A 61,762-nucleotide genomic window follows, 5' to 3' on the forward strand; every position below is an offset into this window, starting at 1 on the left:
ACACGCGAGACAGATGATAACATGCTCGTTATTTATATATCATCTCTTATTAGGGCAATTATTAGCCTTCATAATCTGATTAACAATAAATTGGATTACAAGCGTTCTGAAGAGAGAGAGAACGAGCCCGCGAAGAAGAAGAGCGATGGCACCGACGCCAAGTTGGACGGCGATCGGCGCAAGAAAGACGCATGAGTTTTTTTTGGCGGGCATTGTGAGGCGAGACACGATATAAATGTGGGTTTGTATACGTGCCATAAGGGAGAAGAGTCATCAATTTGATTCAAAAAAATCTTTTCTGTGGATTTACATAGATTTGCGGATTATTTTTTTTTTACTTGAACGTCGTCAAAATTTGTGATATGTGTGGTTGGCATATCCTAATTCGCCAGTGATTTTAGAGGGTTGTGCCAACTAAGGGGAGGCGCGAGCCGGTTGTTTTTTGCGTTGTTGGATTTGTTGTTTTTTCCCCTTGTTCGTTGTAAATATGATAACATCTGCTGTTCCGAAGAAGCGGAGGAACGCCCTTGAAGACAGCGAGAAGAACGGCCCGGCGCTAAAGATAGATATCGATTCTATTTCTCAGAAATTGAAGGTGCGGGAGAGATTCAGATTGTTGTATCGTGTGTATGTGTCTCTTTCTGATTTGACACAACACACGCGAGACAGATGACATCTGCAACATTATGCTAAGGAAGGGAATGAGCTCCTGTCATGAGTGGTCGATAGAGACGAGACATGGAGTCATAACTTCGACCCCCAGTCGAGATAACTAAGTTTCCATAGGCGCATGCAGGGTCGCCGACGCCCAAAAAGTCCATGGCTAAATATTGGAGGTACTGTCGCATTTGTCAATGCAGCCTGAGACGGACGCGAGTCCGGTGGTATCTAGTTTGGTTGGGTTTCTTTGTCATGTGGAGTTACAGAGGGTTGCATTGCGAGGGTGACTACGTCTGTTCTTGATGCGCTGAGGTCTATTTTAAGAGTTAAAAGAGGTGACCAAGTGCGTTGGGTGATTGCGATTTGCTGGAAGCTCTTGGAGTTACTCATCTTCTTCAAAAGTGTATATAGCCTTAATGAAGTTGCTGGTTGGTTTATCAGATTTGGCGGATGTGGACGAGTTGATAAAATTGAAGGGGTTGGTATTGGCGTTTACCAGGAACAGGGATTCTCGAGTTCGGGTTGTAGCCTTTCGGTATTTGTTCGAGCTTCTTACTTGCCCGTTTTCGAATCCGGACACAATTCGAAGTAGAGGAAAGTCGGCTAGCGGATATAGTGAATCTAAAAGGAGAGCGTTGGATATGATTTTGTATAGAGAAACAGTCAAGGCTTTAACAGACGATTCACCACAGGTTCGTTTGGAGGCTGCTCGAGTTATTTGGATATTGTCCAATCATTATCCGGAGAACCTTGTGGAAGACGGGTTCATTAAGACAAGCAATATGGTCATGGATACAAATTGGGAGGTTCGCGTTGAAGCGTGCCATCTTCTGGGATCTCTTCGCGGTGTTTCGTCGACTCTCATTATGCAGTCTTTGAGCAAGAAGGTGCTTCGAGCCGACGTGACGCGTTTCAACGTAAGTCAGGATCCGTGTGACGGTTCGCGTCAATACACGGCTGATTATGTGGACATAGTAAAGCTGTCTAAGGAGAACAGCTTGAGTTCGAATGGGGCCAATGGGGCGTTTGTCCACGGTTTGGAAGATGAGTTTTATCAGGTTAGAAGTACAGCGATTGTTTCTATCTGCGAGATTTCCCGTCAATCTCCGGCGTTTGCTCAGGTTGCCGCGGAGTACCTGGTCGACATGTTTAATGACGATATCGACCACGTCAGGATCAGCGCCATTTTGTCCCTGTCGAAAATAGGGCACCTGGTTCAGCTTTCGGACGAGCAGCTCGTCAGCGTCCTGCACACACTTGAAGATGCCAGTTTTGACATTCGCACGTCAATTCACAAGTTGTTGTCTACCATTCGATTTTTTACGGCTACAAGTCTCAAATCCGTAGTTCATGCTCTTCTCAATGGCCTGCAGAAGTACCAGGACACGGAGCTCACGTTTTCTACGTTTAAAGAGATTGGTCTGAACCAGCCGTACCTCGTGGAGTTGGTTGTAAAGGAGCTTCTCAAATTGGACACGAGGCTTCTTCTTCGAGAGCCTCAGTTGAATGACGTTTGCTATATTGCTCTCCTCATTCTTATTATCAACGCGGCATCGATTAACATCAATATCATATCTATTCTTCCCTCGTTCTGTCCCGTTCATTATGCCTATTTGAAAGACAAGTACCCATGGGCGGTTCCGAAGTCCATCCCAGAGCTCGCTCTCGTTCAAAAGAGTCATTTATTTTACTATCCTAGTTCATCCTTGGTTGCTATTGTTCGTCGTATCGGAGACCTTGTTCGGTCGCCGCCTCCGAGTTCGTCGCAACTTTCGCACGTTGTTTCTCAGCTCAGAGAGGAGCTGTCTAATATCTCGTTAGCGCACAGTCACTCGCTTCCTCAGTTTTACCTCCATTATCTCGGCGTCGTTCACCCGATCCTCTCTTTCAAGTGTCAGTCCGATGCCCCTCATGCTCAGTTCGACCGGGTCCTCCAACAGGTCCACGACCTGGAACATCTTTATGTCGGACTGAGTTCTCCAGACAAGGCGCAGCTGCAAATTCTCCGTGTCTTCATTCATCTCACTGTTTACTTTATCCAGTTGAAAACCGTTTCTTCGCTGGGCGCGATGCACGCCAATGTTTTGTGCATGATTTCTTCTTGCATCCAACAGTTGTCGTCTCTGAATCGTTCTTTTTATCATCAGACAATTGACCACCTTCGCCGAGTTTCCGATTCTCTCCAGCCGAGTCCGGCCCCGAGCCTCCTGCGCCTCATCCGCGAGTTTCCCCTGTTGCCGATGTCCACGACCAATTTCGTCAAGCGCAGACAAGTCGCGCTGAAGTTGCCCGACCACCATCACATAGACAAGCCTCGCGAATTTTCCTATTTTCACCCTCTGTCTCTGCGCGTTGTCGCCACTGCGCACAACTCCGCGGATTCTCGGAGTCTCTTCGTCTGCCTCACGCTCCCGGACCGGGTGTCCTCTTTCTATGCCATCCCCCACCAGAAAGTCGTACCGATAGGTCCTCTCGCCCATCAGATATCCCTCTCCGTTCCTCTGTACCAAGGTGCGTGGACGTCTAGCAGTTCCGTCTACATCTCGATAGTCGAGGTCTATTCCTCGGACTGCGCCTGTCACTCCGCTCGCCCGGGCGCCTGTCAACCTTTTCTGTACACGCACTTATCTGAGCCTGTCAAATATTACATTCACCCGCATCACTAAACTCCTGAGGCGCTCGGCGGCCCCGAGACGGGCCCGCCCGCTGGACGGGGCCCGGGGGGAGTCGCCGCTTTAGGGCGCACCGTTTTTTTTTTGTCGTAGCGCGCCGACGTCGTTTGCGAGTTCCGAGCGGAAGGGGGTGTTTTTTTTGCCCCCGCTCTTTTGGCGAGAGTTCGAGGCGCGTCCCGTCGGCGTTTTCGCGTTTTCGAGTTGGGAGCACGTTTTGCGCTTTTTGAGAGGGGGGGTCGATGGTCCGAAAACGGTTGCGCGTGGGGGAGAGTGGCGGGGACGGGGGGTTGAGGGGGGCGCCGCGTGGCAGAGGGGGGCGGTCGTCCGCGCGGAAGTGGGGGGGGGTGGAGTTGGCGGAGGCGAGGTGGGGGGGGCGTTTTGGCGGACGGAGAGGGATCGAGGTTTTTTTTTTTCTTCTGCGAGCTAGTTCCTGGTCCGTTTGTATTTTTTGCGTGGTAGGATGCGAAATTTTTTAAACAGCATTTTGTTTTTGGATTTCGTTCGCGGCCCTCCTACAGGAAGACAGGAGGGATAGCGCCTGTTGGTTGTACATCGAGTTTGCAAGCTATTGCGAGAGGGGTGTAAGCAAGGTTGGACTGCCCTGCTAGATTTTGGTTTGGAGAAGTGTTTTTCGTTTGATTTAAGAAAATGTGTTTGTGCGATGAGGCGCAGCGTGGGAATTTTGCTGCGGTGGCGGAGTTGATAAACAGAGGTACGAGCTGCGGTGGGGGAGGGGGGGGTGGAGCGTTTTCGAGGCGTGTGTATCGGCTGTGGCATGTCCTTTAACTTCTCTTTTCTTTTTTTTTTTTTTTTTTTTTTTGAAGGTGCGAATTTGAGCCAGCAGGGAGCGAACGGCGAGTACCCGCTGCACGCGGCGGTGAAGAGCAGCAACAAGTCGATCGTGTCCTTGTTGATAGAGAAGGGGTGCAAGGTGAACTGCGCGAACGCGAGTGGGTTGACGCCGCTGCACTACGCGGCGAGGAAGGGGGACTTGGGCATTTTTTTGCTGCTGTTGAGCCACGCTGCGAGGGAGGACGCGCGGGACGTGTACTTGTGGACGCCGTTGCATTACGCGTGTTACCACGGCCACGCGCAGATCGTGGAGCACTTGTTGAAGATGGCGCCGGCGCTGGCGAACGAGGCCGACGCGATGGGTCACACTCCGCTGTACTTGGCGTGCAAGTACGGTCACTTGGAGGTCGTGGAGAAGTTGCTGGAGGCCGGCGCGAAGTTCTTGATCAAGGACAGCGCCGACTTCACCCCCTTCTCCTACCTTCCTTCCATCAAGGTCGAGCGCAAGTACGCGCTCGACAGGGAGCCGGCGAACGCGTCCTACGTGGCGCTTTCGAACGACCTCCGCTCCTTGTTTGAGAGCCCGCTCTACTCCGACGTCACCTTCCTCGTCGAGGCGCTGCCCGAGCCCAACGAAGACGGCCTCGTCGTCACCGAGGAGGTCACCGTACACACAATTCCCGCGCACAGAGCGATTCTCCAGTGCAGATGTCCGTTGATCTTGCAGGAGGCCCCGCCCTTTCGCACCGTGTCTGGCGGCGAGATCAAGGTCTCCGGCATGACCTACAGCCTCTTCCGCGCCATCCTCGAGTTCGTCTACAGCGGCGCGATCACATTCAAGAACGGCGAGATAGACCTCGACTTCGCCTTCAACCTCGCCAAAAAGGGCGAGGAGTACAAAATCCCGTCCCTCATGCACTTCAGCGAGGGCCTCATCCTCGCCAACCTCGACGAGGAGACCGTCATATCCGTCCTAGAGGTAGCGACCAGTTACGGCTGCTGTCCGCATCTCGAATACTATTGTCGATATTATATTCTCAAAAACTTCGATAAAATTATTGCCATCAACCCTGATATTCAAAACTTTACCGCGGAACATCTGTGCCCCATATTTAAGCAAATATCTGTCATAGATCCACCTGTTGTTTCGAATTATATAGAGGCCCCGCCAGAACTTTCGCCTACTCTCAGTCCCCTCCAGTCCTCCATGCCCCCCCTCGTCGACAAGGCGCCCTGCGCCGACTACAAGCCCTCGCCCGTGCCCCACGCGCCCCAGGCGTTCCCCTACTTCAACAAGCCCGTCGACTCCAAGCCCGTCCAAGACCCCAACGTCTACCTCAAGTCCCCTCCCGCCCACGCCTTCCTCCCCCCCGCCGTCTCCGCCCCCCCCGCCGGCTCCGACTACCTCTCCGGAAAGCTGCTCGACTTCGTCAAACGCGTCCACAAGGGCATCATGCGCGAGCACGACGCTCTAGACTTCAACTCCCCCGTCGAATACGTCCTCCTCGGACTCCCCGAGTACCCCGAGATCGTCCGCCGCCCGATGGACCTCGGCACCGTCCAAAAAAGCCTCAACAGCGGCGCCTACAAACTCCTCCGCAACTGGGCAGAAGACGTCCGACTCGTCTGGGACAACGCGCGCATCTACAACACCCCAGAATCCCTCATCTACAAATACGCCGAGCGACTCTCCAACCTCTTCGAATCCCAATACGCCCAACTCCAAAAACAATTCGACCTCCCCCCCAACTACGACGTCCACTACCCCAAACCCCCCGAGTGGTACATCAACACCTACAACAAAAACCTCAACAACTACCGCCTCAAACTCGGACTCGCCCCAATCGCTCCCTCCTCCGACCTCCCTCCCTCCGACCCCCCCAAGTACCCGAAAGCCCCCCCCTCTCAAAAAAAAAAACTCTCGCCCGTCTCCATCAACAAAAAACGTAAGAGCAACCCCCCCATCGACTCCGTCAAGCAACCCCCCCCAGACCTCCAGCCCCCCCTCGTCTACCAAAACAACGTCAAACCCTTCACCACCCCGATCTCGCAAGAAGAAATGGAAGAAATCTCTCGCATGCTCGTCGAACTAGACGAATCCCAAAGCGCCAAACTCATCCGCATCCTCGACATCCAACCCAACGCCGACGGCGAGTACGAAATCTCCATCGACTCCCTAGATTCCAACTCCATCAGAAAAATGCTCGACTTCCTCTACCAAGAACTCGGCACTCTCCAGCCCAAAAAAAAAAAAACCGACGATCGACACCTCGCTGTATAAAACACATAAAGCATTTTTATTCTAATATTTTTTTTTTCTCCCCCCCCTCTCATGCCCCCCTTCGACGACTGCGACGACGACTCCACCTCCACCTGCCTCCTCTCCACCCCCTACGAGGTCCGCTCGAGGGACGGCGCCCAGCAGCGCCCCCTCTCGCCCGCGCGCGACCCGCCGCCGCCCGGCAAAAAAAGACGCCCCGGCGCGCAGAAAAAAAAAAAGGTGAAAAAGCCCGCGCCACCTGCCAAGAAAGCGGTCCAGGCAACCGCTCCCGTCGTCCGCATGCGGCTCTCCGGCGACTGCGCGCGCGAGCTCGACGACAGCGTCGTCTGGCCCACCTCCCCGCCAAGCCCGTCCACACTCGACGAAATCGACGAGCTATTCTCCGCCATCACCGTCCGCCTCCTCAGCCAGTCCCCAGACCGCCGCCCATCGCGCCCCGAACTCGTCCAGCAGGCGAGGCACCACCCGGAGTTCGAACGGCTCTCCAAACTCTGCGCCAACGTCGAGCTCAACTACTACGTTCGACTCCACGGACCAGACTTCATTCGCAACTGCGAGCTCTCGCGCGCTCGCTGCGAGTAAGACGACCGACCCCCCCTCGCCCAAAACCCCCGGCGCCGTCAGAGCAGGGAGAGGAAAAAAAAAAAAAAAAAAAAAAGTGCCAAGCGATGCGACCGTTGCGATTTATATTTTCTTTTTTTTTTTATTTTCTTTTTTTCTCAGAACAGATTGGAGAGGGCGTTGCTGATGTCCTCCAGCCACCCATTGGCCTCTTTCTCGCACTCGGAGGCCAGCACCACGTTCCTGTCCGAGGTGAGCAGTGTGAACTCGTAGAGGCTCAGATCGTCAATGGTGACGGGGACCGCCCTCTTCTGGGGCTGCGATCGGACCAACAGCAGGTCGATCATCCCGGCCGGCTTTTTCCGGTTGCCGCGATAGTACAGAATGCTCTTTTGAGTCAGGGTCATGCGATACTTGGTGATCTTCGTGGACCCGTACGAGTACTTGTACAGCTCGCCGGTTCGCAGCTCGCAAACCGTTTCGCGGAATTTTTTCCTCCGGCGTTTCGAGTGTTGCTTCGTCGACGCGGGTCGAGACTGCTTGTCGTCGGCGCCCCGCGGCGTGCAGAGCGTTTGGGAGCGAGAGGCGCGTTGGGAGATCTCCGAAAGGGGCAGCTTCGGAGGGACCGCGCTCGCCACGTCGGGAGATTCCATGCTGCGCCGCTTGTCGCCGATGTTCTTGACGCGCTTGAGGTTCCCCACCGGAATCGCGCTCGGCGGGGGCGGCGCGGAGGTCGACACGGGCCGCACCGAGTCGGCGGGGCGCTGATTGAGCTCGATTTGGTTCAGGTGCTTCGAAATCGAGGACCGAATCATGTTGATCCACTGCAGCCGAGCGTGCGCGGAGTCGGCGCTCAGGTAATAGACCTTCGACTTCAGACAAAGTCGGAAGCAAAAATGCCTGTCCATGACGGACAAGAACGTCACGCTCGTGAACAGGAGGTAAATCTTGCCCTTCGGCTCAGACGAGTCGTTCATCGACGACAGGATGTTGTCGTAGTAATAGAGGATGTCGCCGATCAGAACGAAGTGCTTCTTCTTCCAGTGCCCCGCCAGATTGCGTTTGAACAGCGGACCGGTGAAGGTCGGAATTCTCAGTGACGCGTCGTGCGAAAAATTTTTTTCGCACGCTTGTTCTTCTTCCAGCGGAATTTCCACCCTCGACCGGTGGTTCTCCAGGCACTTCATGATCATCTCGTCGAGGTCACCCACCCACTCGTCCTTCAGCTTCGACGTGGGCGTCGCGAGCGTGATCTTCTTGCCGCTGGGCATCACCAGCTCGAAGATGTTCTTCACCTTGTTGACCTCCGGAATTTCATTGATGATCAGGTCCATCAGCTCGATCACGTACAGGCACCGGAACTGCACGTCGGAGTTCCTCAGCGAGTCGATGTCCGACAGCGCGAGGCCCCGCTTCTTGCCCAACACGCCCGTCTGCTCCTTCGAACAAAGCAGCAAGTCGTTGAACAGGAAGAAGTAGCGCGTGCGCAGCGACTTCTGCTGGATGACCGACCCAGGCTCCACCTCGAACAGCTGTCCGAACCGCACGTATCGCCGGTGGGGCTGGTTGAACTCGTTCGCGTTCTCCAAGTCGGTCAAGTGCCTCAAAATCGTCGCCACGCCCAACAAGTTCTCCGCCTCGCGCTTCTTCTGGTTCACGTACCTCGCCACGTTCTCCATCTTCTTCTGCGCGTTCATCAGGTTCGGGTAGTCCGGGTGGTTCTCCGGCGTGTTCTTGAACAGGTCAGACAGCAACAACACATACCTCGGAATGCGCTGAATTGGCATAATCAGGTAGGACGACAGCTCCATCCCCCTCACGCGCGGGTCCTCCCGACAGCTCTTCAGCACCTCGCTCACCTGCGGGTTGCAGGACACGTCCTGCAGCACCGATATCGACTCGTCGTAATTGTTCACATACGCAGTGTACACCTTCAAAAAATCTGTCAAATAAATAAAGATATCTCCCAGCTGCTGTCCACTCGAGTACCAGTTCTCCATCCTGTCGTGCAGCTTCCCCAAAATCACCTCGTTGTAGCTCAAAATCACCTTCACCTCCGAGAAAATCGTCCGCAACTTCGGCATCGACACCACGCTCTCGCCCAACTCCTCCAACCTCCTCATATACACGTCCACCAACGCCCTCAGCGACTGCACGTACGTCGACTCCGTCGTCAGTATCTCCTTCGCAATCTCGTTCCTCCGGCGCTTCGCCCGTATCGACGGCATGCTCTTCACCGCGTACAACCTCACCGCCGCCTGCAGCGCCACCAACCACTCCCTCTCCGCGTCTCCCTCCTCGAACGCCCTCATCACCTTCGTGGTCTCCCTCAGCAGCGCGCGATACCTCGACCGCTCCCTGTACCCCAAGAAATACGCCTGCAGCCTCACCACCAACTTCTCCCTCACTATCGCCGAAATCCGCTTCTCGCCCAGCTCCTGCGGCGCGCTTCGCTGCTTCGGCGGCACCGGCGGCCTCGGCGCCGCCTCCGGCTGTCCGGGCCTCGCCCTCTCCCCCTCCAGCGGCGCCGCCCTCTCCCCCTCCACCCTCTCCACCACCGGCACCATCACGTCCGGCAGCGGCGCCAACTTCTCGTCCGCCTCGCCCGGACCCGTCTGCGCACTCAGCGAGTACGACTTGAACTTGTTGATCAGCAAAAATATCACGCCCATGCACTGGTTCCGCTTCCCCTCCATGATGTCTTTCTCAGCTCCGTCAGACAAAACCAAAAAAAAAAAACGGGAAAAAAAAAATCACTCCACCGCCCCCGTACCCTGCGAGTTGCATCCAATGAACTTGATCCCGAACTTCTTCGCCATGAACTCCAGCGCCTCCGAGATGTTCGCCAGCTTCTGCGCCGGAAACCGCGGGTTCTTCACGTACTTCGCGAACTTCGTCCCCGTCAGAATCTCCAGCAACACGATCAACCTAATCCCATCCGACAGGTCCGTCGTGAAATCGCTGATGCTCATCCCGGCGGGCTCCAGGTAGTGGTTCACCCATGCCAGAAACGACTAACGACCCCCCAATTCGAGGAAGCCACCAAAAATAAATAAATTAATTAATGAGAAAAACTGGTTATGCACCCCCCCAAGCACCGCGCAGCTTCTGCCCCTCCCCAACGCCCACCGACCGCGAGGTCACCCCCCGTCCCCACGCCCGTCGCCCCGCGCGCTCGCCGCCAACGCGCCTCTGCTCCCCTCCACCCTCGCGCAGCCAAACACGCCCCCTCAATAAACGCACTTGGTTCTGAAGCTCGAGCCAGTCCCCTATGTTCCTGCTGTATAGCCCAGCATTCACCGCCATTGCTGCGCGCGCAGAATATCTGTGCCGGCTACCTCAGAGCGTAGCCAGGTCTGATTCTCACGAAAAAGTGTTCGCTTTCGCTCTGACGGTTTTATTTATATTTGTTAAAATAAAAACTGCTCGAATCCTTTATACAATTCCCCGGCGGACGCGCACCCCCCACCCCCCCGCGCGCGCCTCCCCCCGACCCCGCGCCACCGCTCAGAACTTCGTGTCCAACGACAGCCTCATGCACTTCCCGCACTCGAACAGCTCCCCCAGACTCACCAACGTTCTCTCCAAATTGCGAGAAAACTGGGCGCAGTTTTGCTTGAACGAGGTCACGCAAACGCACACTCGCTCCGGGTGAATCACGTATCCAATCCCCAGCCCGTCCCTCGACGTCGGCCCGAACGCGAAGCACTCAATGTACTCGTTCCCCGAGTTGCTCGTAGACATGAACGAATCGAGCATTCTGTTCCAGACCGCCAGCTTCTCGAACCCCTCGCACGCTCCCTTCGCGTACCCGCTGCTTTGGTGCACCCTCGCCAGGCTCTGCAGGCCCCACATGTGCCTGTCCACCCCCTCTCCCGCCTGGCACTCTTTCGCCCTCTGCGCATGCGCCTCGAACGCCGCGCGCGCCGCCGCCACCTGCTCCTCCGCCGACGCCCGCGCGCACCCCACCACCTCCACGAACCTCGCCACCTCGCTCGTCAACGAACGCAGGCACTCCGTTCGACCGTGGTAAAACCTCCTCGTGCTGCACGACTCGTACGTCGACTTCAACTCCCCAAACATCTTGTAACACGTCACGTGCAACGCCAACTGCACGAACGCGTCCGGACTAATCCCGTGACTCACTATCAAGCGCTTCCCAAAACGCCTAAACATCAACACCCTCAAGTCCAACTTCATACACATACACACAAACCTCTCCGTCGCCGTCTCCAACCACTCTTTCTCTCTCTCCACCCTCCAACCCAACCTCCTCACCCCCCTCCTCGCCCCCTCCCTCCCCCCCCTCTCCACCTCCCTCGACTCGCTGTGTCGCTGAACCTCCCTCAAAAACCTGCACATCACCTGTCCGTCCACCCCCGAGTGCTCCATGTTCACCCCCGCCCACGCGTTTCCAAACACTATCAGCTGAATCGACTTGTCAAACCATCTGTCCACCCCGAAATTGTGCATCAACGCGCCGCACGCCCTCTCCAAATCCTCCGGCTCCTGCTCGTCCAACACCACCAACAATATCGCCCTGCTCAACCTCTCAAACGTCCTCTTGTTCTCCGGGTCCCTCATCAACTCCTCAAACTGCGCCGACCACACGTCTCGGTGCTGCGCCGTCAACACCGACACGCTCTGCTCCCCCCTCCCCCCCGCGTCTCTCACCACCTCCTCCAACTCCTCCTCCAACTCCTCCGCCCTCACCACCTCCCCCCCCCCCCCCATCACCTCCACCTCGTAATACCTCCCCCTCGCCACCACCACCACGTGGCCGTCCCCGTAACTCCTCACCACCCTGTCCCTCCCCGTCACCGGCACCCTCATCACCCCAAACAACTCGTTGTACTGGTGCATGCACATCGGCACCCCCTCCCTCTGCTCCTCCCTCTCCAACTCCCCCTCTCTCCACGCCTTCACGAACCTCCCCACCCCCTCCAACAACAACGCCGCCCTCCTCACCTGCCCCCCCTCCCCCCTCCCCTCAAACCTCGGATCTCCCACCAACAAAAACACCGGATTCACGTTTATCGGCAACGGCTCTCGACACTCCAAATACGACGCGTCCGCAAACCCCTCGTACCACGACGTCGACGTCGCGCTCCTCAACGACCTCAACCGAAAATCCAACTCCCTCCCCCACTCACTCTCAAACCGCCTCACAAACTCCCTCGCCTCCTCCTGCTCCTCCTTGCTCGCCAACGGCCTCACATACTCTAAAAAACGCCTTCGCAAAAACCCTCGTCAACTAACCGCTACAACTCACACACACACAACCACCGCCCACAAACCCCCCTCACTCCTTACTCCAACGTCTTCTCCAACGGGGGAATCGGCAACCTCGGCAACTCCGTCAACTCGTAACGACGCGTGTAATCCTCTGCCTCTGAGTTCATCTCTCTCTCCTTCCGCCCAAAACACACTGACCCCAAACCCCCTCTCCCAAAAACTTAACCGAAAAAAAAAAAAAAAACACGAAAACCCCCCCCCGCTCCAACCCGCCCCCTCCACTCACCCCTTTTTTTTTGACGGGGAAAAAAAAAAAAAAACGCCAAAAACTTTTCTTCCTCACCCTTCCCTTTAGTTTCTGGTACGTCTCACCTCTCAGCCCCCCTCCCACCTCCCCCATCAAACCCCCCCACTCCCCCCCCCCCCACTCCCTCTCTAACTCCCCCCCCCCCAGGCGCACCCCCTCGAGACAAAATCTTTCAAATAAAAAAAAAATGAGCCAATTGCCGCCCGCGTTCAAACTCAAGGAAGAGGACGTCAAACTCATGCTCGCCGCCGACGTTCACATCGGCGATCGAAACTGCGAATCCGTTATGAGAAACTACGTCTACAAATGCCGAAAAGACGGCGTTCATATCATTGATCTTCGAAAAACCTGGGAAAAAATAATTTTAGCTGCTCGTATCATCGTAACCTTCGAAAACCCCAGCGACGTCTGTGTCGTCGCCACCTCCACTCAAGGATCCCTCCCCATCGCCCAACGCGCCACTCTCAAACTGGCACACTACCTCGGCGCCCACGCCATCGCCGGTAAGTTCACTCCCGGATCCTTCACCAACTACATTCAAGCCGACTACTACGAACCGAGACTCCTCATCGTCGCGAACCCCTACAAAGACCACCAACCCGTCACCGAGTCCAGCTACGTGAACCTGCCCGTCATCGCCCTCTGCAACACCGACTCCCCCCTCCGACACGTCGACGTCGCCATCCCCTGCAACAATAAAGGCAGGTACTCCGTCGCGCTCGTCATGTGGCTCCTCACCAGAGAAGTGCTCAGACTACGCGACAAAATCTCCTCAACCGCCCCCTGGGACGTCATGGTCGACATGTTCATTCAGCCCGACCAAGAAGAAATCGAAAAAGCGGAAGCCGAACAATCGCGCATCGTCCAGGACACCTTCATAGACAACAGCATCCCCGCCGCTCCGGAAATAGACCCCAACCCCGACACCATCGTCGGCTCTCTCTCCTCCCCGAGCGTCCAAGTGGCCAGCACTTAAAAACCCTGCAAAAATAAAACTCACCCACCAAAAAAAAAAAAAAACAAATTTTTTTCAATACCCCCGCACACACAACGCCATGCAAGGCGCCCACATACTACGCACCGTCCCGTGGACGTCCCGCGACGAATGGAACCAAGTGAGACTATGGATCCTCTCTGAAGACCCCCACAAACAACAACACGCTCTCAAAAGAGTACGTATTTCACATTCACGCGTCGCCCACGATCGCTTCTCATCCCTGCGTCCCCCTTCAACAGATCGCCGCCTGGAGGTGTCGAGGCCACCTCCCGGCCTCCGTCGAGGCAACCGCTAACTGGGTCGAAGCCTCTCTCCGCGACTCCCCTTCCTCCACCGACAACTTCGGAGAAAACGAAAACATACTCCTGCACTCCATGATCCTCATACGCATGATCCACGGCCTCGCCGCCCCCATTCAAAAATTAAACCCATCTCGCTCTCTTGTGTCTATATGCAACTACCTCGAACTCCCCAGAGAACTAGTCGAGTTCAGACACCAATGCTCCCACGGACGCCTCCCATCCATCAACCAACTGCGATGGGCACGCTCCCAATCTCTAAGCTGGCTAAAGCACCACTACTGGGACCAACAAAAACACCACTTCGAACAAACCCATTCGTCTGTCCTCAACACCCTCTCCCGCTATTCAACCCACCCCAACCTACACACCATACAGCCACTTCTAAACCTGTCTGTCAATGACGCCGTGTCCACCCTTATCCCAAACCTACTCGCCTTCCTCTCTCCCGCCGAAACAACCCCCTCCAACCGCCTCCAATCAACTTGGGTGCCAGCCATCATCGCCTTCTCTAAATCCTGGGACTGCTTCGTCCCAAGACTCCTCGTACAACTAGCCGCCGCCTCCACAACCCCCCATCGCCACCTGTCATCCAAAGCACAATCATTCCTCTGGTTCCAATCCCTCATGTCTCACTTCTACGTCCAAACCTTCAACTTCGACCAACACCTCCAAAACAACCCCACCCCACCCCCAAACCCCACCCAACTCGACCCCCTCCTCAACTCCTCTCTCCCGTCTCACTCTATCCTCTCCATCTGCCTCCGAAACATAAACTCCTACTCACTCCAAATCCTCAAATCAACCGTCAACCACATGCGCCCCGGCAAGCACCGCAACTCACTCGTCTCTAACCTGTCAAACCTCCTAGCCCAACGTGCCAACCCGCCAAACGCCTCCCACCCCCTCATGGAACCCGCCGACTTCGAAGTCGCCCTCCGAAAACGTGAAAACTCCCTCAAACTCCCTCAATGGACAACCTGCTCCCAACAAATCCCATCCGGACTCGGATCAGACCCCCACGGAAGAATACCATCCAATCTAGAACTCCCTCTGTTTCTAGACGAATACAAGGGTGCCTCCTTCTTGCTTTCCCCCCCCAATCACCCCACACCCCGCCCCGCCTCGCCACCCCAACCCACCATCACCGCCTCCAAACCACCACTCACCGACGCTCAAAAACAAAACATCAAAAAACGCATCAAATTCATAGTCGACCTGCCAAAAAAATAATACGCGTCAACGACCTGTCAAAACAAACCAACCACTAACCCTCCCGACTCCACCGTCACAAAACCTCAACGTCTCCTCTCCTTCGACACCAGAGAAAGTTTATTTATAACCGTCGTTCTTAGACCTACCTTCCACCAGCAACTCAGAACCTGGCTTCAATACGTCCGATATCGGCTCGTCGCGGCGAAGACCGAACTTAGAACCACCCATGTCCCTGACAAACGGATGCTGCAACGCCTGCTCGGCCGTGTAACGACGCTCCGGATTGACAACCAACAACCGACGAATGAGATCCTTCGCCTTCTCTGAAACCGTGTCAAATTGAGGAGACTTAAAAACCAAATTCCCTTGAATGATCAATTGAAACAGCTCGGCGTCGTTGTTCGCATGAAACGGAAGACGACCCGAAAGGAGTACATAGGTAATAACCCCACAAGACCACATGTCAACGGCAGGCCCATACCCAGACCCCTGAAGAATGTCAGGTGCCACATAAAACGGCGTCCCACACGCCGTCTTCAGCGCCTGACCAGCATACAGCTTGCTCAGCCCAAAGTCCGCCAGCTTAATGTCCAAACCATCCTTGTCAACCAGAAGCATGTTCTCAAGCTTCAAGTCCCTATGAACAATCCCAATATTATGAATGTACTTCAATGCCGAAAACACCTGACACATAATGTAACTCGTCTCCTCCTCAGAAAACCTCTTTCTCTTGCTAATCAACTCGTACAACTCACCGCCTTGAACCAACTCCATCACTTCAAACGCAACCCCCACTTAGCCCCTCTTCGCAAAAACACGTATTATCTCCACAACCGTTGCCTAACATACCTATGAACAACTTGGCTGATGTGTCAAATACCGCGCGAAGTCCTACCACATTGGGATGGCTAACCTTGCTCATAATGTTAATCTCATTCTGGAACTGGGGGTTCTCTACCTTACTCTTTGTTATCACCTTGATTGCTACCTTCTCGCCCGTCCTCTTGTCCTTTCCTAACATCACAATCGCAAAGTAGCCACTTCAAATTCAAATGGTCAACACATCACAACCTTCAACCGCAGAGCGCTCAAACACGACGGTACCTCCCCAAGACTTCATCTTCTATCTCGTAAAAATCTCCAATAGACGGTTTAGCCTCTTCTCTGTGCCTCTGACGAGTCTTATTCGAGGTCGTAAGCTTTCGAGTCAGAAATAGCAAACAAGAGCCCCTCTCTCGGCGAAAAACACCGCGCATTACCCCTCCCAACCTTTAACAGACCCTCTGACGCAAACATACTGAACAGGCATGTAAACAGCGAAACCCAGCCGCCCACACACAAACGCACCTTGCTTTCTGAATGCCTCCTACGCTCGCTCTTACGCTCACCTTTGTGAGGCTTTTTACTCTTCAGAGACACGTCAATGTCAGAAAACAGCATAAACAGCGAATGCACCACGGCTCCCCTTACTGGCCGAATAGACTCTCGGATTCTCTGTATCTACGTACAGTAGTAGACATTCTCTCTCACTAATACCAAAATCTTACAGTAATAGTTGTATACCCCCTTACGCCCATCTATCTTAGTAAACCTTTGTAAACTTTTTTTTCCAGCAACCATTGATACATTGTCAATTCACCACAAAATTCTGTGTTAATTTCTTGCATAGCCATACACCTCTATTACACAATCATACGCCACCAAATCTATCTTGTGAAGTCTAGGTGTCTCTCTGTTTGGAACGCATACCTGCACCCCAAATTCCCTCTGGTTCTATTGACCGGTTCGAAATGTGCAATTCTCGCTTTGCCAACCAAACACACCAACTCGTTCGCCGTAAATATCGAAGTCTTCGGCAACCACACACTTTTTTTTTTTAGTAACGACCTCACATTCAAGGCGTATTCGAAGCTTATTCTGATGATGATGAACCAGATAGCCCCGTACACCGCGGTTTCCCGCGCGTCTTGAGGTTGCAATCACTATTGCTCTCTTTGGAAAAAAGTATCGCTTTTTTGCCGTGACTATCGCGATTGGATCGTCCACATGTATCTAAAATCAACCAGCAATGCTCAACCAATACTTTTTGTAAATTTCCATGAACTTCGCAATAAAAGCCTCTAAGTGAAAGATGGGCTTCAACCCGAGATTCATTCGGTGCTCCTGATGCGTGACAAACGTTAGTCTTTGGCGTGATTGTTTACCAGACCCCCCTTCAATACGACACGTACGTATTTGGCAGCCAATAGGATGACCTGGTGTTTCAGCTCATCATCCACCTTTTCTAATAGCGCAAATGCCAAAGTTTTGAGAATCAAACTCGCGGGAACGCAGTGAGTAAGGAGCTCGTAAATCTTTTCACGAATAGCCAAAAGCCGAACAGTCGTCTGTTGTTCAATGATCATCTTGGCCAACTGATCTACGAAACATTCCCAGTCAGCTGGCTGGACGAGCTGGTCTGGACTAAATGGATATTGATTCAACTTAGCCAACTCCAACATTAAAACGGCACGCCTGAGGTTCTGGTCTGATCGGTGAGAGATTCGCTCGGCCAGTTCCTTTGGAACGTTCAAACACTCACTTTTTCCAATCTTCTGAAGAATCGATGAAATGCTCTCGTGGTCAGGCACACCAACTCGTAGGCAGAGACATCGACTTCTCAGTGCCTCAATCACTCTTGTAATGCTTGTGGCATTCATGAATATACGACAGTTGACCATACACTTCTCCATAGTACGGCGCAGTGCGTGCTGAGCAGCTCTAGTAAGCACATCGACCTCATTTAAAATGATGACTTTGAATTTTCGAGAGTCAGAGCCAATTCGCTGGTTGTACGCAATGCTCTTAATCACTTCCTGGACAACCAGCCGATCATTACTCATGCACTCCGATAGGCTAAGTTCAATGTGATATGGACTGACGAGAATCGTGATTTCCACCGATGTCGAGCGATTGGGAATGACAAAACTTTTCTTCTCGACTCGAAGCTAAATACACACACGAGAGGGTTATTGTAGGCCGCAGAAAAGGAGATTCAGCGCGCTCTTGCCTCGGTACAAATTATTGCCAGTCGCGCTTCGCTTCAAGCCCCCGACTGGCGCGGCAGTCGCCTCCGCCTTCAGAACACGAACCTTCTCTACATCCGGGCCAAAAATTTGTCGAAGCAAGGCCATTGTTCGCGTCTTTTTGCCAGCACCACTCGGACCATAAAATAGCATGTGCGGAAAATCATTCGAAGTGGCCTTTACACAAAGAATTCACAGAGAGGACCCCAAGAGGAAAAAGGGTTATAAAAGGGGGGGGATATAGACTAAGCCGCGGTGCGCAAATACAAATAGGTACTTAAGTACTTACCAGATTTTTCAGAGCCTCTGCCATCTCCAGGTGATAATCTAATGACTCGAGAGTCTTGGGGCGATATTTGTCGACGAGAAGCATAGTTATTATTGACGAGCCTTGAAAAAAAATTTTTTTTTGACATCCTGTTTCAAATTCTATGAGGTGTGCTTCACATTTCGAGACGGCACTGAACGCAAGATCTATGTATGTCTGCATATATGGAGGGGGCAATAATGCTCGACTCCTACAAAAAGTACCATATACGTATACAGTTTTGTTGAAGTTTTTTTATGAGAATTCCCTGTCGCGTTTTGTGGAGGAGGACTCTGACTCTTATTTTCAATTGTATACAAAAGAAAAAGTGCACGCAGGCGTGGATGAACGACATGTTCGATTCATAGATAGAACGCCTGTGCTCTATATATCTAAATAACCAGTGCTCTGAATGCACAAGACATTTCAGAATTTAAAAACGTCTCTTTCGAACTGTTTGTTTTTGGACCAAGTGTTGGGCATTATATGTGTACGCATCCTTTATGTAGAATATGCCAAGCATAAATTTAATGCAACATCTATAGCAATTGGCCCGTCTGTGGGTCACATGTTGCGTGGTCTTCCTTTTTAGAGTTCGCGAGTAAAAGAACGAGAGGAATTCCTAGTCCACGAAGCGCTTTTCAAGTCGCTGCATCTCTTGTTTTTCTGCGCTTCCCTGCAGGTATGCATGAGCTATGCTGGTTCAAGAGTGACGGGAAACGTGTGAGACAGTAGCAGTTTCACAGGCTTCTAATTTAGCATGAGTGAATTCGATACGTTTAAGCTTCTTTGGACACTAGTTGAGTAGGGTGCGTGATCTATATCTTACACAAGTGTGTAAAGAGAATTTGTGTAGATGGAATCGATGGTTAACAGTGCGAAAAACGGGCTTCTTTATATCCCTTCTACTATTTGAGGAAATTCGACTTTTTTTTTTCATAAGAACGCTGTTGAGAAATTAATTTTTTAATTTTCGTGTACAACGCTCAATCTAGAGATATTATGACACCAAAGACCGTCTCTAGCGGGAAGACACTAGTACTTGTTAGAGATGAGAATGGATCAGGTAGTCTGCTGCCCGCGCCTAGTCCTCAGGTGTTGGACGAGGACGTGTATACTAAGAAAATAGACCAGATTGTACAAAAGGATTATTTTCCCGACTTGCCTAAACTCAAAGCACGAGTTGAATGGACCAGCGCTGCAAGGTATCAGAATATCTTAGCTATGGAGGAAATTAAGAAAGGCATGGGGGATGGCCAGAAGTTTTCAACAGGTACGCATGTGTTAGTTTGTGTATGAGAAAGCAGTTAGAACAGCGATTTTGTATATGACATACAGTCGGGAAAATTCATCTAAATTTTGGCTTATTCCCGCGATTTGTACAGCTTGGTGACGTTATGACGTGTGTGATGCATGGGGTTTAGGGGCTACGTATGGCGGTCTCCCAGAGTCTCTGCAGTCTCCTTCTTCTGGAAGAGAATCTCTCGAAGTTGCCAAGGGAGGTGGGGTGGATGACAGAGGCCTGGACGTGGCGTTGTTGGAAAGACAAGAGATACCAGAAGAGGGGCAGGCGGAGGATATGTCGCTGGACGAATTTATTGTGAAGTACACGAGTGAAGATGATGCTAGTTTTTTTAGTTTGGTAGAAAAAGAATCGATGGCCTCAAAAAAGAGACTTTGGAAGATAGAGGAGATGGGTCGAAAGAATATGAAGGTATTTGAATCCGGTCATGTTCCTCGGGTCATTTGTGCATCTGATTCTAGGGATGCATTAATGGATTTTCCTGATAGCATTCAGATGGATAATTGTCCTGCTTTTTCGAGGTTTAACAAGGAAATTCGAAGAGAAAACACACGCTTTGTCGGATGCATATGGAAAGATGAGAAAAAGGCTGCTCGAGATAAGGATGGATTCCTTATCCCGTTACAGGGAAAGCCGACCGTTTTCGGTCTAAAGAAAGACGATAGAGAGGTGATGTCATCTCCTAGGTTACCGAGTCGACTTCATTCGTTTGTGACTGTTCCGTCTCCAAATCCTCACGCAGGACTTCAATCCCCGTTTATTACTTGGGGTGAAATTGATGAACCGCAACTGTTGGACGAGTGTGGAAATTTGCCATTGAGCGAGAGCTTTGTCAAATCGGCTGACAAGAGTATACCAGGAGCTTATGAATTTCACATTCCCCAACAATCTCCGAGGCAACTGGCTGCCAATCATCTCGCGCGTCAGGCATCCTTATCTAAAAAAAAGAAGGAAACTACTGGAAATCGAACGCCTCTTTTAGGGGGGGAATCAATCAAAACGTCTTCATTTTTGGGACATTCTGAAAACAAAATAGACGTGGACTCTCAACTTCGAGCAAGTTACAGTCCGATGGTAAATTCCGGCCTCAATGTGAAGCTAACGCCTGTCAGAAAAGTTGATGTCTCTTCTTCTACTCGAAATGTTAGTCATTGAATGTCACGTATATGCATTAAGCGTCGAGTATCGCCTTCGTTCTTTTTTTTTCGGTATCGGTATAGAGGGGGTCTACTGTTTTGAGCGCCTTCGAAGCAAGTTGCGTTTCTCAAGCGTTGCATGGGTTCATCTTTCAGAAAATCAGTCGCTTGTATGGTTTCGAGGTTGAGTTCGCTGTAAGCGCGATGCAGTTGAGTGCAGAGTCTTCTTGCTACAGAATTATATATATTTAAAAAAATTTTTTATCGGTTTTCATTCCTTGTAGAGTAGTCTTGGTTGCATTGCTTGCATGGGAGATCCGGCGAGTGCCGAAAATGCCGTTCTGAGTGCCGAGAACGCCGCTTTGAGAGCTGAAATCGCCGCTTTGAGGGATGAACTGAAGAGGAGAGAACGTTCTTGTCACCCAACTCACGTTTGTACGGGTGATCCTTTTCTTAGACTCGACCCGTTAGAATGCACGAAATTGAGTAACGATGAGATTCGTCGGTACAGTAGACAATTGATCATGTCGGAAATAGGTCCGGAACGTATGTTTTGATGGTGGCGGAAACTTTTTTTGGATGCGCATATACACTGTATACTAATATGTTGTAGGTCAGAGGCTGTTGAGGTCAAAATCTGTTTTGATAGTTGGTGCCGGTGGCCTATGTTCCACGTCTGCTATGTATTTGAGTGGGGCTGGAATTGGTCGAATTGGCGTGGTTGATTTCGACAGAGTTGAGATTAGCAACTTGCAGCGCCAAATTATTCACAAGGAATCTGATGAAGGAGAGCTGAAGTCAATTTCTGCCAGCCGGTCTATTCGCGAGTTTAATTCGGACACGCGTGTGGTGGCCTATCCGGTGATGCTGATGCCTGAGAACGCGTTAGAGATCATTCGTCCTTATGATTTGGTACTGGATTGTACAGACAATGTTTCGTCTCGGTACTTGATCAACGATGCGTGCGTGATGTTAGACAAGCCGTTGGTATCTGGTTCTGCACTAAGGATGGAAGGCCACGTTACTGTATACCATTATGGAGAAATGGGTCCTTGCTACCGGTGTTTGTTTCCTGATCCGCCTCCACGGGACGCGCAAGGCAATTGCAACAACGAGGGCGTATTGGGCGTTGTTCCTGGGATCATTGGGTGCATTCAGGCATTAGAGGCCATAAAGGTTCTTATTTGTGGCCAGACTTTGTCTGGACGTATGTTGTATCTGGATGCGAATACGAGTGTTTTTCGCGAATTCAAGCTTCGAGCGCGAAACTCTAATTGCTCTGTTTGCGGAGACCGCCCAAGAATAACCAAGCTATTTAACTACGAATCTTGTTCGCCTTCGCCTATTCTACCCGGCAACGCCTCCATCGTTCCGGACAGTCAAAAGATAACCGCCCGAGATTATTTTTTTCAAGTTCTCGAGAAAAAGCAGAAGCATCTTTTATTAGACGTTCGACCGTCAGTGCAATTTAACATTTGCTCTCTTCCTCAATCTGTCAATGCGCCTCTGTCTGAACTGGATGACGTGATCCAGCGGCTCGACCCCCCTGTTGTCCCGTCCTCGCCCATCTACGTCATTTGCAGAAGGGGAAAGGACTCGCAACTAGCCGTCAAAAAGCTGGTCGACCTGGGCTTCTACAATGCCAAAAGCATCATTGGCGGAGTTAGCGCCTGGTCAAGAGAGGTCGATTCCGACTTTCCGACCTATTGATTGCCAAAAACGACGGCGAACCAACTTTGATGTGTGTGATATAGATTGTGTATATGAGTGTATTACCATATTATGTATGACTGACGACTACTCAACCATATCGACGGGGGGTTGTAGGCGTGATATGCGTGCGCAGGTCGAGCCTGTGAGACGACGGACGGACGCGAGGTCGTGTGAGTCCAAGGGCATGGCCTTGTGCGCTTAGGGTGTCTTGTCAAATTTTTTCCGGTACAACGATCATTCTTTGTTTTGGTAGCGTGGGCATCAAGTTGGATGTCTCACGGCGCAATGCGCAGTGTGGTTGCAGCGTGCTTGTTTGTTTTTCCCCTTGAGGTGTGCGGTTGCTACGGTGGTCGACTGTGATTTCGCTGCCCTGTTTGCAATAGGGATTGGCAGGCATGTCGCTTTCTTTTTTGAAGGATCAGATAAACCAGAAGAAACGCTGTCTTGGCGGGTCTGACACTTCTAGAAAGTGGGTGAAGAGAGGAGAAATAGAACAAGACAGACAGAGAAAGTATCTGGAAGAGGAGAGGGAGAGAGAGGAAGCAAGAAGAAGGGTACGACTTTATGTGCAGCTTGTATATAGAGAATTGAACAGGAGTAATAATTTTTTCGAAGAAATTGGAGGCCAAGCTGAGCGCGCAGGAGTCGTCTGGAAAGTATGGGCTCAAAGATGAAGAGGAACAGCCGCTGAAACAGGTGCGTGTGTGTGAGAGATGTGCGATATTCTTGTGCGTGGGGCTGGTTGTGTGCTAATTTTTTTTTTAGATTCGGGCCGTTTTACCTTTAGAGGAGGTTTTGTGTCGTTTGAGGGCGCGCGGAGAGCCTATTACCTACTTTGGTGAGAGCGATTTACAGAGGGCCGAGCGGCTCCGAAAGCTTGAGCACATGAAGCCCATGGAATATAACGAAACCAACGAGAAGGAATGGACGCGCATTATACGCGAGGAAGAAGAAGTAGAGGGTGAAACCGAGGCAGCCAAGAAGAAAATTCAGCAGGAAGATGCGATTTTTTTGATAGAGGATCGCGAACCTAAAAATCCACAGGAAGAAGTTTTGTTTTGGTGTCGCGAATCGTTTGCGGAATGGAAGCACCGTTTGGACGATCGCGATGATGTTACGAAAAAATCAGCGCAAGGAAAAGTGGAATCTGCTCGATTTAAGCAAACTCAGAATTACATTCGACCTTTTCTTCTTCAACTGTCTGGTCGAAAAGGCGTTGAACCTGTTCAAGACGATATTTTTGTGCATGTTTTTGAGATATATAAAGCATGTAAAGTTTATGACTACAGGCAAGCAAACGACGCCTATTACAGACTTGCTATTGGTAATGCGCCCTGGCCTATGGGTGTAACTATGGTCGGCATTCACGAGAGATCTGCTCGAGAAAAAATTTCGACATCTTCTGTTGCTCATGTTCTAAACGACGAAACTCAGAGAAAGTACATTTCTGCCATCAAACGAATGGTCACTTTTCTTCAAAGTGCCTATCCGACTCTTCCGTCCCGATCTGTTATGTAATCAAACTTTTATTTTAGCGCATTCTCTTGGTTAAAAGTGATCCCGAACGTGGTGCTGTGTGTTCTCGATATGATCGTCTTCAATCTCTGCAGCAGTTCAGTCTTGATGTTCAACGGAACTCGATCTGTGCTATAAAATGAGTTAAATTGCTACTTCGAAAAAAAAAATGAAACCCCTATTTTACCTTTTGCCTTGACTAAAAACTTGTCTGTCAACTCTTCGATGATGGCCCAATTCGTTTCTTTTGTCCCCTCACTGCTCTCGTTTGACTCTTGTTCTGAATCGTACTGGCTATTATAGTGGTCTTGTACATACTCTATAAAATCTCGTTTCAATATACCTCTCCATCCCGTCTCGTCCAACTTTGCAGTCAGCCACAATTTAAGCCTGGAAAAAGATAACGTCAGTTTTTTTTTTGGCGGAAAACATTGTTTTTCTTACCTCTCCAAATCTCCAGTTTCAACAAGTCTTTTATAAAAGTTTGAATACACTAATTTGAAATATTTTTCATAATTAGGATCATCACTCCTGAGAGAGAGAGGCAATTTTTATTAGCTCCTTTGCTAGAGGGTCAACTCGAAAGAAAATTCACAAAACGGCCTGCACAAAAAAAACCCGTGTCTGATTTTTTCGTTGTCGACTCTTCACTACACGGCGTCAGGCATTCTTTGCGAACAAAAAGAGCGAGCACGCATACATTTTTCGTTGTAGCGGAAGGCGTTGTGATGAAAAACTAGAATCGCTTGCTTGGCAAGTTTAAATTATTTTTTTTTCCCGCTCCGTGGCAAAGTCGCTAGATACATTAAAAAAACTAGCATTTTGAATCAATAGAAAATTCCTCTGAATTCTCAAATCACAATCAATTTTTTTTTTTGCTTTTTGGATCCGTCTCACCATAGTTGATTCTGTGCAGAGAAGTCGCGTTTCTAACTAACAAATGCAACCATTGTAGACGTTTGGAACGTCGCTTTTTGGGTACAGTTTTTTTCGATGAACGCTTTTTGTGGCTGCGACCCAATTACGTTCCAGTGCCCTCGTCGCCCAATATAGTCGACGCTGTCTGTACAGTCTAAATGTATCAAAAAATTTGTGTATTCGATCTACTCGTCTTCGACATAGAACCGACACCAAGCTGATGCAGAGAGCCAATTCGCCACAAACGCAAACGTTACATAAAAATTTTGAATCCTTACAGACTTTTTAGTTGTATTTCTCTAACCTGCTTCGTTGCGTTTCGATCATTTAACCAAAAAAAATTGCCAGCCTCAATCTGTCCACAGCACCTGTTTTTTTGTGCGTTCACTTGGTAATGTGGACGAATAACTCTAATTTGCGAGCACGTACAACACAATGGTCTATGCATCACAAAAAGAACTGTTATTTCAAAAACCATTTTCCCAATTATTAGAGAATTTGCACAGTTTGTCAAATTTGACAGGTTGTTTTTCCCCTCTAAACAAGGCAGGATTCAAAAAGGTTTCTATAGGTCTTATAGAGTCGCGATGTTTAGTACACGAACTCGGTTTTTTCAGTCAAAAGTATTCGCGAAATCCGCGACATTCTCAGCATTCCGAAAACGGATATTGGCTTCCAAGTCGTCGTCGAAAATTGCAAATTCCAAAAAATTCAGCTCCACCGGATCGTCTCAATGACGTAAAGTGTGGCAACAAGAACACAATGTCTCCACTGAATTTACTTGGTGTTTTAGTCAACTCACAATGTGTACTATATGTATATGTGTAAAACATTATGTACTGACTTGCGGTACAGGTTTCTTCATTTTTCCTTTCACGTATTCGTTGCGTAGGCCTTATTGCGCCGACTCTGCATTTTTGTCAAAGAGAATGGTATGTCTTTTTTTTACGGGGGCTAGATTTTATACCGAGCCGCGTGCCTGTATGCATCTGTAGTTTTTAGTACCCTAATATTTTCTTCGAGTAAACCTGCTTAGAACAAGCGAACATCCGCAGCTGACAAGAAGAGACTAGTTTTTCAAGTCATTCTGGAATTCGTACGCGTGTAAAACTCATTTTTCATTGGCAGGCCTTTAGTACGACTCCTCGATTGTCTCTAACGTTATGAAATCGCTTCCGGAGAACAGAATGAACCTATTTGTCTATCTGAAATAGAAGATAAGGCCTCAAAGAAGGGAATTAGTAAGCCGTATTCGTTGTTTTCTTTTTGCAGGTCTAATGTATTCGATTCGCTAACGTGGCATCTCTATTTTTCAAAAGCTCGAAATCTGATTAAGGATATTGTACTGGAGCTAGCAAATGAAGGCTCCATTCAAACGAGCAAAGTGGGCGCTTCCTCCATCTACTGGGCGTTCGTGGGAGACACGATAGAAGCCAAGCAGAGCAAAATCAAAAATCTAGAAGAAAACATTGAAAAAAGCAGTTCTAAGCTCGAAGAGCTGCAGAAAAAATACACAAATGCCTTGGTGGGCCGGGAAGAGAGCGATGAAAGACACCAAAAGCTAGAAGAACTCAAAAAACTTCAAAGTGAAGTTAATGATTTGGAACAAGCCATAAAAAAATTAAAGAACAACGATCCTGTGCTCGTTCAGGCGATGGGTATGTTTTTTTCATTTTAGCAAGGATGTCACGAACTTCTATTCTGACCACCTTGTATTCTCCAATGCAGTAGAGGATTCTAAGCTCGCCACTGAAGCAGCAAATCGATGGACAGAAAATGTGATGAATATCAGAGCTTGGGCAATCAACAAATTCGGTAATTCTAGACAAGACTTCGATTCTTATTTTGGCATTTCTGATAACTTCGACACTTTTCCCATGCCAAAAACACCTCTATAGAATTTGTTTAGCAAGGCTGGTATATAAGATGTGCCATCTGGTCGGTTTTATAACTTCTACACAGAAGTCCCTCAAACACCGAGGGTATATTGCGCTAAATTCAGACCGATTGAATCTGCGCAATGAAAAAAAAAGTCATTTTCGCGGTACGATAATAAGTTTTGACATCTTTGAATTTTTCATAGAGATGTACAAAGGCCGTGGCCGCTATTCAACCGGCTCTGACTTATCCAACCCGAGTCCTATTGAGGGTATATATTTCAGCGATAGCATTTTCTTTTTGTCTCTTCAAAAAACTCACCCTTTAAGCGCAGCCTACGGCGTCTTTATACATCCCTCCGAGGACTGTATGCTGTTCAAGGCCTTAGACTATTCTAGAGTCCCCAAGTTTAATTCACCTGTTTTTTTAGAAAACAAAGTGGAATTTGGTTATGTCAATGAGATACTGGGCCCTATAAATGAATTTGTATGTTGTTAACGGGGACAATCTAATAGTTTGTGTGTTAGTGTATTCGGTGTCCAAGTGCTCTTATAATTTCTTTCTGATCTCCGAAAAAACTTTAGTTTTTTTCCGTTCAGCCCAAGGAAGGCTTTGGGCCATCTTATTTTAAAAAAAACGAAAAGTGCTACATTTCGGTCGACCGATTTTTGCCGTCATCCATGTTTTTGGAAGAAAACGTAAAAAAGTACGAAATTTTTCAGACCTTGCAAAAAAAAATTTGTCTTCACTAAACTTGAATCTCTTAGAAATGTAAGGAATGTGGCGCCAGCTCGCGGCAGGCCTGCCAGAAGAGGTGGTAGACAGGGCGGATTTAGGGGTCGCGGAGGTAGAGGAGGCTATAGAGGAGGCTATAACAACAACCGAGGCGCCCGAGGCGGCTTTAGACGATGAGAAACAGAACTTGAGGCACAAGATACTTCCAATCCTTCGAGACGTAACGTTAAATTTTACAGAACATGCGATCATGAAGGATGAAACTAGATTGCGTACCAAAGTGGACATCACACGATACCTTTTGCTGGGCGTTATGGACTATTTTTGTACTACATATTTTTGTATTGTTTGAGAAGTAAAAATAGCCTCGATAGAGTTCTAGTTGTGAGAGAGACAGACATTATGGTCATCATTGCCTTCGACATTCGTCATGGTACTTATAGTTGGTGAACATGGCTCATTTCTTAATTTTCATTTACAGAATGCATCGCAGGCTGTATAAGGTGACAGGATCGTTGAAGTGCGTTGGGATAGATTTGATCGTGCCTCTGAAAAATGTTCAAACTTGAAAGTTGCTCTGATCGATTTACAGTTTTGCCCTTAATCTGGTACACTGTCTTTGGCCCTACAGTCGATATGAGGCCTCGTGTCCTTACCTAAATCTTTAAATGATCATTTTTTTCTCGATTGTTTGCTTGTATCATTTGCCCTGGCAACATTATTTGGGGCTAAAGCTTAAAGCTCTGGACATATTCCCTTCTGCGGCGGTTCTCTTGTCATTCAGTAAAAGTCGCGTCTTGGAAAAATGTACAGTCGTCAAGATTTTTTTTAGCACATCAACTTTTAATTCCTGTCAGTTCATACTTGTTCTGTCCTGTCGGACGCGAGCACCTTCACCTCCGATCTATGCGGCGATCAGGACGTTTCAAAGCGGCTGACATACGTTTCCATGAATAGCAGCCGCAGTCAGCCACGTTCCTCGTTCGTCGCGTCCCGATCCTTTGTGATAAGGTTCGTGTAGCTCGAACAACTTAGAAATTCTTTTGGAATTTGATCAAAGTAGGACTTCAATGCTTTTACCTGTTCTAAAACATACACATTTTTGTCACGTGCCAAAGGTGGCAATCAATTCATTCTACCAATTTGGCCACCAACATGAAGACCTTCCTCATTAAAATTCGTTTTTTTTTTTTTTTTACTTGATTTCAATTTGCTTTCTAGATGCTTTGTTGTCACTGAAAGTTGCGAAAGTCCATACAGTTTTTTAGACCTTGTAATCTATATTCGTCTGACTATTTTTGAAAAATGCATTTTTTTTCATTCTCTCTTCTACCTTGTATCCCGCTCAATGTGTGTGGCCGTCTATGGAAGTCGTCTGCTCGGGTAGTAAGATTGAAGATATTGTCATTTTTTTTCCATATCTGATTTGCTCAATGACGCGTCACCTTGTCTAGTCCGGAACTAGATGGTTCTATCCATGCTCAGGCTACCACCACCAGGTCTCTCCCAAAATTTCGAGTCTAGGCTTTCGTTCGCCTCTTCATCCACACATCATAGTCTCGAGGAAGGGGTTTCAAGGAAAGGAGCTTAGTCGATCCTACACGCAAGACGGCGACCGAGCTGGAGACTTTCGAAAAGCGAAGACATTTACGTATTCTATGGCAAAACCACCAAAATTAAAAAGTAGCATCGCCAATCGGCGCGTCGCTATGCATGCCTTGGCTATTATTGCCCTGGCGGGCGCGGCAGGATATGCTGCCGTCCCCTTGTACAAAATGTATTGCTCTTCTACGGGATATTTAGGCACCACTCAAATCGCCGGTATGTATATTCTACATTTATATGTTGTACGCTTTTTACGCTACAATTTTTCTCCCTAGACTCTTCTATCACTCCAGAAATCGTTCCAGACCACCCGATTCGGGTCGTTTTCACGTCTCAAGTCAGCAAAACGCTCAACTGGTCTTTTACACCCGTTCAATCCTCCATCGACGTGTTACCAGGTGAGAAGGTTTTAGCTTTTTACCAGGCATCTAATCACGCTGACGAGCCTCTCGTTGGAATTGCGACCTACCATGTGGTTCCAGAAGGCACTGGAATCTACTTCAATAAAATTCAATGCTTCTGCTTCGACGAACAGCGTCTCAATCCACACGAGACCGTCAACATGCCTGTATATTTCTACATAGACCCTGAAATACTGAATGACCGCATCTATTCGAACATTCGCGAAATCATTTTGTCATACACTTTCTTCCTTGCCGATGACCAGTCTTCTGAATGGTGGGAACAAGAAGCATGAGATAAGAAGCATGAGATAAGAAGCAAACGCATAGATGTGCGTAGGATAGGACAAATTTTGTCTTAGAAAAATCTTTTTATTATTTACTAACACTGAGAAGAGAAGCATATCTATCAACCACCTTTCTGTGTAGTGACTCTTTTCGCTATTTTTTGATCAAAGGTGCGTAGATCAGAATAAAGACGATTTTGGAAATTTTTCGCTTAGAGGTTTTTTCGCAACACACATCGATTTAAGCAAAATCAATTTTTTTAAGCTTTGTTCTTGAGGTAAGTCTTTCGATCTGCTCGTACGCATGGTTAAGTGCCAGCTGTTTTTGATTACAGTTAATCTCGCAACTTGCTAATTTCATCGTCAATTCAGCGATCTTATCTTTTGACACCTTGAGTTGGTTCTCCGTGAATTCTAGCTGGATTTTTTTTGCCGTTGCATCGCTGACTTGTTTCTCTAGTTTCTTTTGCAAGACTTGGTAGTTTCTTTCTGATTTAAGATTTTGTTTTTTCAGTTCTTCCGATCTTTTTTCTTCTAATAATTGAACTTGTCGACAGAATTCAGCTTCGAGTTTGGTCTTGATTGAATCCGAGATTTCCTGGGTACGGGTGCGCTCGAGTGTTAACTTTTCATTGATGCGTTTTTCTGTTTCTCTTTGAAATTCTTGAAAATGAGATAATTCTTTATTTCTGGTATGTTTTAGCTGTTGCAGATCGGAATTCGCTTTATCCAATTGCTTTTGTAAACTTTTGCTCTTTTCCTTTTCTGAGCAAAGCTGTCTTTCCAATTTCTCATATGCCAACCTGAATTCAGAAAGCTTCTTTTTCATCAAATTGTATGACTCAACTTGTTCTTCGAGCTTTTCAACTTGCCTCTCCCAATTTTTCGCCTTTCCCTCGTATTTTTCAAGGAGAGCGGCGGCGTCTTGATACTTGAGTTTCAAGGCTCCAAGCTCAGACGCAAATGACTCTTTTTCTGAATCTTGGAGTTTTATTTGCATTTGCAGACGGTTGACCGTCTGTTCTAGCTTTTTTTGTCTCACCTTCAATTTAACGTTTTCTCTGTAACACGTCAATACTTCTTTTTCGACTTCGGACGCTTGATGCGTAGCGAGTGCCCTCCTCCTTCCGCTCAAAATCAACCTGGTAATGTCGGACTCCAGGTCCTCGTCTGTTACCTCTACGCTGCACGGGACATCCTAGACACGGAAAGCAAGTTAGCGCGATAAAAACGTTTATCCAGTTTTTGTGTCTAACGATCAAATAGATCGAGCCTTTACTTGACTGTATCTCGTACTATTTTTCTCGATATTCTTTCGTATTGACGCGCGCTCGTCTCGTATCTGAGCTCTTGTGAGCGTTGTTCTCTAGAGGAAATGTCATTCTTCTGGACTTCAATTTGGCCGCGGTGCGAGAAAGGAGGCGAGTTTTCTTCGCCGCATGGAAGAATGTCGAAGACGTGGTCACCAAAGGTGCATGCATCTCCAGAGTCTTTGTAATGTTGAGCGTCTTTCGATTTGTCGGCAATCTGAATGGTGCTCGTCAAGGTTGGGTGCACATCAAAGCAAGAGATACCTGTTAAAGCTGCACGTTAGTCGACATTGAGCGCGAATTTTTTAACTGTTACTCTTGGTTTTGTGTTTTAGGTATTGGTCTCTCCAGACGAATTGGTCGAATGCTCAGAGATGCAGATATGTCCGCGTTTGAGGGTGTGCAGACATCAGATTTCGTACGCTGACTCTTGTTGAGATCGTAGGGGCTGCTGGATTCGATGTCCAATCCACCGCTCATGGTTTGTATAAGAACTTATCAAAGAGTATGGTTTTTGATAGCCAGAAAACAGGAATTGCTTTTTTTTTGTTTTGAGAAAAGCGAAAAAAAAAAAAATAGGTGTCTCCCTCATAGAGTTGCTATAGATTCTCCTCTCTTAGGGCATTTATTTATCCTGTATGAAGCTTGATGTGCTATGCACTCACCAAGCGAGTTGCGCTAGCCAGTGCAGTTGATCACTGTGTAAAGTCGGCATTCACAGGTCCGAATGAGACGAATCTGATAGTGGCGAAGGCTTGTTTCATCCAAATTTACCTTCTTCACCCGGATGAACAGGTACGTACTGTCTCGTGGTTTGTAAGTGATTTGTGGTTTTTTCTCATTTTTTTAGCTCGATGGATTGGAAGATTTTTGCGACGAGGTAGCCAAGGCCACCAGGTTGAAGCTGGTGTATGAGACGATGCTGTTTGGAAACGTCGAGGCCATGGCTTCAATTCGACTATTTGGGCACGCCACCGATGCCCTAATCCTGTGCTTCGCCGATTGCAGAGTTTCTATTGTGGAGTGGGACGCTTCAAAGCACAAAATGGATATCGTTTCGATGCACCGGTTCGATCCCAACGTTTTTTCAAAGGTGCGCGCTTGGCAGAGGAGAGATAGGCATCCGTACTTTTTTTTTCTCGAATATGCCAGAAAAAAAACTGACATGTCAAAAATCGACAGCAAGGTCCTAGCCAGCACCTGATTCCCCCCAGAGTGATCGTTGACTACGAGAGGAGGTGTGCATGTGTTTTGGTGTGCGATTGCTTTGTGGCGGTGATTCCTTTCATCGACACGCGCGGCGCGTCGAACAGCATACAGTCGACCAAGAACCTAGAAGCTGGGTCCGAGCCGGCGGCCTCCAAGGTGCCTGCGAGGGGCGGCAAGAAGGCGTACTACCCGCCGTCTTACGTGGTGCGTTTGCCGGACTATGGAGTTAAAAATGCCAAGGATATTAAGTTTATGCATGGCTATTATGAGCCGGCGCTGATGATATTGTACGAACCCGTGGGGAGTTGGATAGGTCGGTGTTCTATATTTGGAGATAGTGCGTCAGTAGCGATTATCACGTTGAACATGCCTATGCAGAAGTCGATGTTGGTTTGGTCGGTTGATCACCTTCCGTACAATTGTTATCGGATTTGCCCGCTGCGTTCTCCTGGGGGGGCATGCATTTTGTCGCCGAACGCGATTTTATATTTGGACCACTCTTCGAGGTACAGGTTGTCGCTGAACAAGTTTGGAGACGATAACGTTACCCACCAGAGCGCTGGCAAGTTCGTTTCGGAGGCATCGCCTTTGACGTTGTCTTTAGACAATGCGCAATACACGTTTTTGAACGACTATACGGTTTTGTTGTCTATTTCGTCTGGTCACCTCGTCATGATGAGCATTGTGTCGGACGGCCGCACGGTGACGCACATCGACTTGCACTGTCTGGGGAGCTCCATTTTGGTATCGTGTCTGTGTGTGTTATCGGAAAAGTACTTGTTTTTGGGCGCTCGTTTGGCAGATTCGTTGTTGATGGTGTACCGGTCTGTGGTTGACGCGTCTGAGCGAGTTAGCGACAAGAAGCGCTTGGCCACGACGCCGGTGGAGGTGGTTGCCGAGGAGGGGTCTCCCGACGCGGGGTCCGCCTACGCGCAGTATTCGGAGCTGATTGACGAGGAGGATTTCGAAGAGGGCGTCGTCAAGGTGTTGAAGTCGATGCAGTTGAGCAAGCTGACGTTGCAGGGACAGACTCAGAGGTACATTAAGTGGGAGGTTGAGGCGGTTGAGTCTTTGATTTGCATTGCGCCACTCGGTGATTACACGTTCAAGCCGATTGTCAAGGATGAGGCGTTGTACGAACATTCTGAGACCAAGGAGTACGAATTGATTGCCTGCAGTGGGATCGACAAGAGCGGAGCGCTCACAATTATAAGGCACGGCATCAGACCTGTCGTGGTGAGTTCGGTGGATTTGGCAGATTGCAACGCGATTTGGACGTTGTATTGCGAGTCGGGTGAGTCGCACGGCTTGGGCGATGGTGGAGAGGGGCGGGGCGAGGGGGAGGCGTCCGGTCGAGCCGCGGAGTTTTCTCGCGCTGAGAGGTTTCAAAAGTACATTTTTCTTGCACAGTCCGGCTCGACGGTTGTTTTGGAGGTCGGAGACGACAACATTACGATTGCGAGCGGCGTGCCCGACATCGTTCGCAACACGTCTTTGAACGCGGGGAACGTTGCAGGCGGTCGTCTGATCGTGCAAGTTCAGTATTACTGCATTTTGCTGTTAGATGGTTTGCGAGTGGTACAAGTTCGAGAGGTGCCGGAAGGTCGGTACGTGGTTTGGAGCGATATTTCGGACCCGTACGTGGCCGTATTGTTGGACAGCGGCGTGGTGCAGCTCTACGAGTTGGACGAGTCTTTGGATTCTTTGGACTTGGCGCGCGGTCCGCCCGAGTTGTGCGAGAAGGTGACGATGTTGGCGCTGTTTCGAGACAAGAGCAACGTGGTCGGGTTCAACTTGCTGACTGCGGAGGCGCGTTCCAGGGTTTGCGAGTTGCCCGACGAGGTCGACGACTTGGAGGGCCAAGTCGAAGGGAGTCACATTTTGGACGAGGAGGAGTACGTGGAAATGTGTAACGACCCCATAGAGATCGTTTTGTATGGCGGGATTGGTGCTCGACAGCACGCCAAGAAGAAGGAGAAAATGCCGAGCAGGACGAATTGGGAGTCCAAGGTCTTTCCCTCGTCCGAGCTGGTGAGGCCGACTTACCTCGCGCTGACGTACGAAAGCGGGACGCTCGAATTTTACCGGATCTCGACGTTCGAATGTGTGTACAGGTGTGCGGGTCTCAATAACGGTCGCCAGCGTTTGGAGCACGACAACGACCCGAGTCTTTATTGGACATTTAGCGAGGTCGTTGGCAAGCAAGAAGACATGCCGATCGTCGTTGATTTGCGCATTGAGTCGGTTGGCTCGAAGTGCAGTCTTCCGTTTTTGATCGCGTGCTTGGACGACGGGAACATTTTGGTCTATCACTGTTATTTTTACGAAGATCTTTTGGTTGATGAGTCGGTTCTGCCGATTCGTTTCGTTCGCGTGTCGCTGCCCACGGTCGCGTTTAACACGGTTTATTCGTTTCACCAACAGGGAGACGCGCCCGCCGACCAGCACGACGACATCAAGATTTTGTCTTTGCAGAAGCGCGAATGGGTTTATTCAAGAATTCATCCGTTTTTCAACCTTTCAGGGTTTTCCGGATTTTTCATTACCGGCGACTTCCCGATGTGGATATTTTGCGAGCGCGACTACCCGCGCATGCAGCGCCTCGTAGGAGAGGGGTCCATCCACGCCTGGGCGCCGATCAACAGCGCGGGATGTCCCAACGGATTCATTTACACGACTTCAGGCCGCTTCAAGTTCGCCTATTTAGACCCTTCCTGGAACGTTGAGTGCACGGGCGGGGGGACGTCCGTCTTCCGCATTCCCCTGCGCATGACGCCCTACTCGATTGCCTACGACTCCGAGGAGAACACCGTCGCGGTCGTGCTTTCCAATCGATACGTCGACATGACCAGGTATCTGCTTTCCAACCCCGACTTGCCCAAGAAGGACTCGGCTCCCGCTCACCTCGATTTGCGCCTTCCCCCTATATTCGAAGAGAAATACGAGCTGCATTTGATCGATCCGTCCATTTGGGAGACGACCGACGTCTACGCGCTTCTGCCCGAGGAATGCGGCATCGTGCGACTGCTTTCTCTCGACTACTACACCCACGCGGACCGCCGTCCGAAGCGCATGAACTTCCTAGTGCTCGCCACGGCGATCGTTCGCGGAGAGGACGTACTTTGCAAGGGTCGAATCGTGGTCTTCGATATCGTCAACCAACTTTCTTCGTCGTCCCCGACTCGAGCCCAGCTCAACCTGAAGTTCTCCAAAGAGCGCCGCAGTCCAGTGTCTTCCATCGACTGCGTCAACGGCATTCTGATCGCCTCCGAAGGAAGGCAAATTTACCTGTACCAACTTCGCGCCAACGAAGGTCTCTATCCCATCGCCTTCTTCGACGTCCAACTCTCCACCGTCGACATTTCCGTGATCAAGAACTACATCCTGCTCGGCGACATCCACCGAAGCATTCGCCTACTTCGCTGGATGGACCCGCTCAAGAACCTTCAGCTGCTCGCCAAGGACTACGACAAGTTCAACGTCCTCGGCACAACCATGATCCTGCAACAAGAGAAGCTCTCACTCGTCGCCTCGGACGACCGCGGGAACATCTACCTATACGTCTACGACCCCGAGGACTTCAAGTCGCTAGACGGCACAAAACTAATCTGTCAAGGGGATTTTTATTACGGTACACTTTCGAAATGCATGGTTCGCTTTCAAGCGCGTCCCCTTCCCGGCGAGCGAAAGGATGCCGACCTCGACATCGGAACATTCCTCGGAGGGTTAGACGGCAGTCTCGCCTACATGATACCTATATCGGACCACGTGTTCGCTGTCCTTCGAAAAATAGAGTCGAGGCTCGTCGAGCAGCTGGAGCACACGGCGGGGCTCCACCCATACGCCTTTCGCCTGACCCGCCCGGCCTATCGTCTCACTCACACTCACGTCAGGGCTGTGCTGGACGGCGAGCTGCTCTTCAAGTTCGTCCAGCTGGAGAGAACCAAACAGGACGAAATTGCGCAAGCTTCCGGATCCACGACGGAGCGCGTCCTGGACTATCTCGCCCAAGGCATGTTCCAAGCGGGGGTACTACTAGCCGCGTCGGAGGAGAAAGCGCGAAAAAAATGTACGTATTTCTTTTTAGCCTATTGTAGGAAGTATGGTCTTTGGTCTATTTTTAAACAGGTATTTTTTCCTTATGATGCCTATTACGTCATAAGAGGTTTTATCGCCTGTGGATTTTTTCAGGACTGCGAATGGTTTTGCCAGCGTTACCAGACTTCCTCTCAGTTCATGGTTTCCCACCTTCAGGGTCGCCGATCCCTGCAACGGCGTCAGTTACGCGCGGATGGGGGGGCGGCGCACAAAAAAAAAAGAGAGAGAGAGAGAGAGAGAGAGAGAGTACACACGTCTGGGTTTTTTGAGAGACTGCCCAGCGGGATGCCGTTGAGAGCGCAGTTCGTTTCGATTTGGATTTCTCCTTGCAGCTCTATGGCTAGCCATTCTGGCGGCGTTTTTTGGCACTTAAGAGGTATTTGGATCATGGAGATTTACAAATGTGTGTTTTTTTTTTCAATGGTACAAAGTTTTTTCATGGCCCATGTTCACTTTTTTTCCTGTTGGAGAGATACGCGCGCCATAATTTATCGATTCTGTCGAGAGTTGGGTGTCTGTGGATCCTGGCTGGTCGTTGTGGTTTGAGGGTGTGAACACTGGAGGTGTGTGCGTTTTTTTTTTTGCGTGGTATCAAAAAAGTGTGAATTTACGACAGCGCGCCTTTTTTTTTCCCCGTCGATGTAGGGCGAGACTACTCTGATTGCTTCCCAGGTAAGGGTACATCCGAAGATTGGGACGTATTGGTGTTGAATGTGGAGTTTGCGATGACAGGGAGCTCTTCGTCTGGAACCCAGGATGGGAAAGAGAAAGGCGAGGAAGGGAGAGGCAAGAAAGGAGATTCTATACGAGGGTTACGCACACAGGGTGGGGTGGCGCAGGAGCAACAGGAGGCGGGGGGTAGGGCGAGTGGTCGAGGGACGAGGCGCGCGAAGAAGGACGCGAAGGCAGGGGGGCATCTAAGTTCTGTGGCCGAAGGGTTAGTGGGAGAGAAGTTGGGTTCGTTGGGTTTGGAGACGTATGGTGCGCGGGGGGGGGGGGTTGAAGGGGAGGAGGAACCGGCGGGGGAGCGAGATGGTGGTCACTTCGGAGTCGCTGGAGGGCCAGAAGTCGAAGTACAAGGAGTTGAGGTCTCGATGTGCGTACCGGCTTTTTTTTTTTTAGGAGGGACGAATTTCGAGGAAAATTTTTTTGACGCGTTTGTATGCGGACAGTGGTGGGTGGGAGCGATCAGGAGGGGCTGGTGAGCGGGGCGAGGTCGACGGAGGAGTCGAGCGACCAGTCTTCGCGGTGCGGAGAGGACCGGGCGTGCAAGGTGGAGAGAGACAGGAGCAAGTTGGTGTTGTTGTCGGAGTCCGAGTCGGAGAGAGAGGAGCAGGAGGGGGGCGAGGGAGGGTCAGGAGGAGTACAGCTGCGAGGAGTCGAGGGCGATGGCGTCGGGAGTGGAGTCGGAGGAGGTGGTGGGGGACCGGCAGAGGTTGGTGGAGGTGGTGAAGAGGATGAAGGAGCCGGAGAGTGGAGTGGTGACGAGGGTGAGGAGGCATTTTTTGTTGGTGCACGAGTATTGTTTCACGGCGACGGACGCGATAGACTGGTTGATGAAGAATTTGAAGGTGAGGAGGGACAGGGCGATTTTGCTTGGCCAGGCGATTCAGAGGGAGGGGTTGATAGTGCCGGCGTTGAAGTTGAGGAAGAGGTTGTTTGAGGACGACAAGGACTTGCTGTTTCGATTTACGGACGACGATTTGTCGTGGGGGGGGATGAAGGCGTTCGCGAGCGCGGAGGAGAGGTCGAAGCAGGCGGCGCACGCGTCGATTATAAACATGGAGGAGCAGAAGAAGTACTACGACGAGTTTTGGAGGTGTTTTGCGGAGGTGGGGAAGGGGGAGAGGAAGAAGGAGGTGTCGAGGAGGTCTGGGTTTTTGAGGGCGTTGTCGAGTTACGCGCCGAAGGTGTTGCTGAAGTTTATATGCGAGTCGGGAGGGATGAAGGCGCCGCACGCGGAGAACTTTTACGCGAGCGTGTTGTTCGCGGACATATCTGGGTTTACGAGTTTGTGCGAGATGGTGACGGAGAAGGGGCCGAGGGGCGTGGAGGTGTTGACGTCGCACTTGAACGAGTATTTTGGGAAGATGATCGACTTGATTTTGGTGCACGGGGGGGACGTGGTGAAGTTCGCGGGGGACGCGTTGCTGGCGATATTTCCGACGTCGGACAGGCGGGGGTTGCCGTACTGCACGTTGCTGTGCGCGCAGTGCGCGTTGGCGATGCAGACGAGGCTGAACGCGGACGCGTTCAAGAGTCGGCTGAAGTTGCACATAGGGATTGGAGCGGGTGAGTTGTGCGGGATAGTGGTGGGGGACGAGGAGTACCAGATGGAGTTTTTGATAGACGGGGACCCGATTAGCCAGGTGAGCGTGTGCGAGGCGGCGGCGAAGTCTGGCGAGGTGTACATATCTTCGGAGGCGGGGAATTTGATCAAGGAGTACATAGAGGTGTCGTACGTGACGCCGGGGAAGAAGGGGTACAAGAAGAAGACGACGGACGCGGGGGGTCGGCTGAGCTTCAACTGGCCGGCGGCGTGTTGTTTGGTGAGGGTGTTGAAGCCGATTTTGCTGCCGGAGGTGGCGTCGTTGTGCTATTGGGCGTCGTTCGAGAAGAACGTGTGTGCGTACATACAGCCGACGGTGCTGAGTCACTTGAACTCGAATTCGCCGGACCAGTTTTTGGCGGAGTTTCGGGACGTGTCGGTGATATTCGTGAACTTGGGGATAGACTACTTGAAGGGGAATTTGGACCTGTTGCAGGAGTGCGCGGTGGCGATGTTGAAGTCGATAGCGTACTACGAGGGGACGATTCGCCAGTTCATTTCGGACGACAAGGGGTACCAGTTGATAGCGGCGTTCGGGCTGCCGCCGCACTCGCACGAGGACGACTCGTGCCGCGCGGTGAAGTCGGCGTTCATGTTCAGGAATTTGATCAAGGGGTTGGGGATCGAGGTGAGCATTGGGATAACGACGGGGAAGGCGTTTTGCGGGGCGGTGGGGTCGGAGGAGAGGCGGGAGTACGCGATCGTGGGGGACATCGTGAATTTGTCGTCGAGGTTGATGTCGAAGGCGATAGGGTCGACGTTGTGCGACAGCGCGACGTACTACGCGTCGAACTTTTTGATACAGTTCAAGGCGCTGCCGCCGGTGAGTTTGAAGGGTCGGTCGGCGCCGATTGAGGTGTATTCGCCGCACAGGGAGAGTCACGGACACGCGCTGGTGCACGTGGGGTCGGCGTCGTCGAGGAGGATGGGGTTCGACCGGGACGCGTTGAAGCAGGGGATGTTTGGGCGGAGCAAGCCGCTGTCGCGGCTGGTGGGCGCGCTGAAGTGGTTGGAGGGGGAGGGGGCGTCGGGGGAGCCGTCGAGGTTCGTTTACGTGGAGGGCGACGCGGGGATAGGGAAGACGTTTTTTTTTGTCGTATTTTTTGTCGATGGTGCAAGAGAGGGGGGTGAGGTACCTGACGGGGTCGGCGTTCAAGATTGAGTCGGCGGCGCCGTACTTCGCGTGGAGGGAGGCGGTGTGGAGCACGATTTGCGCGTGCGACGGGGAGGACGCGGTGATTCGCCCGGAGAACGTGAGGGACACGATAAGGAGGAACGCGCCGGAGTACATGGATTATGTGTCGCTGTTCAACGTGTTTTTGCCGTTTTCGATACCGGAGACGGACGCGTTGAAGGCGATGTCGACGGAGTCGAGGGCGAAGACGTTGGAGAGGATGTTGTTGAAGTTCGTGAAGATATCGAAGGTGTCGCTGATCATTTTGGACAACGCGCAGTGGTTGGACTCGGCGTCGTGGGGGTTCGCGTTGGAGTTGGTGCGGTCGCTGAGGGGGGTGCTGTTGGTGGTGAGCGGTCGCCTGTCGCCGGAGCAGTCGCCGCCGGAGCTGGAGAAGTTGATGGCGACGCGGGACTCGATGCACTTGAAGTTGAGCCGGCTGGAGAGCGGGGAGATTGAGTCGCTGGTGAAGCACGCGCTGGGCGTGGACAGGGTGCCGCCGACGCTGACGTCGTTCATCGCGGACAGGGGGGAGGGGAATCCGGTGATATGTTTGGAGTTGTTGGACGCGCTGATCGCGTCGGGGAACCTGCAGGTGGTGAACAGGGAGTGCAGGCTGCCGATGGAGTTCACGAGGAAGTTGTCGATCATGGGGATTCCGAACACGCTTCGCGGGTTGATTATTGGGAAGCTGGACAGGTTGTCGCCGATGCAGCAGGTGATTTTGAAGGTGGCGTCGGTGATTGGGACGGTTTTCGAGTTCAACTTGCTGAGCGAGGTGCTGACGTCGGTGTTTCGCCTGAGCGCGACGAGGGGGGACCTGGACGAGCTGACGGCGCTGAAGTTCATCTACACGCACTCGGAGGCGCCGCTGGCGTACGCGTTCGAGCAGACGATGGTGCAGGAGGTCGTGTACGACCTGATGCTGTTCGCTCAGCGCCGAGAGCTCCACGAGAAAATTGCGGAGTGGTACGAGCTGAACCAGACCGAAGAGTGCTCGAACTACACGCTGCTGGCGTATCACTACAGGAAGGCCGAGCTGGTCGACAAGGCGATTTTGTACTACTCCAAGTCCGGCGAGTCCGCCATGTCCGCTCACGCCAACCACGAGGCGGTCGTGTCGTTCAGGAACGCGCTCGAGCTGCACGCCCAGTCCCTCGCGGCGCGCGCGCCCGGGTTCTCCGCCTACCCCACGTGGCACGTGCTGTCGTGGAAGAGGCGTCTCGGACAGGCTCTCTACAGCCTGGGCAACCTTCGCCAGTCCAAGGAAATACTCGAAGATGCTCTTGTATCTATTAATGAACCTGTCAGAGTTAGATCGGTACAAGAATTGTTAAGTCGTGTCAAAGCCAAATATGCCAATTTTCTCTATCTGACCGCCGACGTCGGCTACATCGACTCGAAGAACTACTCCACCAGCCTCGACGACCGCTACTCTGGCAACCTGGAGTTCCTCTCCAACGGACACAAGGAGTACTCCAAGCACGCCGTCGCTCGCCGCACGCACAGCAACGCGACCATCTCCTCCGACGCCATCTACTCCCGCGAGTACGTCCTGATCCTCCTCACGCTCAGCCAGGTCTACTACTACAACTGCGACCTCAAGGCCATGACCTACTGCAACCTCAAGGCGCTCAGGAAGGCGCAGAGCATGGCCTTTTCCGAGGAGCTCTGTCACTCGCTCGGCAACGCCATCCTCAACTTCGGCATCTGTCAGCGCCACGACCTCGCCAACGCCTACATTCAAAACAGCCGCGTCCTCCACCTCTGGCTCAAGGACACCCACGAGTCCCAGCTCGTCGTCTCCCAAACCATCGGCATGTACTACTCCGGCATCCAGTGCTGGTCCAAGGCCGAAGACGCCTACCAGAAGGTCATCGAGGCCTCTCACTCCATCGGCAACTTCCGCCGGTTCGAGGAGAGCACCCTGTTCCTCTCCTTCACCTACTTCCTCCAGGGAAAGATCCGACAGGCCCAACAACTCACCAACAACTCCATCTCCTCGTCCAAAAACCGCGGCGACTTTCAAGTTCAAATCATGGCCTACATCTCTCAGGCCCTCAATATGCTCGCTCTCGGACAAACGGACAAGGCCGCTTCGGCGCTCAACGCCATCCAAAAAATCACCACCCAGTACAACAACGACCTCGACCTCTCCTGCGAAATCAACTTCTCCGCCCTCAAATCCCTCTCTTACCTCTCCAAAAAAGACTTCGACGCCGCCTACAAAACCGCGGACTACCTCATGTCCCTCATCGAGAAGGCCGAGCCCACCACCTTCTTCACCTTCATCGGCTACACCATCCTCCCCCAGGTCTACTCCATCATCCTCCTCGAACTCAACAAGGTGGACGGCATGTACAAGAAGGAGACCATCGGCTCGTCGTCTCTCTTCCCGAAACTCCTCAAATCCCTGAAACACCTCAAGACCTTCTTCAAGACCTTCACCTTCGCCGAACCCCGGTCGCTCCTGTGGGAGGGCGTCGCCGAGTTTCTCGTCAACAACTCCGCCGGCGCCCTCGAGCTGTGGAAGCGCAGCCTCGACCTCGCCTGCAAGTACGGCATGCTCTACGACCAGGGCATGGCGCTCTACCGCATAGGCAGTTGTACCGATGTGAAAGACACAAAAAACATCATAGAAAAAAAACTGGCCTCTCACGACAGAGCACTGGACATCTTCACCGAAATCGGCGCCGTTTACACCGAACTATTGCTTCAGTGAACGTGCGTGCGGGGTCAGTTTTTGGCGACAAACGTATTTGTGTGTCTAGTTGAAATAGTACTTCAACACTAAAACAATAAAGGTGATAATGATTGCGCCGACCGCAATCACTGTAATCACGTTGTCTTCTGCCCACCACTGTGCTCTTGTCAGAAACCCGGCGTTCAGCATGGGCTCGAATGCCTGCGCCAGTATGTCGCTCCTGCCGTACGGGTCTATGTACAGTACGTCGAACTTCCGGTGACGGACCAGTCTTTTCCTCCAGACCTCCGCGTTTGGGAGCGAGAACACGAGTTTGCCGTTGCCCACCGGCCCCACGTATTGGCACGGGCCACCGATGTCCAGGCGGCCGTCCGGCGAAAGCTCCGACCCCGTGATGACAACGTTCGTGCTTGGAGGCGCCTTCTTGGGATTCACGTCGGTCAAGCTCGGCCACACGTCGATGTCCTGCCCCGAGCAGAGCGCACTTCGGTCCTCCGAGCAAGAGATGTACCCGACGTCCGCGAGTCTCTGATTGTTCAACGACTCGCAGGAGAAGTAGTTCTTGTTGTACTCGATCATGACTCTTCTATCCGACGTACAGACCGCATTTCGACACGTCAATATGCCTGTGCTCCCCTTCGCACTCGGAATGTACGACTCTATACACACCGAGTGAGTTTCCGAAGGCCCCGTCTCCGTGATGCGATCCCCCTCGCTGCAGGAGTAAAACGGCTTGTAATATCGACACCCCTCTCCAATCAAATACGAATTCGAGTCCTCAACGCACGGCCCGTATCCACCCAGCGTCTTAGCACACCTCACGACCCCGAGCGTGCTGCACGAATAGCTCGCCGGCCACGCGCTACACCCGAACGTCGTGGCCATCTTGCACCCCGCCTTCGCACCCCACACCAACGCGTCCAACCTCGCGCCCGTGTATCGGTACCACCCCAGGTCCTCCAGCGCCGCTATCGTCAGTCTGGTCACCCTGGCCTCAGGACCCGCGTCCCCTATCATGTACTCGTCCAAGTACATCGACTTCTCCCAGTGGGAAGAAAACGTCCCCTCCTCCCCGTTGTCCTCCAAGAACGCGCCAGGCAAGTTCGCGCAGCCAAAATGGTCCTTCACGAACTTCAACACCCTCTTCGACTTGATGTACATCACGCTCTGCTTGGGCTGGCCGCCCCCTATCCTGTGATAATTTCCAACTATCTCCCTCTCCTCAAAACACTGCACGTTGAATCCCAGCAGGTGCGTCACCTCGTGCAAAAACGTCAAGGCTATGTAATCGGACCTGGGGAAGTCCCCGTCCTCGCTCACGAACAACGTGTCCGGGTTCAAGTTCACCCACCCAAGCATGGGCCTCCCGTCTATCTCTCCCTTGTCAACCATCATGGAATAGGCCTCCACCCCCTTCATGCTTATCCCCATCGCCGTCACAATCACAATAAAATTCGCCTCCCTCGACTTGTTCGCAAACCCCTCGCTAAACTGTATGTAACTGCATTTTTCTTAATTCCCTCTCTTCCCACAAAAAAAAACACAATGCTTAACTTTCAACTGCGTACACATCACTTTCAAGTTCGATCGGCCTTTCCAGAACCCTGGCGTTGATCCTGTCTCTCTTCACGTTCAGCAGGCTCGACAGGTACATCAGCGCCCTGTTCAACACACCCACCACCTCCGTCCTCCTTTCGAGCCCCTGAGACGTTAGAGCGTTGGAACTGAGCCACAGCTTGGCGAGGCCACTATCAAGGTCCTCTTGCGCCAGCAAATACAGTGGCAAAATCCTCAGAGGCATCCACTCCTTCTCCTCGTTGCCGTCGCTGCTTTGACCTAAATCCATGTACTTTTGCTTCGAAACCTCGCCACTCCTGGTCGTTGCGTCTTGCCAGGATCTTTCCCGGTGCTCCCTCCTAAGAGTGTCGTGGATGCATACGTGTCCGGACGCCATCTCCCCACAACACAAACATATTGTCAAAAGCGCGCCCAACAATACGCTCGTCTGCATCCTACAGCACAAATTGCAAACCAGTTGTACAAACTGTCTCATTCGTGTACTAATAAAAAAAAAAAAAAAGAAGAAGCCTTGTGTGCGATTCAATCTAAAACCCCTCCCTCACAGCCATGCTACACGGCTCCACTCTACGCCACGCCTACGCATCACCTCTCCAACACAAACATGCAATCGTCTCCACCTCCCAGCCAGCCCTCTCAACCCTCTGAGTAAGCATGTCCCCCTCATATGCGGCTAGCCACACTCCCCACCCCTCTCTAACCCTCTTCCCCCATCAAAACCACCAACCGCACCCCCCACCCGCGAATCACAAGGTACAAATCTAAACACAAGCCGCGCCCCTCGAAGACTCAACGGCTAGCCTAACTTTTTCTCAAACTTCAGAAGGTGCCACGCCTTTGACGCCCTCCTCGCCTCCGGGCTCTCTTCCAAGCTGAGCGTATCCGCATCTCAACTCGAACTGTTGCGAACCAGACTCTCCGCGCCCTCCTCCGCCGGCTCCCGCGTCTCGCTCTCGACCGACTCCCTCCTCAACGCGACCCCTTCTCTCCCTCCACCCGCACCCGCCTCTGATCCCCCCGAGCCCACCGCTCAGCCCCTCGCCGCCCCCGCACATCTCCAGATAACCAGAATTAGGCGCTGGTGCGTCAAAGTCACCCCCTCCCCCAGCGCCCACGGAAACTTTCACGTCTACGTTGTCGGACTCAAGCAGCTTCCCTCCGGCCCCGACGTCCCCTGGACCACTACCGCCATCGTCGAACGCGTCTCGTCCGACCTCCTCCGCACCAAAAGCGGGCGCCTCTACCTCTTGGTCGGACCAATCGACCCGGCCCATTGCAGGGAATACGGCGTCTTCCTTTCTCCAGAGACCGCCGAAAAATTCCAGCACGGATTCCCCGCCGACTGGAAAACCTGCTGCCAACTCGAACTCGCGGCGAACCAAAGGGCCAAAACCATGCAAGACACAGGAAAAAAAAAAAAAAAAAAACGCTCCCCCCATCGCCCTCGAGTTCTCAACACCCCGCCGAACTCGACACAACCCCCTACCCGGAACGTGACTCCCATGACCGCGAAACGTGGCACCAACCTAACGCCCCAAGCTCCCCGCCAACCGCCGGCGAAGACCTCCTCACCCCCCCCCCTGCCCTATTCTCTCAAATCAAAATCTCCCACACACAAACCACACACACACCCCCCACCCTCCGGCGACCTCCACTCGAACCAACCCAACCCTCCCTCTTCCACCGCCTCGGCCACTCGCCGGCGACCCCCCAACTCCCAAAAACCCACCGTCAAGGTCGTCTACATGGAATACGACGACGTCGACGTCTCCTCCGAAGACGATGACCTGTTCGACGAGGAATACGTTGCTAATTCCAGCGACGACGACGACGACGACATCAGCGATCACAACTCCAGCGACGACGACAACCACGTCAACAACTCGGAAGACGACCCTCTCGACCAACCCTCCCCCCCCCCGCGACTACGACCACCACCTCTACCACACCGCTCGAACCCCCCGTCCCAACAAACCCCTCCCCACCAGCAAAAACAGGCAACCCGACCGTCGACCCGCTCTAAATCGATCCCCTACCCGCCCCGACAACCGCTCCGAACTCCACACCCTCTCCGATATCGAGGCGTGGGAAGAAGAACACGCAGAAGAAAACGAAGAACCAACCGACGACTCAGACCTCTACGACATCGAACTCGAAAAAAAAATCCTCCTCGACGATATCAACCCAAAATCCACCCCACATCAGGTCAATAACAGCATCGAGGACTTCATCGAGTTCACCTCCGGCGACGAAAGCGTCCCTGAAGAAGCCAAGTCCCTCGACCTCTTCAAACGCGTCTCTTCCCGCAACAAACGCCCCCGGCAAACGGAGCCTAACCACGAAAAAAAACGCAAACTCAATCACCAACCACCCCCTTACCCTCTCACCAAAGAACCACCAAAATACCCCCCCCCCAAACCACCCATTCCCCCCCCCTGCAAAGCCATCGTCATCGACGACAAACCCGTATTCACTGACTCCTCTAACTGCAACAAGTTCAAACTCCTAGCCGACCTAGATTGCTCCATCACACCCCACCCCCCCCTACCCGGAACCCCCCCCTCTCGCCCACCACTCTCCCCAACCCCAAAACCCTCTCACCTCCATCCCGCCCTCCCTGCAACCCCCCGTCCAGCAAAAACCCCCCTATCACTCCGACAACTGGTCCAAAGCCCAAATCGACAACTCGGCAAAGCCTGCATGTCTGCAGACCCCATCTCCATCTCCTACTACCAAGACCTGGCCAAATCCGTCCCCGGAAAAACCGCCGCCGAAGTCCGCCAAAAACTCACTCACGTCAAAGAAGCCAAGTTCGCTCTAAACGACCAACTCTCCAACCATCTCACCTCCTCCAAACCCGCCCTACTCTCCGGATCTCCACTCACCATGGAAGCCGACATGCGCCTCTTGAAAAACCGAAAGAAACTCCGCCTCGCCATCGAGGCCGAACAAACCTCTAACCGCCACCACGACATCTTCAAAAGCCCCTCCTTCAAAAACTCGTTCTCTTCCGCCCCTATCGACACCCCCACCGCCGCCTCTCTGCTCGACGACCTCAACGGCGACCTCGACCTGCCCCCCCCCCCCCTCCCAATCGACCCCCCCAACTCCCCTTCCAAATCGCCCCTCGACTCCCGGAAAACGACGACTACCTCAAAGAAATCACCGAGGTCGACCGCGACCTGCGTGACAAATACCTCTATCGACTCACCAAAATGCGCGGCAAGCCCGACAAGCCGCTCCCCACCTCCAAAAAACCTAAACCCCCCCACCGCGCTCAGCGAGCGCTGCAGACTCAAGAAAACTTCCAAGAAGCCGTCACGCTCATCCGAAAACTGGAAACGTTCGCCCAAGTCAAAAGAGCCAAGCAAGAGGCTCTCGACGAAGAAGATCCAGAAAACGACGCGCCTGACGGGTTCGCCTCCCAATTCCAAGAAAATCAGACCACAACGACCAACACTACTACGAATAACTGTGGCCTCTCTCTTTTTTTTTTTTTTTTTTTCTCGCTTGTGCACGCTCATTCTCTGGTCCATGAACCCCACGCAATTCACCCTTTTTTGCGGAGAGCTCGCCTGCCACTCCATGTGCGGCGTCCTCCTCCGCATGCTCCTCTCCTTCTTCCTCGCTGGCACCTCCACCACCCTGTCCAATAAAGAGGGCGGACCCATCGGATCCGATTTCATCGCAAACGTTCTCGGCCAAATCACCTTTCGCCTCGTTTCCGGCACCCACCTCAAAAACACCAAACCCCGCCTCCACGACTGTATTCTCATCGGGTTCTGCGGAAGCCTCACCACGTTCAGCAGCTGGCAACTTCAAACCAACCTCCTATTTATCGAAAACAAAATCACTGATGGCCTACTTTCTATATTCTGCGGCCTTTCCACCTTCTGCATCTCCCACACTTTCGGCCGTCACCTCGCAACACACTGCCTCTCTCCGCCCCCTCTTCCCCAACACCTGACCCGACTCGCGACCCCCGTCCACCACAGGCCAAACAACGCAAACTCCACCTCCTACTGGGACGCCTCAACCGACTCCTACCTCCAATCCTTTCTCGGCATCGCCCTGTGGACCACCTTTCTCGCCCTCACCTGCTCCGTGCGCCCCTCTCGCGACTGGACTTTTCCCCCCACCCTCGCTCCGTTCGGCGCCGGACTCCGCGGGGTCCATCACCCGCAACAACGTAAACTGGTCTCGATTCAAGCCCTGGACGCTCCTCGTCAACCTGTCCGGCGTCGCGCTCGCCGGCGCGCTAAACCTCCTGGACGCCCTGAACATCACACCCATCCAACGATCCGCCATACACGCCCTAATCGTGGGCTTCTGCGGCGCCCTCACGACGAACTCCACCTTTCATATCCGAACTCCACTCTATGCTCATCCCCTACGCCTACGTCTACTGCTTCACCTCTATCGCCTGCTCCCAGGCCATCCTCTTCATTCTCGACTCTATTCCCCCAACCCTCAAACGATGACGCGGCCGCAGCAACCAGACCCCTTCAACCAACCTGTCTTTCTACCTCCGCAACCGCACCGCGCTCATCGCTCTTCCTAATGCAATTCTCTATCTCGAACAACACCTCCGTCTCCGCAATCAACCACGGCGAACTCGATAACGTCTTGTAGTACTTGCAAATCACCTCCTTCAACGTCCAATAATAAAATATAAACGCTCCTGCACACCTTCTCTACCATCTTCCTCCCCAAACTCTCCGAACACATGCTCTTCAACATCTTCCCCTCCACCTTCCTCAATACCGCCTTGTAAGAACTCGAAAAATGCCTCAAAATCCCCTCCACGTACTCGTGCTTCGCCACCCGGGGACTTCGTGAACCCAATCTTCATGTGGTTCTTGACGAACGCCACCAAAAGCTCGAACTCCCCCCTTCACCACCTCCTCGCACAACTGCTCAATGCACGAGTCCCGCGTCAGTCGAAAATACACACGCGAGACAGATGTGCCCCCTGAACTCCCTGATCCCGTCGTATATCACCTGATAATTGTTCAACACAAAAACCAAATTCTCGCGATAATCGCCAAACGTCATGCCAATCTTCCAATCAACTTCTCAATCTCGTCCCTCAAAGACGACAACTTCCCCTCCAAAAAACAACCCCTCAAAGCCTCCGGCCACTCGGCGCTCAACTTCAAATAACACCTCACACACGCGAGACAGATCCGTCGCCGAGTGCACCTTCGCCCTCTCCGAACCCCTAAACGCCTCCAACTGCATCGCGGACACCGACTGTATGTTCTCTTCAAACACTACCCGGCTCCTGGACAATGCCGCATCCATCAGCCTCGTAAAGTGCGCGCTCAAATACCCACCATACCTCCCCTCCCTCGCCGCCCAGTCCTATCCTCTTCCAAATCACCACCACCACTATCATCATCCCCACCAAATCAAACGAACTCTCAATGTAACCCCTGAAAAAACGGGTCAACAAACGACTCGCCCCCCGAAAATATCGCCTCTTCCATGCCCTCTGACACCCCCAACACCTCGTAACTGAACCTCGCCTCCCTCCACACGTCCCTCTCAAACTCCGCCGTCACCCGCTGAAACAACGACTCAAAGCAACACGTCTGCCTCGACCCGCCCCTAAACTCCTCCGCCACCACCTCCTCCCTCAAAATGTCTATGCGATCGCTCAAACTATACTCGCTCAACCCTCTGCTCTCCTGGTCTCCCTCAGCCTCGAACCCCACCGCCCTCAACAAAGACGCAATCTTTTGACTTGCAACCGTTATCAAACCCCTCCTCGCCGCGCCCTCCGCCCTACCTGCCATACCCCCGTAATCCCTGTACTTCCTGTAATACAGCTCCCTAGCCTGACTCGCGTACTCCATCGCGATCTCATGTGCCTCCTCTCGCCAATTCTCATTCAAAAACCTCGGCAAAAACTCGAAGCGGCTCACCAACTCCTGCGCCTTTCTCAAATCTTCAAAACTGTCAAACGGCACCCCGATACACTGATTCATCCACCTAGCTATCTTCCTACTGTTGAAATCCGTCATCTCGGCATACCGCGACTCGTATTCCGCAATCACCTTCGCCCCCTCGATGTCTCTGTACTGATTATACGTGTTCAGGTGGCGGCGGTACTCCTTCAAATACTCTACGTACTCCTCGCCAACCTCCGACTCCAACAACGACTTCTTGACGTTCTCGGTCAACAACAGGCAGTTTATCAGAGAACTGAGACTCTCTTCGAACTTTCGGTTGACGCTCAATAACACGACTTTTTAACGCCGCCTTATGCTGGAGCAATTCAATTTGGCCCGCCGCCAAGCCAATACTCTCCCGAAAGCGCCCCAATGTCTCTCCAATTCTCGACACCGTGCTCTCCATTTCAGACGTCCTCCTGTAAAAATCAACCAAATTCTCACCCTCTGAAACGTCTGAAACAACCCGTTAAAAATCGCCCAAATCAAGCCCCAACGCACAAAACCCCCGTACACTCCAAAACGACTCGTTGCTCCTCCATCGTCAATCGAGTCCTGACCCCCTTTATACGCTCTCCAAGGCTCTAAAAAAACGCGTGAGCTTTCGTACTTCGGCCGCGCGCCTCCAAACCCCCTACCTTTTCTGCTCCGTCGCCATCGCCCCCTAATAAGTCCTCCAGCCTGTCTGCTTGTTTCAAACGTCAAACTCCGCCACCGAGACGTCAAAGCACGCGCAACCGAGCAGCAACGAACCGTTTTCCAGAAAAACAACACTCTCTAAACCGCATAGCTCACCCTTGATTTTTATGGACAAAACGTTAACGACCTATCAAGCACCGAACTAACTTCGCGCTAAAAACAACCTCCTCATCGAACTCAGAAATCAAATTTTCATCTGTATCACGAAGCCTCTCTGCCAGTATTTTGTCGTAAATCTTTTTCAGCATCCGCTTCTTTGCCTCCATGAACGCTTTGACTGCTTAGCAGGAATAACTCCGAATAATTCGTCGCGAAAGCAGAAAAAAAATCGTAGCAAAATGGGTACATTTCACAATTCGCAACCGACTGCGAACAAATTCGTGGCTGTCGCCAACCAGAACAGAAGGCCTCGCTCTGCACGATCACCATCAAATACCGAATGCTGTGAAGGCACCCAAGGCACCCTCCTTGGAACGCGGGACCGGCACTGTCGAGAAACTGGCCCCTAGGACCTCTTTCAAATAAATCGAGACGCGTCACACAACACTTTTTTGAATCCGCATGCATTAGCAATCCTAATCGTCGGAATTGTGCACTCTTTCTATAAGTCATGATGGGGTGGACCGGTTTCCAGTGTGTAACGGCCGCCCTAAATACGCTGGTGTCTGCTCATAACGATGGCGATCGAACGCAATCTAACGTTCGCGCTTTTTTCCTTGATATCCTTCTGTTTGAGCGTCAAGCACCCGCTCAAAGACGCCTCGCATCGACAGCGAACTGCCGCCAGAACCGAATGAAGTTAGAGCTTTGCGCCTCCTTATGGACCCAATTGGACGAAAAATGCAAAAAATATGAAGCTTCCAGGTGCTAAAAAATTTTTGTGCAAATGTGGCAAGCCTGCAAAAAAGCCCGTGCATGTTTGAGCCCAGAGCTTGCTTGCTGTCGACTGTGCGCAGCAGTTCTCAAGCAAAGCCCATTTCTAAAACACCCCCTTTCTTGGGGTTTACCATTCTATGAAATGACACCCGTTTATCCCCGGCACATACCGGAAAAGTATGGCCAAAAGCAGCCTGTTGACATTTCCGCAAGGTCTTTCGACTGATCTCGGCAACCAAAATACCTCCAGGAGCCCCCTCTCTTAAATTTAGCTTTATAAAAAAATTCCTATATCGAAATCTTGTAACAAATATTTATAATATACATGAGATGATTATGACACAACTCCAAGTAATGAAGTGCACTCTTTTTAGCTATGACATCCAAAAAATGCTGCAGATCGCACAACAGGTAAACCCGAATCGTAGACTTCAAGGCGCTTGTATTCTTTTTTTTTCGATGTATTTGCTTTTGCAGCAACGATATTCGCCCAGAGAACACTTTTTCGGCTATATTTTTACAGAGTTGAGTAGATTCTGTTCAAAAGCGTTCCACATATGTACAGCGGATTCATATACACTGAACCGAACTGAAGAAACAATAAAAGCTCTTACTAGAGAAATTTGAATTCCGTAGTAAAATCCAGCAACTCCAAACTTACTGAGTCGTTCTCTCGACAAAGCCAGGGCTGACACTTTATTTGACACCTGGCTCTTCTCTAAGCTTTGGGATTGCTTCAAGTTTTTAATGACGTCTAAAGGATAGCTGACTGCCCATCCCAGCATGCCTGAAATGCCCCCAGACAAGAGGATGGCGCATTGGGCATTGAATATGTTACCCAGCTGGCTCATCAAAGATGCCTTGGAAAGCTCGTACACCCCGAAGTAGGTGGTAGAAAACATCATTTCCCTAATAGTGTTTATAGTGTAGCCTGTATAAAGTGCGCTCATGCCATGTTGTTTAGATATCTTTATGAGTGCGTCCAGGCTGCCATTATATATTTTTCCAGACGAATGCTGCATCTTCACTTTCAAGAATTCTGAGGGTGTTGAGACGAGAGAGGTGACGAAACCCACGCCACATCCCATTACGAAATATTGAAGTTTGCTGGATGCCACGTAGTTAGACATGCGATCTGACATGAGCTTCTTGAAATTGCCATAAAGACCAAAGGCTAGTGAATTCAATAGAGTCAGATTGACCATAGGAGGTATCAGACCTCGGAATAGTCCTCGTACCTTATAAGCCCAATTATGGTTTTAGTTCAAAAAGCAAAGAGACATATTACATTTAAATAAAGCTACAATCAAGGCATACATTAGCTTCTCGAAATATTGCATATCCACATCCTAATATACTACGGTAGACGCCAGGCTCACCTTGCAGCCTCAGTTTGATGACATCCAAGGGGTGCCCTGTTAAACGTGTACGACAACAATAGGAATGTTTAGGGATGTTTGTGAGGTAGGCAGGAAGAAATGTCAAAGCTGCTTGCCTCAGAGGTTACGGATTACGTACCAACAACAGTGCCAATTACCCCTGTAAGTGCTCCCGCAGAGACGTCTTTCATAAACTCGCACATGTAGGCTGCAAGTTCTGGAATAAGTTTGACTAAAATTTTCGTTCAAACATTTATATGACAAATTTTTGTATATGGGAGGGGGTTTTACTACCGTTTTAGACCAGTCGGAAGTGTGACGTCGAGTACTGCATTCGATAATTTCGTAGGTACTTCCAGAAATTGTGAGTGCGGCTCATAGGAGCGTTTTTGCAATTGGCCGAAGACTGTAAATAGAGACTACTTTTAGATAAAAGCACCCCTCTCGTGGCGTGTTTTTTTTGCTCGCGCGAAAATCTGACAGACGACGTGCGCGATATTTTGATATTTTGTCTTACGGAAAACGTTGACTAGTATACGCTCTTCGTTTGTGGGAGAACATGATAGACCCAACTTCAAAATCTCGTAATTGGAACTTGCTTCACACAAATTGTTTCTTGCAATGATATAACCGTTGGCAAATGAATTTAAACGGCTCAATTCGATGACCGCGCTGACGTGCTAAGGATTTCGACACCCAACGTTTTGCGTGCCATCGCGTCGGTTTCGTGTTTTTTTTGTGTTTCGATTGACTGTTGACGCACACATGAGCAGCCTTAGATGCGCCTCGTCGATGCGGGCGCTAGCACTACTTGTGCAAGAGGAGAGACTGGCTAAAAGTTTGCTCGCTACGAACCTTGCACAATCCACGTGTGTCCATAAAGATCAGGTCTCGCCCACATAAACAACCCACGCATCGGCCTGGCTTGTTAAAACGACGGCAAGGGTGCTTGATTGATGCGCGCCGATGGACAGCGACGATGTTAAGTAGGACCGACTTCTGCTGTTCAACCTTCTTCTTTCGAATTCCGTAACACGGCTGAATCCTCTCATTGGCATCGAAAGGCGTTGGATTCCGCGCCGATTGGTGAGTGAAAATCAGCTGTCTGTGGCATTGAAAGCAAGAATGAAGATCATCGAAAAAATTTTTTTTGGGATGACACGCACGTTGGGCAATTTCTCACATCTGCTTATTCTCCCTAAACACCAGAGTAAGCATATGACGGCGGTACGCGAATTTTTCCATGAAGCCTCTTCCTCGAGGGCAACCCATAGTTCTCCTTGCGTGGACCGACGCGCTAACTGTTGCTTGTGTATTTCTAGGAAGAAAAGTCCAACGGTCTCGTCCAATGGGGAGATGAAGAGTTTGATGATGGTAAGGCGCGGACAAGGTGCCGTACATGTGAGAGAATCGCCTGCGTGAAGTCTCATTAGACGGGCTTTGGTTTTACGTGTCTATTGCGGGCAAGATGCCTTAGCATTATTTCTTGCTAATATTTTTTTTTTGGTGTTTAGATGCGCCGGACCACCAGAAACCTGGGACGCGAGTTGAAACAGAAATAAGGACCAATCAGCAGGGCCAACGAATGAAAGTACGATGTGTCATCCCGCGAGTTGACTTGGCAGGCCTTTCTTTCTGACACTTATCTAAGGTTATAAGGACGATCAAAACCGTAAAAGTCACGAATCGAGTCAACCGAATCGTTGAAGAAAGAAGGAAGGTACTAGATCGCGCATGCCGAAAAGCGGGATGCAAAAAAGTGCAACTCCTGCCTAGATTTTTGTGTATCGGTCGTTGGATTTGTCTCTCTGACTGTTCGTCTCAATTTGTGTTTTCAGCGGTGGGTCAAATTTGGCAGCAGCAGTAAAATGGACGGTGCCCATCCAGAAAGAAAACACCGAATTCATGTGGGAGAAGGCGAACAGGAAGGCTCACAAGAATTTAGAGGAGCAAATCAAGAAAGAGATGAACGAGTGCGTTGTCCGATCGTCCAAGCCGACTACTAATTGGTCGTCCATTCGAAAGGGCAAAGAAAGCGGCATGTCTCAGGATGGGCTCGTGATGCGCGCGCCCGGCGGCGTGAAAATGAACGCGCCCCACATTCCGTTGTAACCGTCGACAGGATGACCCCATTTCCATTCGCGTGTCGAACTTGAGCGAGGACGTGACGGACATAGAGCTCAAGGAGCTCTTCTCCCCGATACGGAACGGTGAACCGAGTGTACTTGGCTACGGACAAGACAAGCGACAAGGACGTCAAGACCAACAAGGCTTTTGCGTTCATTTCTTACGCAAACCGAGAACACGCGGAAGAGGCGATCAAGGGATTGCAGGGATATGGACTGCACCACCTAATTTTGCAGTTGGAATGGTCCAGAGGCAGCAGCAGGCCGTGAAAGTGAAAACCGTGTGAGAAGAGCGGTCAGGGCTGTTCGGCGCTACTTCAGGCCATACACGCGTGTATACATCCATATTTTCTTTAAATTTCAGCACTCTTTCCTGCGCACATTTTTTTCTGCCCGCGATAGGGCCCCTCCTGGCGGGCTTTCGTATGAGGGGCGGGGGGCGAGACGTTCGTTTTTTCGCGTTGTCGCGTCCTTTGGGCGGGGCCGATCGGGTAATATTTTGAAAGTGCCGTATTTTCTGCACGCCCCCGTCGCATTCGCCCGGCCGCGGTCTGGGCTCGCGGCTGGGTCTTGTGTGCGCGGGCCTTTCGACGGCGGACGGGCGCCGTCGGTCGCGACGCGGGGCGACCTGCGGGCTTTGCAACTTTCTCCACACAATTTTTTAAACTTGGGCAATTTTTTCAAATAGACTCTGACTGTCTAGCGATTGAAACGCGCGACGCGCAGCGGATAGAAGTGGCGTTTAGTCCCGCTGAAAGACTCAGTTGCAGTCGAGATAGGCCGGTTTGCTCAGGATGCACAAGGAAGCCTTTCAGAATTTCTGACAACACGTTCTAAAGCAGTTTGCGCTGCGACACCTTGTATTGACTCAACCTTCCCCCGTGCCCTCTAACGCCTGCAGCATTTGAAGCCAAAGAAAGCTGAGGGTTCTATGTCGGAAGATGGCGCGCTTGAGCTCACGGCCGTACCGAGAGTTACGCTCTGAAAGAGCGAGCGAACCTGCAACGTTTGGTGGATCTGTGTTGCGAAGCGAGCTGATGAGGCCCGAGGGTTGCGGAGTCCTGGAAACAGAGAAAGACGAAGGGCCTTCTGGTGATGCGATGTCAAGTTTGCAAGAGGGTCGATCTTCGCCGAATGCGACATTTGTAGCTCATTCGAAAGCGATCGACCTAGATCAAAGCTGCTGGCATGGTACGTTAAAAACTGAGCACATTCAACATTCCGCTCCGCATTCTTCCAAACGTGAGCCCATCGTCCTGCGTCTGCCAAAACAGCCCCCTCCTCTCAATTTCGTCGCGGGTTTGTCCTCGGGTCAGACGGCTCCTTCCAAGCCTGCCCAGGGGGTGCGCCCGGTGCCGGTCCGTGCCGGCAGGTCCTCTGAAGAGCAGGAGCGTTCACATGGGGCGGCAACGACGGACCGCGCGCTCTGCCAGGCGTCGTTGTCTGCTGCGTCCGATCGTCCGACAGAGAGCGACCGACCCGCTCGCGCGGCTGCCTCCGGGTTGCGGTCGTCCGCGCGCGGAGCCGACGTCACAAGGCGCCGCTCCGCCAGGTCGGCCAAGGACGCCGCTCGCGCCAGGAGGTCCGTCTCTCCTCTTTTTTCTGATTCGGACAGAAGCAGAAAGCGACATCGCGACGACCGCCCGGTTTCCGGTTCCGGCGCCGATCGCTCGCCCCGCCGCGCCCGACACCGCGAGCCGCTCCCCTCGCTCCCCGACACGGCCCGAGATCCCGCGCCGCCCGCCCTGCCTCCCGACGGCCGCGACCACACGCTCTGCGCGCCGAAGGACCCGCCCCCGGTTCAATTCAACCAGTACGGGATCCGAAGCGTGCACAACTTCAAAATCATCAAGAGCATCTCCGAAGGGGCCTACGGCGTCGTTTACAAGGCCAGAGACATGCAGACCGACGAGATCGTCGCTTTGAAATACGTCAAAATCGACCCCGCTAAGTTGCCCGAAGTCGGCTTTCCCATATCCAGCATCCGCGAAATCCGCGCCCTCTCTCAGTTCAGCCACCCGCGCATCATCCGTCTCCGAGAAGTCGTCGCCAACACCAGCGGGACCAAGTTCTACCTCGTCTTGGACTACGTCGACTACGACCTGAACCAGCTCCTCACCCGAATCCGCCCCAAGTTCTCGCTTGCGGGCATCAAATCGCTCGTGTTTCAGCTTCTCGAGGCCGTTCGTTACCTGCACCTCTCCTCCGTCACTCACCGCGACATCAAGTCCTCCAACATCCTGATAAGCCAGTTCGGCCAGCTCTACCTCGCCGACTTCGGGCCTGACCAAGGAGTACTTCACCAAGAGCGGCGTGCCCCTCACGCCCAACGTCGTCACCATCGGCTACCGCGCCCCGGAGCTCGTCTTCGGCGCCAAGGACTACACGCCCTCCATAGATATCTGGAGCGTCGGCTGCATCATGGCCGAGATGATCCTCGGCAGACCGCTCATCGACGTCAAGACCGAAATCGACCAACTCACCAGGATGACCGAAATTTTCGGCACGCCCAATTCTCAGAACTACGGCAAAGGGGTCAGCGGCCTGCGAATCCTGCAACGTCTCAACTTGAAGCCGCAGCCCCACAACAACCTGCGCTCCATCTTTCCAGACCTCGACGCGCAGGGCTTCGACCTCCTCTCTCGGATGCTGTGCTACAACCCGTCCCAACGGATCACGTCCGAAGAAGCGCTCAACACAACGCGAGACAGATGTGGTTCAAGGTTCAACCCTACCCCGACCCGCCCCAACTCACCAACTTCGAGTGCTCCTCTCCCCGCAGCCGCGTCTCCCCGCAGCTTTCCCCCCCTACCCCCCTCGCTGCGGCCAAGCCCGCCCGCGCCCCCGAGCCCCGCGGCGGCGGGACGGCGAGCGCGCTCGCGCCAAGGCGCCGAAGGACCGCCCCCTCAGGCGCCCGCCCAACCGCGCAAGCACGACTCCGACCCGGACCGCCGCCCAGACCCCCCCGAACCCAGCCGCCAACCCAGCCGCGGCCACCGCTCTCGCGGGCGCAGCCGCGAACCCCACGACCGCGGACGCAGTCGAGAACGCGACCGCGACAAGCGCAGTCGGGAACGCGGCCGCGAACGCAACAAGCGCAGTCGAGAACACAACCTATACAAACACGACCCCACACACGACTACGACCACAAACACGGCCCCACACACGACTACGACCACAAACACGGCCCCACACACGACTACGACCACAAACACGACCCCACACACGATTACGACCACTGGCGTCACAGAGACCCAGCTACGACCGACACCTCCACGACCACCCCACCTCCACCAAACACCTCAAACGACTCGATCCGCACAAATCCGACATCCACGACCGCCCAACCAGCTCCAGCCACCCATCGCCCAACCACCGCAACCCCTCTCTCTGGCACCGATCCGACCGCAACGACAAAACCAACCCGGACACCCGCACTCACCAAAAGGCATTCAAGAGAACCACCGCACCACCGCCGCTCCGACCGCACCGCTGACTCTCCCCCCTCTCCTCAGCCGAGCAATTTTTTCCGGCCTCCCCCGTCCCCTCCAGCAGAGCACACCCTACTCACACTCTCTTTTTTTCCCCCCCCTCCCCTCTCGCACTTTCCCTCTACCAAACCCTCGGCCCTTCGCTCTCTCTGAAAACACCACTTTGTACATAAACCCCTCGCACACCCACTCACTCACGTCCTCCTCTTCGCCGCGCGTTTCGCTCGGGGCAGGCGCGCGCTCTCCCCGTCGACCTTCCCCCCCTCCCTCGACGCGCCAACGACCTCTTCTCTCCCTCTACAACCCCTCCCTCAACCCCAATGCACCTCGGGACCAGCGCCTCACCCCCCCCCCCAATACGCGCCACTCGGCCTCCAGAGCCCCTCAGTCCTCCCTTTTTCTTTTCTTTTTCTTTTCTTTTTTCTTTTTTTTTCTCACCGCGTCCACGCACGCTCTCTAGGCCCCCACTAACAACGACTCTCCCCCGACGTGCGTCCCCCCCCCCTCCGCACCGCTTGCGCGCGTCGCGAGGCGCACTCCACCGCCACCTCCTCAATCGAACTCGTCACGCTCGGTCAAAATATAATTTTCCTTCTTTTTTCCCATGGCAGCACCTCTTGTTCGCTTTTTTTTCTTTTTCTTTTTTTTTTTTTGTCGCGGATTTCTTCGAGACTCAGCATGTTTTTCCTAGCCAAAAGATTCAGTTCGCGCAACCCCGCCCCTCTTCCGCCGCCCCCGCACTCCCCCCGCACTCCCGGACTCGCATCCAACCCACTCGCACTCCCTGTGACGAACGGACATGGACGACTGCAAGACCCGCGTTATCCACCTGCAAACCGACCAGTCCACCCTCTTCACCCCCATCCGAGACGAACAACTGCAGTACGCGGCCGACATCATCAGGTCCGGAGACGTCGTCGCATTTCCCACCGAAACCGTTTACGGACTCGGCGCGAACGCGCTCGATCAAGACGCCTCCTTGAAAGTATGCCAGCCACCTCCAGCCGACTCCTCACCTTTGATATACGCACCCTAGTAACAAAACAATTCCTTTTTTAGATCTTCAAAGTCAAAAACCGTCCCAGCGACAACCCCCTCATCGTTCACATTTCCAGCATGAACATGCTGGGTCTTCTTGCCTCTTCGGTCCCGGACGCGGCCAGAATATTGATAGAACGATTCTGGCCCGGCCCGCTGACCATCCTGTTCACCAAAACCCCGCAGGTTCCAGACGCCGTCACCGCCGGACAACCGACCGTCGCGGTCCGAATGCCCTCTCACCCCATCGCCAGGCGGCTTATCTACCTGTCCAATACGCCCATCGCCGCTCCCAGCGCAAACATCAGCGGCCGTCCAAGCCCCACGACGGCGAGAGACGTCCTGGATGACCTAAACGGCCGCATCAAATGTCTGATCGACGGCGGTCCCTGCACCTTCGGACTAGAGTCAACCGTCGTCGACGTGAATCAAAAGTACGTTCTGCACGCACCCCCCCCCTCCCAATAACTACCGCCTCTCGCCAAACGCACCCTAACCCACTCTCCAAAGCCCACCCGCTATCTTGAGGCCCGGAGCCGTCACCCTTGAAAAGATAAGAGAAGCCCTCCACGACGTTCGGGATCTGAGCCTCTGTCGGCCATCAGAACCCGATGAACACTTTAAGCCTCCAACCCCTGGTCTCAAGTACCGGCACTATTCGCCAACCGCCAAGGTCGTCCTCTATGAAGGCAGTTCCCATTCAATCCAAAAGAGACTAGTCCACGACGTCCAAACACTGCTAAACTCCGGGAAAAAAGTCGGGCTTGTCAATACGCGAGGCAAGTCAATCGCAATTCCCGAAGACCTAGCATCCAAAATTCAAATCGTTGCTCTGGGCAACAAAGCCAACCTAACACCGATCGCCCAGCACTTGTTCACCACGTTCAGAGAACTAGACCGTCTGAACGTCGACACAATACTGATCATGAGCGTTCCCACACAAAAAGAAGGACTAGCTATCATGAACCGCATCCGAAAGGCCGCATCCGAAGTGATCCGCGCTTGAAAACACCCCCAAAACACGCGCCGCTCCCTGCTCAAATCACTCGCCGCACGACCTGTCAAAAACTCAACTCCGCCTTCTCTATTCATCGTGTACGCGCGTACGTACCACGTCGCCACGCACGCGCATGCACCTCTATGTCTTCCCTTGCGGGCAGGACAAAGGCACAGACTCCCCAAACCGCGCTACCTCCGAACTCTGCTCGCCAACAAAACCCTCTCTGCGCGCCTCTCAACCCGCGCCCTTGCCGAGTCTCAGCGTGCTGCCCCTCCGGCCGCCGGCCTCACTACCCACCTCTTCCCGTCTTCTCACTTGGGCTACTTCGGCGGCAACCCCTGCATGCACGGCCTGCACGACCCACGCCTCCACCGCCACAGCAAAAAAACCCCCCGCTCACAATTTCTTCATGCCCGCGCAACTTTTTTTTTTCGCCAACTTTATCACCTCAAATTTTAGCTGAACAAATCCATTTCACCCACCATCGTTCTCTTGCCTACAAATGATCTACGTTTGCGGAAGTGAGTAACCTTCTCTCTGTAATGCGCCGCCACTCCAAAAAAACCATACTAACTCTCAGCACACCCTCAAGAGTGCGGAACCGATACCGATATCAAACCCCGAGAACCTGTAAGGTATGTGTCACACACACTTTCACGTGCATGAGACCGCTCAGGCACGCAAAATGCCCACCCCTGACACGCGTCCTCCACCACTATACCAAGATGCTCCCAATGCGGCTATCGTATTCTATATAAAAAAAGAACCACTCGGTGTACGCGGCCCCGTCGGAACTTCTCGGCTGTCGGCGAAATAGCGTCGAGAGTTTCACTCTTCTTACCCGCTTTTGACTCTCATTTCGTCGAACCAGCTGAGGCGAATGAAATCACTTTCTAATCAATCCCCCCTCGAAA

General features: G+C 51.9%; 15 protein-coding genes and 1 long non-coding RNA gene across 27 annotated transcripts; 8 read left to right on the forward strand and 8 right to left on the reverse strand.

The window, feature by feature from the left end:
* The first annotated feature begins 3,816 nt into the window (after positions 1–3,816).
* On the forward strand, positions 3,817–6,405 carry LOC126320352 (ankyrin repeat, bromo and BTB domain-containing protein DDB_G0293800-like). Its single transcript, XM_049993778.1, has 2 exons — positions 3,817–4,044; positions 4,157–6,405. Exons 1-2 carry the CDS (start codon positions 3,981–3,983, stop codon positions 6,403–6,405), a joined length of 2,313 nt encoding a protein of 770 aa, XP_049849735.1. The 5' UTR covers positions 3,817–3,980.
* A 659-nt stretch (positions 6,406–7,064) lies between these two features.
* LOC126320360 (guanine exchange factor for Rac 30-like) lies at positions 7,065–10,479 on the reverse strand. The gene is made up of 3 exons (XM_049993794.1): positions 10,210–10,479; positions 9,740–9,980; positions 7,065–9,667 (listed from the first exon to the last, which is right to left on the reverse strand). Exons 1-3 carry the CDS (start codon positions 10,270–10,272, stop codon positions 7,125–7,127), a joined length of 2,847 nt encoding a protein of 948 aa, XP_049849751.1. The 5' UTR covers positions 10,273–10,479; the 3' UTR covers positions 7,065–7,124.
* On the reverse strand, positions 10,330–11,232 carry LOC126320361 (uncharacterized). Its single transcript, XM_049993795.1, has one exon. The coding sequence runs from the start codon at positions 11,170–11,172 to the stop codon at positions 10,474–10,476; it is 699 nt and encodes a 232-aa protein (XP_049849752.1). The 5' UTR covers positions 11,173–11,232; the 3' UTR covers positions 10,330–10,473.
* A 1,428-nt stretch (positions 11,233–12,660) lies between these two features.
* On the forward strand, positions 12,661–13,526 carry LOC126320365 (40S ribosomal protein SA-like). The gene has a single exon (XM_049993801.1). The coding sequence runs from the start codon at positions 12,696–12,698 to the stop codon at positions 13,482–13,484; it is 789 nt and encodes a 262-aa protein (XP_049849758.1). The 5' UTR covers positions 12,661–12,695; the 3' UTR covers positions 13,485–13,526.
* Positions 13,527–15,115: 1,589 nt separating this feature from the next.
* LOC126320356 (myosin light chain kinase A-like) lies at positions 15,116–17,071 on the reverse strand. Of its 4 annotated transcripts, none has more exons than XM_049993787.1 (6): positions 16,769–17,071; positions 16,528–16,619; positions 16,367–16,426; positions 16,124–16,200; positions 15,869–16,059; positions 15,116–15,795 (listed from the first exon to the last, which is right to left on the reverse strand). In XM_049993787.1, exons 2-6 carry the CDS (start codon positions 16,537–16,539, stop codon positions 15,137–15,139), a joined length of 999 nt encoding a protein of 332 aa, XP_049849744.1. In that variant the 5' UTR covers positions 16,540–16,619; positions 16,769–17,071; the 3' UTR covers positions 15,116–15,136. The 4 variants fall into 4 exon arrangements, with proteins under 4 accessions (XP_049849744.1, XP_049849743.1, XP_049849742.1 ...); XM_049993786.1 differs by having other exon boundaries at positions 16,721–17,005; XM_049993785.1 differs by having other exon boundaries at positions 16,716–17,005.
* On the reverse strand, positions 16,528–18,708 carry LOC126320355 (replication factor C subunit 3-like). Of its 2 annotated transcripts, XM_049993783.1 has the most exons (5): positions 18,616–18,708; positions 18,374–18,427; positions 18,151–18,261; positions 17,251–18,006; positions 17,058–17,182 (listed from the first exon to the last, which is right to left on the reverse strand). In XM_049993783.1, exons 1-5 carry the CDS (start codon positions 18,616–18,618, stop codon positions 17,078–17,080), a joined length of 1,029 nt encoding a protein of 342 aa, XP_049849740.1. In that variant the 5' UTR covers positions 18,619–18,708; the 3' UTR covers positions 17,058–17,077. The 2 variants fall into 2 exon arrangements, with proteins under 2 accessions (XP_049849739.1, XP_049849740.1); XM_049993782.1 differs by lacking the exon at positions 18,616–18,708 and having other exon boundaries at positions 16,528–17,182; positions 18,374–18,461.
* A 164-nt stretch (positions 18,709–18,872) lies between these two features.
* Positions 18,873–24,548, forward strand: LOC126320373 (sulfur carrier protein adenylyltransferase-like). 5 transcript variants are annotated; one of them, XM_049993814.1, is made up of 5 exons: positions 18,873–19,664; positions 19,777–21,376; positions 21,444–23,097; positions 23,159–23,239; positions 23,309–24,548. In XM_049993814.1, the coding sequence occupies exons 3-5, from the start codon at positions 22,939–22,941 to the stop codon at positions 24,059–24,061; spliced, it is 993 nt and encodes a 330-aa protein (XP_049849771.1). In that variant the 5' UTR covers positions 18,873–19,664; positions 19,777–21,376; positions 21,444–22,938; the 3' UTR covers positions 24,062–24,548. The 5 variants fall into 5 exon arrangements, with proteins under 5 accessions (XP_049849771.1, XP_049849772.1, XP_049849768.1 ...); XM_049993815.1 differs by having other exon boundaries at positions 19,360–19,664; positions 21,449–23,097; XM_049993811.1 differs by lacking the exons at positions 23,159–23,239; positions 23,309–24,548 and having other exon boundaries at positions 19,360–19,664; positions 21,444–22,931.
* On the reverse strand, positions 24,070–24,842 carry LOC126320353 (transcription and mRNA export factor ENY2-like). Its single transcript, XM_049993779.1, has 4 exons — positions 24,759–24,842; positions 24,503–24,589; positions 24,246–24,448; positions 24,070–24,185 (listed from the first exon to the last, which is right to left on the reverse strand). Coding segments are annotated over exons 1-4 (408 nt in total). The 5' UTR covers positions 24,761–24,842.
* A 1,021-nt stretch (positions 24,843–25,863) lies between these two features.
* LOC126320366 (uncharacterized) lies at positions 25,864–27,977 on the forward strand. 2 transcript variants are annotated; one of them, XR_007558084.1, is made up of 8 exons: positions 25,864–25,908; positions 26,013–26,072; positions 26,163–26,217; positions 26,296–26,634; positions 26,705–27,125; positions 27,189–27,340; positions 27,439–27,560; positions 27,622–27,977. It is a non-coding gene; the product is annotated as an uncharacterized LOC126320366 (long non-coding RNA). The 2 variants fall into 2 exon arrangements; XR_007558083.1 differs by having other exon boundaries at positions 26,705–27,020.
* A 1,969-nt stretch (positions 27,978–29,946) lies between these two features.
* On the reverse strand, positions 29,947–31,704 carry LOC126320367 (uncharacterized). The gene is made up of 3 exons (XM_049993802.1): positions 31,615–31,704; positions 31,179–31,456; positions 29,947–31,080 (listed from the first exon to the last, which is right to left on the reverse strand). Exons 1-3 carry the CDS (start codon positions 31,670–31,672, stop codon positions 30,124–30,126), a joined length of 1,293 nt encoding a protein of 430 aa, XP_049849759.1. The 5' UTR covers positions 31,673–31,704; the 3' UTR covers positions 29,947–30,123.
* A 78-nt stretch (positions 31,705–31,782) lies between these two features.
* LOC126320362 (uncharacterized) lies at positions 31,783–37,334 on the forward strand. The gene is made up of 4 exons (XM_049993796.1): positions 31,783–31,987; positions 32,043–32,285; positions 32,375–37,062; positions 37,145–37,334. The coding sequence occupies exons 1-3, from the start codon at positions 31,841–31,843 to the stop codon at positions 37,043–37,045; spliced, it is 5,061 nt and encodes a 1,686-aa protein (XP_049849753.1). The 5' UTR covers positions 31,783–31,840; the 3' UTR covers positions 37,046–37,062; positions 37,145–37,334.
* Positions 37,335–42,659: 5,325 nt separating this feature from the next.
* On the reverse strand, positions 42,660–44,728 carry LOC126320357 (leishmanolysin homolog). 2 transcript variants are annotated; one of them, XM_049993788.1, is made up of 2 exons: positions 44,275–44,728; positions 42,660–44,207 (listed from the first exon to the last, which is right to left on the reverse strand). In XM_049993788.1, the coding sequence occupies exons 1-2, from the start codon at positions 44,715–44,717 to the stop codon at positions 42,770–42,772; spliced, it is 1,881 nt and encodes a 626-aa protein (XP_049849745.1). In that variant the 5' UTR covers positions 44,718–44,728; the 3' UTR covers positions 42,660–42,769. The 2 variants fall into 2 exon arrangements, with proteins under 2 accessions (XP_049849745.1, XP_049849746.1); XM_049993789.1 differs by having other exon boundaries at positions 42,770–44,192; positions 44,275–44,704.
* Positions 44,729–52,112: 7,384 nt separating this feature from the next.
* LOC126320363 (mitochondrial basic amino acids transporter-like) lies at positions 52,113–53,406 on the reverse strand. Its single transcript, XM_049993797.1, has 3 exons — positions 53,332–53,406; positions 53,131–53,228; positions 52,113–53,051 (listed from the first exon to the last, which is right to left on the reverse strand). Exons 1-3 carry the CDS (start codon positions 53,393–53,395, stop codon positions 52,323–52,325), a joined length of 891 nt encoding a protein of 296 aa, XP_049849754.1. The 5' UTR covers positions 53,396–53,406; the 3' UTR covers positions 52,113–52,322.
* Positions 53,407–54,317: 911 nt separating this feature from the next.
* On the forward strand, positions 54,318–55,681 carry LOC126320364 (uncharacterized). The gene is made up of 5 exons (XM_049993798.1): positions 54,318–54,419; positions 54,515–54,566; positions 54,707–54,783; positions 54,844–54,912; positions 55,031–55,681. Exons 1-5 carry the CDS (start codon positions 54,318–54,320, stop codon positions 55,196–55,198), a joined length of 468 nt encoding a protein of 155 aa, XP_049849755.1. The 3' UTR covers positions 55,199–55,681.
* A 578-nt stretch (positions 55,682–56,259) lies between these two features.
* On the forward strand, positions 56,260–58,815 carry LOC126320354 (uncharacterized). Its single transcript, XM_049993780.1, is given in 3 exon segments — positions 56,260–57,625; positions 57,627–58,171; positions 58,570–58,815. Coding segments are annotated over 3 exon segments (2,157 nt in total).
* Positions 58,816–59,516: 701 nt separating this feature from the next.
* On the forward strand, positions 59,517–61,483 carry LOC126320369 (threonylcarbamoyl-AMP synthase-like). 2 transcript variants are annotated; one of them, XR_007558085.1, is made up of 4 exons: positions 59,544–59,795; positions 59,870–60,282; positions 60,359–61,369; positions 61,441–61,483. XR_007558085.1 is itself a non-coding variant. In XM_049993804.1 (3 exons), exons 1-3 carry the CDS (start codon positions 59,610–59,612, stop codon positions 60,852–60,854), a joined length of 1,095 nt encoding a protein of 364 aa, XP_049849761.1. In that variant the 5' UTR covers positions 59,517–59,609; the 3' UTR covers positions 60,855–61,483. The 2 variants fall into 2 exon arrangements, 1 of the variants encoding a protein (XP_049849761.1); XM_049993804.1 differs by having other exon boundaries at positions 59,517–59,795; positions 60,359–61,483.
* The last annotated feature ends 279 nt before the right edge of the window (positions 61,484–61,762 follow it).

Source organism: Schistocerca gregaria, unplaced genomic scaffold, assembly GCF_023897955.1.
Source record: "Schistocerca gregaria isolate iqSchGreg1 unplaced genomic scaffold, iqSchGreg1.2 ptg000716l, whole genome shotgun sequence".
In the NCBI taxonomy this organism is placed as follows: domain Eukaryota; kingdom Metazoa; phylum Arthropoda; class Insecta; order Orthoptera; family Acrididae; genus Schistocerca; species Schistocerca gregaria.

What these genes read in the sequence shown, in the direction of transcription:
- LOC126320362 (XM_049993796.1), top strand. Translation starts at nt 31,841, where the DNA reads ATGTGCTATGCACTCACCAAGCGAGTTGCGCTAGCCAGTGCAGTTGAT. An exon ending in TTCTTCACCCGGATGAACAG is followed by an intron (nt 31,988 to 32,042) that starts GTACGTACTGTC and finishes TCATTTTTTTAG; the next exon opens with CTCGATGGATTGGAAGATTT. An exon ending in ATCCCAACGTTTTTTCAAAG is followed by an intron (nt 32,286 to 32,374) that starts GTGCGCGCTTGG and finishes AAAAATCGACAG; the next exon opens with CAAGGTCCTAGCCAGCACCT.
- LOC126320373 (XM_049993811.1), top strand. Translation starts at nt 21,139, where the DNA reads ATGGGAGATCCGGCGAGTGCCGAAAATGCCGTTCTGAGTGCCGAGAAC. An exon ending in GTCGGAAATAGGTCCGGAAC is followed by an intron (nt 21,377 to 21,443) that starts GTATGTTTTGAT and finishes AATATGTTGTAG; the next exon opens with GTCAGAGGCTGTTGAGGTCA.
- LOC126320367 (XM_049993802.1), bottom strand. Translation starts at nt 31,672, where the DNA reads ATGAGCGGTGGATTGGACATCGAATCCAGCAGCCCCTACGATCTCAAC. An exon ending in CGATCTCAACAAGAGTCAGC is followed by an intron (nt 31,457 to 31,614) that starts GTACGAAATCTG and finishes CAGCTTTAACAG; the next exon opens with GTATCTCTTGCTTTGATGTG. An exon ending in AAAGAATATCGAGAAAAATA is followed by an intron (nt 31,081 to 31,178) that starts GTACGAGATACA and finishes TTCCGTGTCTAG; the next exon opens with GATGTCCCGTGCAGCGTAGA.
- LOC126320352 (XM_049993778.1), top strand. Translation starts at nt 3,981, where the DNA reads ATGTGTTTGTGCGATGAGGCGCAGCGTGGGAATTTTGCTGCGGTGGCG. An exon ending in GGCGGAGTTGATAAACAGAG is followed by an intron (nt 4,045 to 4,156) that starts GTACGAGCTGCG and finishes TTTTTTTTGAAG; the next exon opens with GTGCGAATTTGAGCCAGCAG.
- LOC126320355 (XM_049993782.1), bottom strand. Translation starts at nt 18,457, where the DNA reads ATGCTTCTCGTCGACAAATATCGCCCCAAGACTCTCGAGTCATTAGAT. An exon ending in TTGGCCCGGATGTAGAGAAG is followed by an intron (nt 18,007 to 18,150) that starts GTTCGTGTTCTG and finishes GTGTGTATTTAG; the next exon opens with CTTCGAGTCGAGAAGAAAAG. An exon ending in TCCTATTGGCTGCCAAATAC is followed by an intron (nt 17,183 to 17,250) that starts GTACGTGTCGTA and finishes GTCACGCATCAG; the next exon opens with GAGCACCGAATGAATCTCGG.
- LOC126320361 (XM_049993795.1), bottom strand. Translation starts at nt 11,172, where the DNA reads ATGTGTATGAAGTTGGACTTGAGGGTGTTGATGTTTAGGCGTTTTGGG.
- LOC126320363 (XM_049993797.1), bottom strand. Translation starts at nt 53,395, where the DNA reads ATGTGCGAGTTTATGAAAGACGTCTCTGCGGGAGCACTTACAGGGGTA. An exon ending in GGTAATTGGCACTGTTGTTG is followed by an intron (nt 53,229 to 53,331) that starts GTACGTAATCCG and finishes CACGTTTAACAG; the next exon opens with GGCACCCCTTGGATGTCATC. An exon ending in CAATATTTCGAGAAGCTAAT is followed by an intron (nt 53,052 to 53,130) that starts GTATGCCTTGAT and finishes TGGGCTTATAAG; the next exon opens with GTACGAGGACTATTCCGAGG.
- LOC126320353 (XM_049993779.1), bottom strand. An exon ending in GAAACTGGAGATTTGGAGAG is followed by an intron (nt 24,449 to 24,502) that starts GTAAGAAAAACA and finishes ATCTTTTTCCAG; the next exon opens with GCTTAAATTGTGGCTGACTG. An exon ending in GTTTTTAGTCAAGGCAAAAG is followed by an intron (nt 24,186 to 24,245) that starts GTAAAATAGGGG and finishes TTTATAGCACAG; the next exon opens with ATCGAGTTCCGTTGAACATC.
- LOC126320360 (XM_049993794.1), bottom strand. Translation starts at nt 10,272, where the DNA reads ATGGCGGTGAATGCTGGGCTATACAGCAGGAACATAGGGGACTGGCTC. An exon ending in GGCTCGAGCTTCAGAACCAA is followed by an intron (nt 9,981 to 10,209) that starts GTGCGTTTATTG and finishes GGGGGTCGTTAG; the next exon opens with TCGTTTCTGGCATGGGTGAA. An exon ending in CATTGGATGCAACTCGCAGG is followed by an intron (nt 9,668 to 9,739) that starts GTACGGGGGCGG and finishes GAGCTGAGAAAG; the next exon opens with ACATCATGGAGGGGAAGCGG.
- LOC126320365 (XM_049993801.1), top strand. Translation starts at nt 12,696, where the DNA reads ATGAGCCAATTGCCGCCCGCGTTCAAACTCAAGGAAGAGGACGTCAAA.
- LOC126320356 (XM_049993784.1), bottom strand. Translation starts at nt 16,275, where the DNA reads ATGCGCGGTGTTTTTCGCCGAGAGAGGGGCTCTTGTTTGCTATTTCTG. An exon ending in GAAGATGAAGTCTTGGGGAG is followed by an intron (nt 16,060 to 16,123) that starts GTACCGTCGTGT and finishes TTGAATTTGAAG; the next exon opens with TGGCTACTTTGCGATTGTGA. An exon ending in ATCAGCCAAGTTGTTCATAG is followed by an intron (nt 15,796 to 15,868) that starts GTATGTTAGGCA and finishes TTGCGTTTGAAG; the next exon opens with TGATGGAGTTGGTTCAAGGC.
- LOC126320357 (XM_049993788.1), bottom strand. Translation starts at nt 44,717, where the DNA reads ATGCAGACGAGCGTATTGTTGGGCGCGCTTTTGACAATATGTTTGTGT. An exon ending in ATCGAACTTGAAAGTGATGT is followed by an intron (nt 44,208 to 44,274) that starts GTACGCAGTTGA and finishes AGAAAAATGCAG; the next exon opens with TTACATACAGTTTAGCGAGG.
- LOC126320364 (XM_049993798.1), top strand. Translation starts at nt 54,318, where the DNA reads ATGAAGATCATCGAAAAAATTTTTTTTGGGATGACACGCACGTTGGGC. An exon ending in AGCAGGGCCAACGAATGAAA is followed by an intron (nt 54,784 to 54,843) that starts GTACGATGTGTC and finishes CACTTATCTAAG; the next exon opens with GTTATAAGGACGATCAAAAC. An exon ending in TCGTTGAAGAAAGAAGGAAG is followed by an intron (nt 54,913 to 55,030) that starts GTACTAGATCGC and finishes TTGTGTTTTCAG; the next exon opens with CGGTGGGTCAAATTTGGCAG.
- LOC126320369 (XM_049993804.1), top strand. Translation starts at nt 59,610, where the DNA reads ATGGACGACTGCAAGACCCGCGTTATCCACCTGCAAACCGACCAGTCC. An exon ending in ATCAAGACGCCTCCTTGAAA is followed by an intron (nt 59,796 to 59,869) that starts GTATGCCAGCCA and finishes TTCCTTTTTTAG; the next exon opens with ATCTTCAAAGTCAAAAACCG. An exon ending in GTCGTCGACGTGAATCAAAA is followed by an intron (nt 60,283 to 60,358) that starts GTACGTTCTGCA and finishes CACTCTCCAAAG; the next exon opens with CCCACCCGCTATCTTGAGGC.